Below are 60,926 nucleotides of genomic sequence, written 5' to 3' on the forward strand. Positions count from 1 at the left end.
CTGTAGTTCCAGCTACTCAAAAGACAGGTGGGAGAATCGCTTGAGGCCAGGACATTAAGGTTGCAGTGAGCTGATTATGCCACAGCACTCTAGCCTGGGTGACAGAGCAAGACCTTGTCTCAATCAATCAATCATGTACACTTATGATTATGACAAAAATTAAAACTAAGAAAAGGGAGGGAGGAGCCAAACGTAGAAAATTAATAAAATATAAACCAAAATAACATAGAGAAAACAAAGAACTCAAAAATTGTTTCCTTGGAAACCTGTGAAAAGAGGAACCCAAATAAAAAAAAATTAGCAATAAAAACTATTGCATAATTATATATAGCAGAAGGTAAAAATAAAATAATGTAATGAATATGTTTCTGAAAATAATCTTTAAGACAAATGAAATAGACAAATTTAAATAGAAAGAAGGAAAATGTGTGTGTAAGAGAGAGATACCAAGTCTGACTCAAAAAAATAGAAGGCTTTAATAACTCTACAACCATTAAAAATGGTGACCATTAAATGAATCATTAAAATCCTCTCACAAAGGAAAAATCTTCCCTGCATGGTTTCTATGAAAATTTCATCATCTTTTCCAAGTGAAAGCATTCTAATCTTCTGAAAACTCTTTCAAAAATTAAAATTTTAATGAAATAGTCTCCAATTCGATCTATAATGCTGTTATTCTTTGATATTAAAAGCAAAGTTAGCATGAGGGGAAAAAAAGTAGTGATTAATCTCTCCGATGAATATTGATGAAACAATTCTAAGCTAAATATTTATAAAACAAATCCAACAATATATTAAAACTCACATACTAAATTAAGTTTATTCTGGGAATGCAAAGATGGTTTTACATTAGAAAACCTTAAATGCATGGCCACACTAATTGATTGGAAAAAAATACACACGATCATCTTGATTGATCTAAAAAAAAAATTGATAAAATCTCTCATTCATAATTTAAAAAAAAACCCTCTGAGCAACTAAGAACAGGAGACCTCATTAGCCTGATAAATGATGATCTAGTAGTAGTGCACAAGTGATACAAGGATATTGGTAATGTTCTAGTAGTTCTTAAATTGTGTGATAGACTCATGGGTGTTCACTTATTATGCTTTGTATATTCTTTTGTACGTATCAAATGTTACATAATTTTAATTACATGTGCATTGTTTAATTTCTGATTTCTAACATTCGAATTAATGGCAATGATAATTTCTACTCATAACAAAATAATACCAATAAGTTATAAAATTTCCAAGCCCACAAGGAAAAAAGTAACAAAAAATGTAAGCACTAAGATAATGAGAAAAAAGAGAAACAAAACAGCTTGGAAAAAAAAATGTAAAACAAGTTAAAGAGAATAAATTGGAACATAACAGTAAACAGAAAATGCAAATAGGTTGGATTCCATATTTTAAAACAAAAATTCTCAGATTATTTTAAAAATACAACTGCATGCTATTTGCTAGCAACATGATTATAACAAAAACAGACAAAGTTATTAACAGAAAAAAAGAAAAATTGTTCAGAAAAATATCACATAAAGAAAAGTAGTGTGATGATATTAAAGAACAGAATTCAAAGGGAAAATATTTAAATAGAATAAGCAGGGAAATGCTCAACTGATAAAAGTAATAGTCTATCTAGACAATATAAAAGTCATAAAACTATATGTACTTAACTTTATAAACCTTGAAATATAAAACAGAAGTATTACAAATACAAGAAGTATTCCAAATCCAGGTGAGAAAATTTAACATGCATTTTCTGAGCAAATCAGATGACAAAAAAAAGGATATAGTGAATTTGAGTTGCATTATATTTACATTTAATACTAATAGTTACCTCAAACCAAAAAATTCACATTTTTTACAAATATTTATGGAAGCTTTATATACAGACAGTATAACAGAAACAGAACCAATTGGAAAGACTGAAAACCCCAAATGAGACATTTACCACAAAGTAGAAATTGTTTGTTTAACCTTCTTATAATGTACATACTAGCAGGTATAATGAATACAAAAATTTCATCTTTGTTCACCTCTAATCTCCAGGGAGCCTGGATGTCATAAAAGATGAATGCCCCACAGTTACCTTGACATAAAAGAATTTACCACTTCCTGTAACAAGCAATTAGATTGAAGGACTTTTATTTTCTTTATTTGCATTTTAGCTAATTGACTAATAATCTTAGATTAATAAATATCAACATTATTAAAACAAGACAAATCTGTATTATAAACTAACAAGTTTCCATAAGCATGACACCAAAGTTTATAGACGAGAGAACACAAAGACTTCCTAAATTAAATTTATGGGCCCATTTTTGGTAACTATGACCCTGTCATGAAAATAGAAAAGAAAATATCACACTAGATCCTTCACTGCTTTAGAAGACAATATTACAACACTTAGTTTACACTATAGATGGCTAGATGTAAGGAAAAAAAAGGAAAAGAGAAGGGGAAGACAGATACATAACAAAATAGGATAGAAGACTAAATTGTGAGGTACCAACCAATTATCAAAGCTCAGAATGGTGAAAGAAAAAAATCCACAATGCTGGTAATATCATCAAGGATGGTTCCATAAACTAATAGAATTTGAGAAGACTTGTTTTGATAGATAAGTAACCAAACATTAAGTGAGAAGCAAAAGCAAAAAGAAAGGTGATGGGGCCTCAGGAGTGAGGTGAATAATATACATGAAAGTTATGAAAGTTATGAAAAACATCTTTTTTTTTTTTGAGATGGAGTGGGGGATGGAATTTCACTCTCCACTTGTAAGCCCAAGTGCAGTTTGTGACACTTTTACCGGTGGGGTCACTTCTTACAGCCCCAGGAAGGGAGTTTTCAGGCTCTGAAAAGCACACACTTTGATTTCCTTTGTCCCCCGGGGCCACTTTTTGATGTGCTGCACCATCTTGCTTCCAGGGAGTAGTACTCCTTGTAGGTTAGAGTACTGAGGACCCCACAGTGACTTTTGGTCCAGCCAGCACTGTGCTGCTATGGCCCTCAGGGTGGACACTGGGGGATGTCAGTGGAGGCTTCTGGGATGTTGTGATATGGGGACTGTGGTTCCCAGGGCAGGATGTAGTCCTGTGATTGTGCTCTCTCACAATGGCACCCTGCTGTGGCCACATAGGTGTTAAGGGTGTGAGGGACCCAGTGCAAGTTCCCTATCTGGTGCAATGCCCTCATGGGGTCTCCAGATCACTGTGCATGCTAGTTTCAGGGATCATGTGGATAGACAATCTCTCCCATGGTCAGATTGTTTCCGTGTAGTGAGGATGCAGACTACTGAAGGTCTCTAAGTTACCCTTTGCCCTCAATACTGAACCGCTTGGGGCTCTCAGCTTATCTTGGCCAAGCTGGCCACCTGCTTCTTTCTCCATCTGCACCTTACATGTTACTCATGGCTTCTCTGTTGGACTCTAGTGGCCTCTCCTAGATGTTATATTTGAGGTGTGATAATCTGCTGGTAATTTTGGTTCTTTCTGGAGAATGCAAACGTCCACTGTCTCTAGTCAGCTATCTTGAACCTGTGTCAGATCACAATCAAATTTAACTCATCAGTTTATCCTGGACAAATAACTGATGGTCCCAGTGAAGATGGGACTGAGCTCTTTGATGACAAAGGTCACCGTTTCTATATGCAGATGATATCATGGACTCACTATTAGAAAAGCCTGTGTGTTTTACTGATTTTCCAGTAGAATCAAGGAATAACGTCTTTTGGATATACTCTGCCTCCCTATTCTTGCTATGAGTATCCACTGATCCTTCTATCTCTTATAGAACATATTTCTTTCCCTGCCCTTTAAGTCTAATGCCTTCTTATTCTGTGTCTTTTTTCCTATTCTAATACAAAATGCTATTTTTAAAGTAGACCTAAAACTTCAGAGGCAGACACGGCAATTAGAAAAATAATTATCACTTCTCTCAATGAGGAAGAGCCTTACTCAAGGGAAAGACACAGAACTCTCCGCTTACCTTTTAAGATTTGTAGATTAGATTAGGTTTTGCTAAACACAAGACAAAAGGATATAATAAAGATGAAATCGTAAAATAAAAAAAAAAAGGAGAAAGAAAAAAATTCCAAGCTGAAAAAAGCCAGCTTTAGAAAACCAAAACAAGAGGACACAGCTAATACAAAACATATAGGCATGAAAAAGAAAGGTTGACAAGCTGGGCCGACCATAGTGGCCCATGCCAGTAACACCAGCATTTTGAGAGGCCAAGGCAGGAAGATCACCTGGGCCCAGAAGCTCAAGACCAGCCTGGGCAACATAAGGGGACACTGTCTCTACAAAAAATTTTTAAAAATTAGCCACTCATGGTGGCACACACCTGTAGTCCCAGCTACTCAGGAAGCTGAGGCAGGAGGATGACTTGAGCCCAAAGGTCAAGACTGCAGTGAGCCATAATTATGCCAGTTCACTCCAGTCTGGATGACACAGTGAAACCTTGTCTTAAAAAAAAAAGAGAGAGAGAGAGATTAACAAGCTAACTTAAGTAGCAAAAATCAAAAATAATAAATGAATTATTTTACTGGAAAGCATAAACTGTTTATCTAATTTCCCCTAATCAACATACTTTTTAAAAGCATTATAAAGAAAATTTCAATGTCATCTTATCCATTATTAGTTCAATGACTCTGTCATGTTTTTTTTTATGCACAGTAGTCACCAATGTGATATTTATTAATTTTTTTATTAATATACTTTAGGTTTTAGGGTACCCGTGCACAATGTGCAGGTTTGATACATATGTATCCATATGCCATGTTGTTTTGCTGCACCCATTAACTCGTCATTTAGCATTAGGTATATCCCTAATGCTGTCCCTCCCCCTCCCCCCACCACACAACAGTCCCTGGAGTGTGATGTTCCCCTTCCTGTGTCCATGAGTTCCCATTTTTCAATTCCCACCTATGAGTGAGAACATGCCGTGTTGGGTTTTTTGTCCTTGAGATAGTTTGCTGAGAATGATGTCTTCCAGTTTCATCCATGTCCCTACAAAGGACACGAACTCATCATTTTTTATGGCTGCATAGTATTCCATGGTGTATATATGCCACATTTTCTTAATCCAGTCTATCGTTGTTGGACATTTGGGTTGGTTCCAACTCTTTGCTATTGTGAATAGTGCCGCAATAAACATACGTGTGCATGTGTCTTTATAGCAGCATGATTTATAGTCCTTTGGGTATATACCCAGTAATGGGATGACTGGGTCAAATGGTATTTCTAGTTCTAGATCCCTGAGGAATCGCCACACTGACTTCCACAATGGTTGAACTAGTTTACAGTCCCACCAACAGTGTAAAAGTGTTCCTATTTCTCCACATCCTCTCCAGCACCTGTTGTTTCCTGACTTGTCAATGATGGCCATTCTAACTGGTGTGAGATGGTATCTCACTGTGGTTTTGATTTGCATTTCTCTGATGGCCAGTGATGATGAGCATTTTTTCATATGTTTTTTGGCTGCATAAATGTCTTCTTTTGAGAAGTGTCTGTTCATGTCCTTTGCCCACTTTTTGATGGGATTGTTTGTTTTTTTCTTTTACATTTGTTTGAGTTCATTGTAGATTCTGGATATTAGCCCTTAGTCAGATGAGTAGGTTGCAAAAATTTTCTCCCATTCTGTAGGTTGCCTGTTCACTCTGATGGTAGTTTCTTTTGCTGTGCAGAAGCTCTTTAGTTTAATTAGATCCCATTTGTCAATTTTGGCTTTTGTTGCCATTGCTTTTGGTGTTTTAGACATGAAGTCCTTGCACATGCCTATGTCCTGAATGGTATTGCGTAGGTTTTCTTGTAGGATTTTAATGGTTTTAGGTCTAACATTTAAGTCTTTAATCCATCTTGAATTAATTTTTGTAGAAGGTGTAAGGAAGGGATCCAGTTTCAGCTTTCTACATATGGCTAGCCAGTTTTCCCAGCACCATTTATTAAATAGGGAATCCTTTCCCCATTGCTTGTTCTTGTCAGGTTTGTCAAAGATCAGATACTTGTAGATATGCGGCATCATTTCTGAGAGCTCTGTTCTGTTCCATTGATCTATGTCTCTGTTGTGGTACCAGTACCATGCTGTTTTGGTTACTGTAGCCTTGTAGTATAGTTTGAAGTCAGGTAGCGTGATGCCCCCAGCTTTGTTCTTTTGGCTTAGGATTGACTTGGCGATGTGGGCTCTTTTTTGGTTCCATATGAACTTTAAAGTAGTTTTTTCCAATCCTGTGAAGAAAGTCATTGGTAGCTTGATGGGGATGGCATTGAATCTATAAATTACCTTGGGCAGTATGGCCGTTTTCACGATATTGATTCTTCCAACCCATGAGCATGTAATGATCTTCCATTTGTTTGTATCCTCTTTTATTTCATTGAGCAGTGGTTTGTAGTTCTCCTTGAAGAGGTCCTTCACATCCCTTGTAAGTTGGATTCCTAGGTATTTTATTCTCTTTGAAGCAATTGTGAATGGGAGTTCACTCATGATTTGGCTCTCTGTTTGTCTGTGATTGGTGTACAAGACTGCTTGTGACTTTTGTACATTGATTTTGTATCCTGAGATTTTGCTGAAGTTGCTTATCAGCTTAAAGAGATTTGGGGCTGAGACAATGGGGTTTTCTAGATATACAATCATGTCATCTGCAAACAGGGACAATTTGACTTCCTCTTTTCCTAATTGAATACCCTTTATTTCCTTCTCCTGCCTGATTGCCCTGGCGAGAACGTCCAGCACTATGTTGAATAGGAGTGGTGAGAGAGGGCATCCCTGTCTTGTGCCAGTTTTCAAAGGGAATGCTTCCAGTTTTTGCCCATTCAGTATGATATTGGCTGTGGGTTTGTCATAGATAGCTCTTATTATTTTGAGATATGTCCCATCAATACCTAATTTATTGAGCGTTTTTAGCATGAAGGTTGTTGAATTTTGTCAAAGGCCTTTTCTGCATCTATTGAGATAATCATGTGGTTTTTGTCTTTGGTTCTGTTTATATGCTGGATTACATTTATTGATTTGTGTATGTTGAACCAGCCTTCCATTCCAGGGATGAAGCCCACTTGATCATGGTGTATAAGCTTTTTGATGTGCTTCTGGATTTGGTTTGCCAGTATTTTATTGAGGATTTTTGCATCAATGTTCATCAAGGATATTGGTCTGAAATTCTCTTTTTTGGTTATGTCTCTGCCAGGCTTTGGTATCAGGACGATGCTGGCTTCATAAAACGTGTTACGGAGGATTCCCTCTTTTTCTATCGATTGGAATAGTTTCAGAAGGAATGGTACCAGTTCCTCCTTGTACCTCTGGTAGAATTCGGCTGTGAATCCATCAGGTCCTGGACTCTTTTTGGTTGGTAAGCTATTGATTATTGCCACAATTTCAGATCCTGTTATTGGTCTATTCAGAGACTCAACTTCTTCCTGGTTTAGTCTTGGGAGGGTGTATTTGTCGAGGAATTTATCCATTTCTTCTAGATTTTCTAGTTTATTTGCATGGAGGTGTTTGTAGTATTCTCTGATGATAGACTGTATTTCTGTGGGATCGGTGGTGATATCCCCTTTTTCATTTATTGCATCTATTTGATTCTTCTCTCTTTTCTTCTTTATTAGTCTTGCTAGTGGTCTATCAATTTTGTTGATCTTTTCAAAAAATCAGCTCCTGGATTCATTGATTATTTGAAGGGTTTTTCGTGTCTCTATTTCCTTCAGTTTTGCTCTGATTTTAGTTATTTCTAGCCTTCTGCTAGCTTTTGAATGTGTTTGCTCTTGCTTTTCTAGTTCTTTTAATTGTGATGTTAGGGTGTCAATTTTTGATCTTTCCTGCTTTCTCTTGTGGGCATTTAGTGCTATAAATTTCCCTCTACACACTGCTTTGAATGTGTCCCAGAGATTCTGGTATATTGTGTCTTTGTTCTCGTTGGTTTCCAAGAACATCTTTATTTCTGCCTTCATTTCATTATATACCCAATAGTCATTCAGGAGCAGGTTGTTCAGTTTCCATGTAGTTGAGTGGTTTTGAGTGAGTTTCTTAATCCTGAGTTCTAGTTTGATTGCACTGTGGTCTGAGAGGCAGTTGGTTATAATTTCTGTTCTTTTACATTTGCTGAGGAGAGCTTTACTTCCAACTATGTGGTCAGTTTTGGAATAGGTGTGGTGTGGTGCTGAAAAAAATGTATATTCTATTGATTTGGGGTGGAGAGTTCTGTAGATGTCTATTAGGTCCACTTTGTGCAGAGCTGAGTTCAATTCCTGGATATCCTTGTTAACTTTCTGTCTCGTTGACCTGTCTAATGTTGACAGTGGGGTGTTAAAATCTCCCATTATTATTGTGTGGGAGTTTAAGTCTCTTTGTAGGTCACTCAGGACTTGCTTTATGAATCTGGGTGCTCCTATATTGGGTGCATATATATTTAGGTTAGTTAGCTCTTCTTGTTGAATTGATCCCTTTACCATTATGTAATGGCCTTCTTTGTCTCTTTTGATCTTTGTTGGTTTAAAGTCTATTTTATCAGAGACTAGGATTGCAACCCCTGCCTTTTTTTGTTTTCCATTTGCTTCATAGATCTTCCTCCATCCCTTTATTTTGAGTCTATGTGTGTCTCTGCACGTGAGATGGGTTTCCTGAATACAGCACACTGATGGGTCTTTACTCCTTATCCAGTTTGCCAGTCTGTGTCTTTTAATTGGAGCATTTAGCCCATTTACATTTAAAGTTAATATTGTTGTGTGTGAATCTGATCCTGTCATTATGATGTTAGTTGGTTATTTTGCTCGTTAGTTGATGCACTTTCTTCCTAGCCTTGATGGTCTTTACAATTTGGCATGTTTTTGCAGTGGCTGGTACCAGTTTTTCCTTTCCATGTTTAGTGCTTCCTTCAGGAGCTCTTTTAGGGCAGGCCTGGTGGTGACAAAATCTCTCAGCATTTGCTTGTCTGTAAAGTATTTTATTTCTCCTTCACTTATGAAGCTTGGTTTGGCTGGATATGAAATTCTGGGTTGAAAATTCTTTTCTTTAAGAATGTTGAATATCAGCCCCCACTCTCTTCTGGCTTATAGAGTTTCTGCCGAGAGATCAGCTGTTAGTCTGATGGGCTTCCCTTTGTGGGTAACCTGACCTTTCTCTCTAGCTGCCCTTAACATTTTTTCCTTCATTTCAACTTTGGTGAATCTGACAATTATGTGTCTTGGAGTTGCTCTTCTCGAGGAGGATCTTTGTGGCATTCTCTGTGTTTCCTGAATCTGAATGTTGGCCTGCCTTGCTAGATTGGGGAAGTTCTCCTGGATAATATCTTGAAGTGTGTTTTCCAACTTGGTTCCATTCTCCCCGTCATTTTCAGGTACACCAATCAGACGTAGGTTTGGTCTTTTCACATAGTCCCAAATTTCTTGGAGGCTTTGTTCATTTCTTTTTATTCTTTTTTCTCTAAACTTCCCTTCTTGCTTCATTTCATTCATTTCATCTTCCATCACTGATACCCTTTCTTCCAGTTGATCGCATCGGCTACCGAGGCTTCTGCAATCTTCCCATAGTTCTCCATACTTGGCTTTCAGCTCCATCAGCTCCTTTAAGCCCTTCTCTCCATTGGTTATTCTAGTTATCCATTCGTCTAATTTTTTTTCAAAGTTTTTAACTTCTTTGCTATTGTTTTGAATTTCCTCCCGTATCTCAGAATAGTTTGATCCTCTGAAGCCTTCTTCTCTCAACTCGCCAAAGTCATCCTCCGTCCAGCTTTGTTCCATTGCTGGTGAGCAACTGCGTTCCTTTGGAGGAGGAGAGGTGCTCTGCTTTTTAGAGTTTCCAGTTTTTCTGCTCTGTTTTTTCCCCATCTTTGTGGTTTTATCTACTTTTGATCTTTGATGATGGTGAGGTACAGATGGGTTTTTGGTGTGGATGTCCTTTCTGTTTGTTAGTTTTCCTTCTACCAGACAGGACCCTCAGCTGCAGGTCTGTTGGAGTTTGCTAGAGGTCCACTCCAGACCCTGTTTGGCTAGGTGTCAGCAGCAGTGGCTGCAGAACAGTGGATTTTTGTGAGACCACAAATTCAGCTGTCTGATAGTTCCTCTGGAAGTTTTGTCTCAGAGGAGTACCCAGCCGAGTGAGGTGTCAGTCTGTCCCTACTGGGGGGTGCCTCCCAGTTAGGCTGCTCGGGGGTCAGGGACCCACTTTAGGAGGCAGTCTGTCCGTTCTCAGATCTCTAGCTGCGTGCTGGGAGAACCACTACTCTCTTCAGAGCTGTCAGTCAGACAGGGACATTTAAGTCTGCAGAGGTTCCTGCTGAGTTTTTGTTTGTCTGTGCCCTGCCCCCAGAGGTGGAGCCTACAGAGGCAGGCAGGCCTCCTTGAGCTGTGGTGGACTCCACCCAGTTCGAGCTTCCTGGCTGCTTTGTTTACCTAAGCAAGCCTGGGCAATGGCGGGTGCCCCTCCCCCAGCCTCACTGTTGCCTTGCAGTTTGATCTCAGATTGCTGTGCTAGCAATCAGCAAGACTCCATGGGCATAGGACCCTCTGAGCCAGGTGTGGGATGCAATCTCCTGGTGTGCCGTTTTCCAGGCCCGTTGAAAAAGCACAGTATTTGGGTGGGACTGACCCGATTTTCCAGGTGCCTTCTATTACCCCTTTCTTTGACTAGGAAAGGGAACTTCCTGACCCCTTGCGCTTCCCAAGTGAGGCAATGCCTCGCCCTGCTTCAGCTCGTGCACAGTGCATGGCACCAACCATCCTGCACCCACTGTTTGGCACTCCCTAGTGAGATGAACCCAGTACCTCAAACAGAAATGCAGAAATCACCCGTCTTCTGTGTCGCTCAGGCTGGGAGCTGTAGACCGGAGCTGTTCCTATTAGGCCATCTTGGCTCTACCCCTGATATTTCGACTCTGTTATGTTAAACAAAATGAATGCTCCCACAAATTGACAAATCACTATATTTTCTTCTAGTAATTGTTCCAGATCATTTATAATTATGAAGTGTATGAAAGTACTTTAAAAAGGAAAAGGACTTAGGTACATTTAAGATATTAGAACTGATCATGTAGATAAAACAGTTCATAGTAGCAAATAAAGAAGGAAAGAAGATGCATATAATTATCTTTTTTGCATATATAGACGTAAGTTAGATTATATAGTCCCTGACAAGACTAGTTAAAGCTGAAGCACTCTGCCTGGTGCAACGGCTCATGGCTGTAATCCAAGATACTTGGGAGGCTGAGGCAAGAGAATTGCTTGAGGCTAGTAGTTCAAGACCAGCCTGGGTAACATAGCAAGACCCTATCTCTAAAAAAATAAATAAATAAATTAGCTTGGCATGGTTACACATGCCTGTAGTCCCAGCAGGAACTGAGGCAGGAGGATGGCTTCAGAGCAAGAGTTTGAGACTGCACTGAGCTATGATCACACCACTGCACTCCAGCCTGGGCAACAGAGCAAGACTCTGTCTCTATAAATGAATGAATGAATGAATGAATGAATGAAGAAAACTGAAGCACTGCTCTCTATCACGTTTGCAGGTCAGTCTTCTGTTGGTCCTATGGTCAAATTCTTTTGCTCTTAACTCCAGGTTAGGAAGTAGATTCCATAGATCCTCTCTCTGCAAAGACCTTCTCAAAACTCTAATGAAAGCCAACTCACAACTTTAGTAATACCAGAAGATACACTTCAAACCAGAAAAAAAAATCCTAAAATAATATTGACATAACAGAAGCTATCTTGAATAACTGGTTAAAATAACTGATGTTTTCCATATTCAAATTGTGTCTTACAGAGAAATTAGAAAGCATAAGACAATCTGGAAAATCCACTGGGGCTGGGGGTCAGGATAAAAGGCAGTTAGGCAAAAGCCTTTACCATGAATTCTTTTTAAGTCTACTTTTCAATTAATTAACCATGCTCTAGTTGTGGCTATAGCAAATAAGAAGCTTCTATTATTTTTTCACTTTTTTTGCAACTATAATGCATTTTGGTGTAGAAGTGAAAGTATAGTGAGAAACAGAAAAACAGCTGTAGCTTTTCAGCTCCAGAAGAGCAGAACTCAGTGGACAGTATACTATCAATTTATGATGCTGTATCCCATATCACAACATTCAGTGCTAATTTAAAATATGTCATAATGGTGATTTGTAGTCCATATGTCAGTCACTTCAACACGTTAATTTTAAATTTTTGTGTAATTGACACATACCATGACCACTTTCTAAAACTCCAAGTGGCTTTAACACTATAAGAACATAAAATAGGGGAGGGTGAATCCAAGATGGCTGAATAGGAATAGCTCCAGTCAACAGCTCCCAGCATGAGCGATGCAGAAGATGGGTGATTTCTGCATTTCCAACTGAGGTACCAGGTTCATCTCACTGGGGAGTGCCAGAGAGTGGGTGCAGGACAGTGGGTGCAGCACACCGTGTGTGAGCCAAAGCAGGGCGAGGCATCATCTCACCCAGGAAGCGCAAGAGGTCAGGGAATTCCCTTTCCTAGTCAAAGAAAGGGGTGACAGATGGCACCTGGAAAATCGGGTCACTCCCAACCTAACACTGCGCTTTTCCAACGGGCTTATCAAATGGCACAACAGGAGATTATATCCCGCACCTGGCTCCGAGGGTCCTATGCCCATGGAGCCTCGCTTATTGCTAGCACAGCAGTCTCAGATCAAACTGCAAGATGGCAGCAACCCGGGGGAGGGGCACCCACCATTACTCAGGCTTGAGTAAGTAAACAAAGCAGCCAGGAAGCTTGAACTGGATGGAGCCCACCACAGCTCAAGGAGGCCTGCCTGCCTCTGTAGGCTCCACCTCTGGGGGCAGGGCACAGACAAACAAAAGACAGCAATAACCTCTGCAGACTTAAATGTACCTGTCTGACAGCCTTGAAGAGAGCAGTGGTTCTCCCAGCATGCAGCTGAGATCTGAGAACGGGCAGACTGCCTTCTCAAGTGGGTCCCTGACCCCTGAGTAGCCTAACTGGGAGGCACCCACCAGTAGGGGCAGACTGACACCTCACACGACCAGGTACTCCTCTGAGACAAAACTTCCAAAGGAACGATCAGGCAGCAGCATTCGTGGTTCACCAATATCCACTGTTCTGCAGCCACCGCTGCTGAAACCCAGGCAAAAAGGGTCTGGAGTGGACCTCCAGTAAACTCCAACAGACCTGCAGCTGAGGGTCTTGACTGTTAGAAGGAAAACTAACAAACAGAAAGGACATCCACAACAAAAACCCATCTGTACGTCACCATCATCAAAGACCAAAGGTAGATAAAGCCACAAAGATGGGAAAAAAACAGAGCAGAAAAACCGGAAACTCTAAAAATCAGAGCACCTCTCCTCCTCCAAAGGAATACAGCTCCTCACCAGCAACGGATCAAAGCTGGATGGAGAATGACTTTGACAAGTTGAGAGAGGAAGGCTTCAGAAGATCAAACTACTCCGAGCTAAAGTAGGAAGTTTGAAACAGTGGCAAAGAAGTTAAAAACTTTGAAAAAAAATTAGACAAATGGCTAATTAGAATAACCAATGCAGAGAAGTCTTTAAAGGACCTGATTGAGTTGAAAACCACTGCACGTGAACTACGTGATGAATGCACAAGCCTCAGTAACCCATGTGATCAACTGCAAGAAAGGGTATCAGCGATGGAAGATGAAATGAATGAAATGAAGCATGAAGAGAAGTTTAGAGAAAAAAGAATAGAAAGAAACGAACAAAGCCTCCAAGAAATATGGGACTACGTGAAAAGACCAAATCTACGTCTAATTGGTGCACCTGAAAGTGACGGGGAGAATGGAACCAAGTTGGAAAACACTCCGCAGGATGTTATCCAGGAGAACTTCCCCAATCCAGCAAGGCAGGCCAACATTCAGATTCAGGAAATACAGAGAACGCCACAAAGATACTCCTCGAGAAGAGCAACTCCAAGACACATAATTGTCAGATTCACCAAAGTTGAAATGAAGGAAAAAATGTAAAGGGGAGCCAGAGAGAAAGCTCGGGTTACCCACAAAGGGAAGCCCATCAGACTAACAGCGGATCTCTCAGCAGAAACACTACAAGCCAGAAGAGAGTGGAAGCCAATATTCAACATACTTAAAGAAAAGAATTTTCAACCCAGAATTTCATATCCAGCCAAACTAAGCTTCATAAGTGAAGGAGAAATAAAATACTTTACAGACAAGCAAATGCTGAGAGATTTTGTCACCATCAGGCCTGCCCTAAAAGAGCTCCTGAAGGAAGCATTAAACATGGAAAGGAACAACCGGTACCAGCCCCTGCAAAAACGTGCCAAATTGTAAAGACCATCAAGGCTAGGAAGAAACTGCATCAACTAACAAGCAAAATAAGCAGCTAACATCATAATGACAGGATCAAATTCACACATAACAATATTAACCTTAAATGAAAATGGGCTAAATGCTCCAATTAAAAGACACAGACTGGCAAATTGGATAAAGAGTCAAGACCCATCAGTCTGCTGTATTCAGGAAACCCATCTCGTGTGCATAGATACACATAGGCTCAAAATAAAGAGATGGAGGAAGATCTACCAAGCAAAGAGAAAGCAAAAAAAGGCAGGGATTGCAATCCTAGTCTCGGATAAAACAGACTTTAAACCAACAAAGGTCAAAAGAGACAAAGAAGGCCATTACATAATGGTAGAGGGTTCAATTTAACAAGAAGAACTAACTATCCTAAATATATATGCACCCAATATAGGAGCACCCAGATTCATAAAGCAAGTCCTGAGTGACCTACAAAGGGACTTAAACTCCCACACAATAATAATGGGAGATTTTAACACCCCACTGTCAACATTAGATAGATCAACGAGACAGAAAGTTAACAGGGATATCCAGGAATTGAACTCAGCCCTGCACAAAGTGGACCTAATAGACATCTACAGAACTCTCCACCCCAAATCAACAGAATATACATTTTTTTCAGCACCACACCACACCTATTCCAAAATTTACCACATAGTTGGAAGTAAAGCTCTCCTCAGCAAATGTAAAAGAACAGAAATTTTAACAAACTGTCTCTCAGACCACAGTGCAATCAAACTAGAACTCAGGATTAAGAAACTCGCTCAAAACCGCTCAACTACATGGAAACTGAACAACCTGCTCCTGAATGACTACTGGGTACATAATGAAGTGAAGGCAGAAATAAAGATGTTCTTGGAAACCAACGAGAACAAAGACACAACATAACAGAATCTCTGGGACACATTCAAAGCAGTGTGTAGAGGGAAATTAATAGCTTACCAACCAAAAAAAGTCCAGGATCAGATGGATTCACAGCCGAATTCTACCAGAGGTACAAGGAGGAACTGGTACCATTCCTTCTGAAACTATTACAATCAATAGAAAAAGAGGGAATCCTCCCTAACTCATTTTATGAGGCCAGCATCATCCTGATACCAAAGCCTGGCAGAGACACAACAAAAAAGAGAATTTTAGACCAATATCCCTGATGAACATCGATGCAAAAATCCTCAGTAAAATACTGGCAAACCAAATCCAGGAGCACATCAAAAAGCTTATCCACCATGATCAAATGGGTGTATCCCTGGGATGCAAGACTGGTTCAACATATGCAAATGAATAAATGTTATCCAGCATATAAACAGAACCAAACACAAAAACCACATGATTATCTCAATAGATGCAGAAAAGACCTTTGACAAAATTCAACAACGCTTCATGCTAAAAACTCTCAATAAATTAGGTATTGATGGGGCATATCTCAAAATAATAAGAGCTATCTATGACAAACCCACAGCCAATATCATACTGAATGGGCAAAACCTGGAAGCATTCCCTTTGAAAACTGGCACAAGACAGGGATGCCCTCTCTCACCACTCCTATTCAACATAGTGCTGGACGTTCTCGCCAGGGCAATCAGGCAGGAGAAGGAAATAAAGGGTATTCAATTAGGAAAAGAGGAAGTCAAATTGTCCCTGTTTGCAGATGACATGACTGTATATCTAGAAAACCCCATTGTCTCAGCCCAAAATCTCCTTAAGCTGATAAGCAACTTCAGCAAAGTCTCAGGATACAAAATCAATGTCAAGCATTCTTGTACACCAATAACAGACAGAGAGCCAAATCATGAGTGAAATCCCATTCACAATTGCTTCAAAGAGAATAAAATACCTAGGAATCCAACTTACAAGGAACGTGATGGACCTCTTCAAGGGGAACTACATACCACTGCTCAATGAAATAAAAGAGGATACAAACAAATGGAAGAACATTCCATGCTCATGGGTTGGAAGAATCAATATCGTGAAAATGGCCATACTGCCCAAGGTCATTTATAGATTCAATGCCATCCCCATCAAGCTACCAATGACTTTCTTCACAGAATTGGAAAAAACTACTTTAAAGTTCATATGGAACCAAAAAAGAGCCCGCATCACCAAGTCAATCCTAAGCCAAAAGAACAAAGCTGGAGGCATCACGCTACCTGACTTCAAACTATACTACACGGCTACAGTAACCAAAACAGCATGGTACTGGTACCAAAACAGATATATAGACCAATGGAACAGAACAGAGCCCTCAGAAATAATGCCACATATCTACAACTATCTGATCTTTGACAAACCTGACAAAAACAAGCAATGGCGAAAGGATTCCCTATTTAATATATGGTGCTGGGAAAACTGGCTAGCCATATGTAGAAAGCTGAAACTGGATCCCTTCCTTACACCTTCTACAAAAATTAATTCAAGATGGATTAAAGACTTACATGTTAGACCTAAAACCACAAAAACCTTAGAAGAAAATCTAGGCATTACCATTCAGGACATAGGCATGTGCAAGGGCTTCATGTCTAAAACACCAAAAGCAATGGCCACAAAAGCCAAAATTTACGAATGGGGTCTAATTAAACTAAAGAGCTTCTGCACAGCAAAAGAAACTATCATCAGAGTGAACAGGCAACCTACAGAATGGGGGAAAATTTTCGCAACCTAATCATCTGGCAAAAGGCTAATATCCAGCATCTACAATGAAGTCAAACAAATTTACAAGAAAAAAACAAACAACCCCATCAAAAAATGGGTGAAGGGCATGAACACACACTTCTCAAAAGAAGACATTTATGCAGCCAAAAAACACATGCAAAAATACTCATCATCACTGGCCATCAGAGAAATGCAAATCAAAACCACAATGAGAAACCATCTCACACCAGTTAGAATGGCCATCATTAAAAAGTCAGGAAACAACAGGTGCTGGAGAGGATGTGGAGAAATAGGAACACTTTTATACTGTTGGTGGGACTGTAAACTAGTTCAACCATTGTGGAAGTCAGTGTGGTGATTCCTCAGGGATCTAGAACTAGAAATACCATTTGACCCAGCCATCCCATTACTGGGTATATACCCAAAGGACTGTAAATCATGCTGCTATAAAGACACATGCACACGTATGTTTGTTGCGGCACTATTCACAATAGCAAAGACTTGGAACCAACCCAAATGTCCCACAATGATAGACTGGATTAAGAAAATGTGGCATATATACACCATGGAATACTATGCAGCCATTAAAAGGATGAGTTCATGTCCTTTGTAGGGACATGGATGAAACTGGAAACCATCATTCTCAGCAAACTGTCGCAAGGCCAAAAAACCAAACACGGCATGTTCTCACTCATAGGTGGGAATTGAACAATGAGAACTCATGGACACAGGGAGGGGAACATCACACTCCAGGGACTGTTGTGGGGTGGGGGTAGGGGGGAGGGTTAGCATTAGGAGATACATCTAATGCTAAATGACAAGTTAATGGGTGCAGCAAAACAATATGGCACATGGATACATATGTAACAAACCTGCACATTGTGCACATGTACCCTAAAACTTAAAGTACAATAATAAAAATAAAATAAAATAAATAAATAAAATACCTAGGAATACAACTTAACAAGGGATGTGAAGAACCTCTTCAAGGAGAACTACAAACCGCTGCTCAATGAAATAAGACAGGACACAAACAAATGGAAAAACATTCCATACTCATGGACAGGAAGAATCAATATCATCAAAATGGCCATAGTGCCCAAAGTAATTTGTAGATTCAATGCTATCTCCACCAAGCTACCATTGACTTTCTACACAGAATTAGAAAAAAACCACTTAAATGTCATATGGAACCAAAAAAGAGCCTGTATAGCCAAGACAATCGTAAGCAAAAACAACAAAACTGGAGGGATCATGCTACCTGATTTAAACTATACTACAATGCTACAGTAACCAAAACAGCAAGGTACTGGTACCAAAACACATATATAGACCAATAGCACAGAACAGAGGCCTCAGAAATAACACCACACATCTAAAACCATCTGATCTTTGACAAACCTGACAGAAACAAGAAATGGCGAAAGGATTCCCTATGTAATAAATGGTGTCGGGAAAACTGGCTAGCCATATGCAGAAAACTGAAACTGGACCCCTTCCTAACACCTTATACAAAAATTAACTCAAGATGGATTAAAGACTTAAATGTAAGACCTAAAAGCATAAAAACCCTAGAAGAAAACCTAGGCAATAACATTCAGGACATAGACACAGGCAATGGCTTCATGACTAAAACACCAAAGGCAATGGCAACAAAAGCCAAAATAGACAAATGAGATCTAATTAAACTAAAGAGCTTCTGCACAGCAAAACAAACTATCATCAGAGTGAACAGGCAACCTACAGAATGGGAGAAAATTTTTGCAATCTATCCATCTGACAAAGGGCTAATATCCAGAATCTACAAGGAACTTAAACAAATTTACAAGAAAAAAGCAAACAACCCCATCAAAAAGTGGACAAAGGATATGAACAGACACTTCTCAAAAGAAGACATTTATGCAGCCAACAAATATATGAAAAAAGGCTCATAATCTCTGGTCATTAGAGAAATGCAAATCAAAACTACATTGAGATACCTTCTCAAGCCAGTTAGAATAGTGATCCATAAAAAGTCAGGAAACAACAGATGCTGGAAAGGATGTGGAGAAATAGGAATGCTTTTATGCTGTTGCTGGGAGTGTAAATTAGTTCAACCATTGTGGAAGACAGTGTAGCGATTCTGCAAGGATCTAGAACCAGAAACATCATTTGACCCAGCAATCCCATTACTGGGTATATACCCAAAGAACTATAAATCATTCTACTATAAAGACATATGCACACATATATTTATTGCAGCACTATTTACAATAGCAAAGACTTGGAACCAACCCAAATGCCCATCAATGATAGACTGGATAAAGAAAATGTGGCACATATACACCATGGAATACAATGCAGCCATAAAAAAGGATGAGTTCATGTCCTTTGTAGGGACATGGATGAAGCTGGAAACCATCTTTCTCAGCAAACTAACACAGGAACAGAAAACCAAACACTGCATGTTCTCACTCACAAGTGGGGAGTTAAACAATGAGAACACACGGACACAGGGAGGGAAACATCACACACCAGGGCCTGTCGGCAGATGGGGGGCTGGGGGAGGGACAGCACTAGGAGAAATACCTAATGTAGGTGACGGGTTGATGGCTGCAGCAAACTACCATGGCACATGTATACCTAAGTAACAAACCTGCACATCCTGCACATTTATCCCAAGAGAACATAATTTTTAAAAAATTAAAATAATAAATGCATAAGTGTTACTCATTATTTATTGAAAAATAAAATCTGAAATGCACTGGATTCAGTCATAATATGTCCAGATATTCTTATAGTTTTCCAATATTTAAAGAAAATTAAATTTTTTATCTCCAGGCATGAGTTAGGACTGAGAATAATTAGACATTTTTTGAAATTCTATCAATTTTTGAGGTCATTACAACTTATCACTAATTGGGCAATAACAAGGTGATATGAAAATTTTTCTACTGAAGTCATGTACTCAGAAAAGCTTGTTTCAGATCAATAAAAATTATATTCTACAGTCAATTTTAACTATAACAAGTATATTGTAAATGCATATCACTAGCTGCCAGCAAAGAAAGATGAAAAGAAATTAATATTATAGCCCATATTTACTAACTCATTGCTATCTCAAAAACTGTCCCTAACTTTCCACTAATGGCAGTATAATAGCTGAGGGCTTTCCATTCAAAAGCACCATGTCAGAACTTTTAACTTACTAATTTTAGTCTGACAACTTTGTAAAGTAGATTTCACACCTAATTAGCAGATAGAAAAACTGAGGCTCAAAGAAGTTAGCTAACTTGTCAGAAATTACATGGCTACTAAGTGGAGAAGCAAGGAATCAAACCCGAAGAATGTAAGCCCTCAGAGACTATATGTGCAAAAGAACAAACTGACTAACCAGAAGTGGAATCACACCTTCAAAACTGTATTCCAGATTAATGATTTTACATATTAGAAATATCTAATTTTGAAAATCTCTATTAAAATGATTCTTAAGTTCTTTTATAAGTTATTAAGTTTCTTTTTAAAAATAAATATTTATAAAATGACTAGTCTAGATATCAAAATATCAGTACCATGGTGGGAAAGGGAGAAAATTTTCTGGGATAAAAGAAACTAGAGACATAACGAGTCACTGCAACACACGGCCCTTAGTTGAGTCCTGGTAGGAACAAAATGTCTAAAAATATTTTTGCCAAAATGTGAGTATAAACTCAATTTTAGATTATATGTTTGAATTATTAATATTGTTATAGGTTGATGGTGTTGTGTTATAAAAGAAAGGCTTTTTAGAGAGAAATGCTTAGAAATAGAGTAGCTGTTACAATTTCTGTAGTTTACCTTAAAATACTTCAGCAAAACAACTAAGATGTATAGCAAAATGTTAAGAATTATGAAAACCAGGGAATGAGTATATAGTTCTACTACCCTCCTCACTTTTCTACATGTTTGAATATTTTTCAAGACAAAAAGTCAAAAAATTGTTTTGAATTGTTTGTATTTAAAAATTCAGTGTTTATTTTTTGGCTTTAAATACTGCCCTGCACCAGTACTTGGCACCACAGTATTTTTTTAAAATCCTCTGTCCTTTATTAACTTGTCTTATTGACAAGGAAATATGGTGTTCCATCACATTAACTGTCAGAAGGCGATCACTCTGCTTACTTTGAGAGCCCAACAGGAAAGAGTGGATGATCTGTTCCTGTTGGGAGGACCTGGGCCATGGTTGTTCGTTTCTCCGTAAGTGCCATCAATCACTGTTCCACTACTCATCAAGCACATAAGTTACTCATTGAGAACCTCTGATCGTCACTCTGCTCATCAGGAAGAAATTGATGCACAAAGAACTACTGTCAACCTCAGCAAACCACAACTATTCTTTTCTTTAAAAGTAAATTCCTTGACACAAGTGACCTTATCTTAAATCTAATAGATTTCCTATTTCCAAAAAGCTCGACTGGAGCATTATAAAACCTGAAAATTCTCTTGTGCTTTCTCTTCTTTTGCTTCTAGTTACCATCCTCAAAGGATTGGCTAAAAGCAAGCAACTGGATTGAACACCCTAAGAAGAAAAATTCACACTGCACCAGGTACGTGGATACTTTAGATAGATTCTAATATAAACTAAACAGCTTTCAAGTAATATACATATATTAAGTAACAGCAATAGTTGTTCTAATACAGTTATTCTCCTCTCTTCTTATGAACTGCCAAACTGTGTGGTAACACTCAATTCATATGTTATTAGAACACAATATGATTGGTAGGAATGTTTTTTGGTCTTGAAAATTAAAACAAAAAATCTGACAATATATTAGGAACCTGAAGAATAATAAGTAACCATTTCTTTTTTCAACTGGGTCAGATTGTTTTCTTCTTAGCATGCTAGTACTATAATAATATCGCTGAGAATTTATTATGGATAAGACGTTATTCTCAGTATGATTTGTAATATATATATTATTCCAGTCAATCCTCAGGACATTCTTATGATGTAAGATTGCAACTCACTCAAAATCATGCAGTGAGTGGCAGAGTCACACAGTAAGTGGGCAGAGCTTGAATCAAGTCTCTGACTGACTCTAACACCCATTTTATAAACCACGGGATTGTATTGTAAAGTGTGTCTAATCTCACAGTCCACCACATTGACATGCACACTAATTACCTGCCCTAATATGTAATCTGTCTATATGATTTAACCTTCATTTTGTTTTCTAAAGCTGATAAGCTGACATGCACACATTACATGTATAATCAAAATGAGAAAAATAAAAGACCACATTCTTCTCTCACTCTTCCCTTCTACAACCTATAGCCAAAATACAATTCTCTTTTGCAAGTAGTTATTCAAAAAAATATATGTATTCAGTCTGCACTATGTACTAGGCATGATGACATAACAATGAATAAAGCATAATTCTTGTCATTTCGGGACTTAGAAAAAGGGTATCGGCCAGACACGGTGGCTCACAACTGTAATCCCAGGATTTGGGGAGGCCGACGAGGGTGGATTGCTTGAGCCCAGGAGTTCAAGACCAGCCTGGGCAACACAGTGAAACCGTGTCTCTACAAAAAATAAAATAATAATAATAATAATAATAATAATAACAATAGCCAGGAGCGGCGGTGCATGACTGTAGTCCCAGCTACTAGGGTGGCCAAAGTGAGAGGATCTCTTGAGCCTGGGGGGTGCAGGCTGCAGTGAGCCATCGCGTGCCACTTCACTCCAGCCTGGACAACAGAGCAAGACCCTGTCTCAAAAAAAAAAAAGGTACAAGAAAAAGGATTATCAAATGGCAAAATCTTCAGTAGAATGAAATTGGAGGAAGAGTCCATTTGACCTGGTTCTTTGTTCCAAGTGACAGCCTCATAGCACAAAGACAAAGAGCATTTTCCTCTAACATCAGGAATCTTTGCAAAACTGTGCAGTATCAGGTCATTTATATGATGGTTCCCTAGAGAGGGAAGCTTCCTGAATTAGAAAAGAAATAAGAAGAAAATTATTTCCTTTTCTTATTGCTAAACTTCCTAAGATCCTGCCTTTCCTAGCCAATATTTAATATCAATAGAAAATGTTCATGTTGCAAACTAGTTAGAGTAATTCTTGAGTCTCCTCCATTGCTTCCTCTCTAAAAGAATGCATTTTAGGCCTGAAGCAATTTTGCATCACCCCTATGGAATGAAAATGTATACATAATTTTCAGAAACCATTGGTCTCTTTTTGCCTGTACTTTCTAATAAAAATAAGTCATTTACCAAAACACATTCCTCTCCCATAATATCATAACTAATATAAGCCACATTTCTGCTTTTCCCAGGAGACATCAGAAAGAATGAAAACTCTGCCGCTGTTTGTGTGCATCTGTGCACTGAGTGCTTGCTTCTCAGTAAGTATTCACCCAAATAAGTTTTTTCCTTAACTATCAATAACAAACATTTAGTGTACCTACCTGAGACTTTCAAAGCATAATAGGCAACCCCTATTTCCAAGAAACTTGGCATCTTTTATTTCCAGGAAACATATAAATATGGATAATTGGCCGGTGCACTGGCTCACACCTCTAATCCCAGCACTATGGGAAGCCTAGGAGGGAGGATCACTTGAGCTCAAAGAAGTTCAAGACTAGCCTGAGTAACATAATGAGACAGTATCTCCACAACAACAACAAAAAAATTAATTAGCCAGGTGTGGTGGTGCATGCCTGTAATCCCAACTACTCGGAGGCTGAGGTGGGATCTTAAGCCTGGGAGGTCAAGGCTGCAGCAAGCCATAATCACACTACTATGCCACAGCCTGAGTGACAAAATGAGACCCTGTCTTAAAAGTATATACAGATGGGTAGATAGACTAGATAGATAGGTAGATAGACTAGACAGGTAGGTAGGTAGGTAGGTAGGTAGGTAGGTAGGTAGGTAGGTAGATAGATAGATAGGTAGATAGATAGATGATAGATAGATAGAGAGATAGATAGATAGATAGATGATAGATAGATAGAGCATAAGGAAATAATTTGTTTCCTTTATCCAATATCTATAGAGCACAAACTTTATAGTGAGTGTGATGAGAACTGACACAGATGAAAACCAGATTTGTAAGGCCGTTAGGTCTTGTTGTGGAATATGGATTCAAATCTCTCAGGAAGTCTCATCATGATCAAAGCACTCCCAGGGGAGTTACATGACAGGATTCTTAGGAGAAGACAGGTAGCAGGTAACAAAAGCTGAGATAAGGAGACTAGTCAGGAAACTATGGCAGTGGTCCAGATAAAAGATGATGATGACTTGTACTAAATTTCAGCAATTAAAAGATAAGAGTGGGTTTAGGATATATTTTAGTGATTGAGTCTACTATATCTTCTGCTGGATTGTATATGTGGTAAAAGAAAGAAATGAACAGGCTGGGCGCGGTGGCTCACGCCTGTAGTCTCAACACTTTTGGATGCCAAGGCAGGTGGATCACCTGAGGTCAGGAGTTCAAGACCAGCCTGGCCAACATGGTGAAACCCCGTCTCTACTAAAAATACAAAAATTAGCTGGGTGTGGTAGTGGGCACCTGTAATCCCAACTACTCAGGAGGCTGAGGCAGGAGAATTGCTCGAACCTGGGAAGCAGAGTTTGCAGTGAGCCAAGATTGCATCACTGCACTACAGCCTGGGTGACAGAGAAAGATTCTGTCTCAAAAGAAAAAAAAAGAAAGAAATGAACAAAAATATTCTAGTTTGGGGCATGTTACATTTGAAATGGCTATTAGACTTCTACATCAAGATATCAAGATAACAGTGGATATATGTTGTCTGGAGTTCAGAAAGAAATCTAGGGGTAAAGTTTATATTTAAAACATACTTGAAGCCATGAAACCTTACAAGATCACCTAGGGAGAAAATGTAGGAAGTTTGGATATGGATAGAGAAAATGGAGGACCCACAAGAGGGGATAGGAAAGGATGGCTTCCAAAACCAAGAGAAGATTACAAAGTGGACCTTCTATCTTTAAGAAATGTAGGGTGTACTGGTAAAGGAAAATTAAAATTAATAATGATATAATGTGATTACAAGGTGATACATGCTGTAATAATAACCATATTTTTCTCTAATGGTATGTACCTGTAAGTATTTATTCAATTTTATTTTGACGAAATTTCAAATAAGAATCAAGAAGTGGAATGTACTTTTTTATTGAATGAGGATGGATAGCCTCAGAATATTATGCCAGTAGAGTAGAGAGACAGAGGGCAGAAGAACTGATGAAGTGGATGGGATTTACTCTTGGATATTCTCATATTTCTCACTTGCCATACAATATCCCCCAGAAAACAATCCGGCTTTTTCCCTGGACCCTAATGCTGATTTCTGTGACTGTAGAAGAGTGTTCAAGCTGGGCTCAGAAGATGTGGGCTTAAACTCATCTCTAATGTTTACCATCCAGATGAATCTTGAGCAATTTAGAATCTTTTTATATGGCCCCAATTTCCCTATGTGTAAAATAATAATAACACTATACGCTTCAGAGGGCTGCTGAAGGGTAAATGAGAATTTACAAATTATAAAATATAGTGTAGATATAAAAATTATGACAAGATTATTGTAATCTCAGTTTACATACTAGTCGATAAGGCTTTAAGTTCTGAATATGCACAGTGATGTTCACTTTTTAATAAGTAAAATTTTAATAAGGAATCCCTGGCTACCAACACCTCTATATTGAAAGAAAGAACTTTCCAATCAACACAAATCATGTTATTGTGAAATGATGAATCTGGGTTGTTCTTTTGAGGTGGCCTTTTATCATAACTCCCTCAAATCCAGACACCTAAAGAATCCTTTCTTCCAAGTGCTTAGAATAAATAAAACTCTTCAAGCTGCCCAAATCTCAAAAAAGTCCCTGGTGAGAGAAAGAGTTTCCAAAGAACTTGAATATGAGAAGGTAGCACAGAAATACCTTGACCTGATCCTTAGAAAATACAGGAATGTGAGGTCAGGAGTTCGAGACCAGCCTAGCCAACGTGGTGAAACCTCGTCTCTACTAAAAATACAAAAATTAGCTGGGCATGGTGGCACACATCTGTAATTCCAGCTACTCGGGACGCTGAAGCAGGAGAATCGCTTGAACTTGGGAGGCGGAGGTTGCAGTGAGCCAAGATCATGCCACTGCACTTCAGCCTGGGCGACAGAGCAAGACTCCATCTCAAAAAAAATAAAAAAAGAAAATACAGGAATGTACCAGAGAGTAGCATCAACCCACAGCCAGAAAAGGTCAGTCCTGGAGCTCTAGCAACAACCTGCTTTTGTGGAGTGATTTCAGGGAGCAGATAGTCTGGCTTCTGTCTTCCAGATATCCCAAAGAAAGACTTGAAAGGATGTATTCTGGAGTCAGATGAAGAGCTCTGTCAACTATAGCATTATTTAACATAATGCTTTCATTCTCTTTAAAAAAGGATCACAGATTTTCAACTGGTCATAAAAATAAGCTGGTAGCAAATGAAGAAATGAATTGTGCTTTCTAATTTCAATTAAATGTAATATTGGGCCGGGTGCCGTGGCTCACACCTGTAATTCCAGCACTTTCGGAGGCCGCGGCGGGAAGATCACCTGAGGTCAGGAGTTCAAGACCAGCCTGGCCAACATGGTGAAACCCCCATCTCTACTAAGAATACAAAAATTAGCCAGGCATGGAGTACACACCTGTAATTCCAGCTTCTAGGGAGGCTGAGGCAGGAGAATCCCTTGAACCCGGGAGACGGAGGTTGCAGTGAGCTGAGATCACGCCACTGCACTCCAACTGGGTGACAGAGCGAGACTCCGTCTCAAAATACGAAAGTAAAAAATGTAATCTCGGCCTTGCTTTCTTCTAGTTCTCTTCCTTTCTGACTAATTTTCTCCTCTTCCTTCCCCACAGAATTTGGCATTCCTTTAGTTATTTTAGGAGTCTTCTGCTTTCTCATACCCTCCTTTCTTGCTGCAAGTGCCATGTGTCTCTCCTTCTCCTTCGCTTGACTCCAGCCTACTCTCTCCTTGTTCCTCATGTCTTCTCCCTCTTCTCTCCTCTCAGAAGTACAGTTTGCAATTGGAGAAACATCTCCTAAAAGTTACTTAGTCTGAGACTCAGTTTTCCCATCCATATAATGAAGATAATAACCATACCCACCTTATGACATTACGAAGAAATTAAATAAATTTGTATTTGTAAACCTCTCAGAATAGGGCCTAACATAAAGTGAGTGTTATATAAAGACTTTTTTAATAAAAATAAATAATGAATGTGAACAGGCAGGCAGGGTTGCTATCTTTAATACACCCTCCCTGGCATATCTATGTTTATTATAAGGACCTCCATACTTCAGTCACCTAAACTCATACTTCAGAGGCATGCATTTTCAACTCCTTCCTCTCTCAGACTTCTCTAAATCCAACTCTAGTCCACAAGTTCTGTTATAACCACCCGTAACTGCCAGTCATAATAATTAATCAATATATTAAGTAAATCAAACAAACTAGTCATTTGATACATGTTCCAGGCCAAGCTAACATTAAAATTAATAGGATTTTAATTAATTTGTCTTCATATAAAAATGTGGTAGGTATTATTTTGGTCACCTAAAGTAAAATAGCTGAAATTATTTTACATATGAATAAACGCTTTTAAATGTTAATATTTTATTCAATAAGAAATTAGTTATTGTCATCATTTCTATGCATTTACTCATTCAATTAATCGCTAATGAGTATCTGCCATACGCCCGGCATAGTTTTAGGTATTGGGCTTACAGAGGTGAATGAAAGAGGGGCCTTCGTGAGGCTCATGTGATTAAGGCAATGAACCACATAACCATTTCAAAGCAAACAGAATTAGACTTTGGATCTGGAATTTAATTTAATCCAAATCATTTTATAAATGAGCAAGCTGACATCCAGGCACATTAAGTGACTTGACCAAAGTCACTCAGCTATTCAGTGGCAGACACAGGACAAAGCCAAACCTCTACTGCTGGTCTGTTGCAGCATGTTTCATACATATTCCTATAAGATCTGGACATTCTTTGCAACATATTCAGAGACCATCTGAAAAGGGAAAGACTGAGATCATGGAATGTGAGGCCCTCAATCCTGCTTCAGTCAGAGCAGGTCCTTAATTATGTGGATTGCATATTCAATCTCCAGGGAAAGATCTGTTTGAACAACAGGACCTGTTCTATTTTATATGAGAAAACAACTACCCCTGTAATGGAAAGGATCTCCTCAGAGATTCCTGGAGTCAGTGTTACCAATTCTGAAAACCTATGCCCTTTTAAGAGAGATCTATGGAAAAATACCAAAGTTACGTGAGTATCAGAAGCCATTGTTAGCTAATGGTTGTTCCCAGTTGTGAATTAAAATTTCCTGGATAATTTAATTTTCTAAACAAATAATTCTTTCTTGTATTGATGGATGTTGGGGAGAATGTCCAGATCTTAGAGGAATATGTTCGAAACACACTGCAACAGACCAGCAGTGGAGATTTTAGAATGTCCTGTGTCTGGCATTGAATAATTGAATGACTTTGGGCAAGTCAATTAACATGCCTGGATCTCAGTTTATTCATTTATGAAACTATTTGGATTAAATTAAATTCCAGATCCAAAATCTAATTCTATGACCTCTTTGCTTTGAAATAGTTATATGGTTCATTCCCTTAACCACATGAGCCTCAGGATGGTCCCTGTTTCATTCACCTCTGAAAGCCCAGTACCTAGAAGCTATTTTTGAGGCTGGATATATTAGTGTCTGAGGAAGTTATCTTAGTTAAACAATCAGCTAGTCTCTCAGAAGTTGTCACTTCATCTGCACTAAACTTTGTGTCCAAACAAAGCTTTATAACTTGCGACTGGAATGATTTACCCATTTGGTCATCTAAAAAGGGCTTCTGTGAACGTCATTAGGAAGAAAACGTAACCTATCCTTGTTTGGGATGTTCTCATTTATCCTGTTTATATTTCTTTTCTCCAATTTAATATAACTGGTCACTAAAAAATGTAGTATGAGATTGAATACAGGGAAGAGGGATATAAAAGGCATGAAGTTTGTTTACAGATAAGAAACGGAAACAGTGATGGTACTCTAACTCAAACAATGTCAGCAATGGCTAAAGGAAATGAAAATATTCATCTTGCAAAATGATGACCCACATGGCATAGAAGTTATTTTCAAATTTTGAAGGACTTCTGGATCTTCTGTAAATCTGCCAAAACAAAATTAGGACCAAACGATGGAAATCTTCATGAAGAAAATTCTACTCAGTTAAGAAGGAAAATCCCAAAAAACAAACCTACATTCAGTGTCAAGAACTCTCTACCAGGCTGCCTTAGGAATTACAGTAGTGAGTTCCTAATCAGAAGAGGTTAGATGCATAGACTAGAAAGCCTTTCAGCAGGTGTATTGATAAAAGATCAAGTATCAGATGTACAGTTGGACTAGATCAGTGTTCTTTTCAGATGTAAACACCTTTCAGAAATCATGAAAACCATTGGTGCTCTATCCAGACAAAATGCATAAACAAGCAAATTTTCTCTAAAAATTAGATGATTCATGAACCCCCAAATCATGAATTCTGTAGTTCTAATTTTTTAAACAATAAAGTTAAAAGGTAATGACCAAAGTTGTTTCTCCAATTTATAAAGGCTAAAAACTGTTTCCTGAAATATGGAGAACATGAAGCTGGGGTGGGATATTTTGTTTGTTGGGGCTTTGTTGTTGTTTGGCTGTTTCATGTTTTGATGATGGTAGATATGAGGGATGTAAGCCAGAAAGAGCTCCTGGATCTCAGCTGAATGTCTTTGACTAAAGTTTTGTGAACAGGCTGAGCAAGCAGGAAGCTTTTGTGCTGGGACCTCAGGCAGTAACTTGACCATTTTCCACCAGAGGAAGAAGAGAGGAACTGTAAGCACAAAAGTTCGTATCCAGCTAAGCATTCAAGCTAGAACCCACAGGAATATATTCATCCCCGCTATCTAGAGAGTAGACATTTGACGAAAGAAAACTCTCTAGTAGCAATTCTTTCTTGAAACTTGGTGAAATTAGGAAGATAATCACTTGACTCAATAATGTACTCTGGTTTCTAATCCCAGCATTCCACAAATACCGTTCATCTCATGGTCAGCAGTGATCACCTGATTGATAAATGGATACTTTTTTCATTTCTTACATTTTCTTTCTTTTCTGCAGTTCAGTGAAGGTCAAGAAAGGGATCACGAACTACGTCACAGAAGGCATCATCACCAATCAGCCCAATCTCACTTTGAATTACCACATCATCCTGGACTGCTGGTTCACCAGAAGCCGCTCATTAAAAAGTCCTATAAATGTCTACACAAACGCTGTAGGCCTAAGCTTCCACCTTCACCTAATAACTCCCACAAATTCCCAAATCCTCACCAGCCACCTAAACATCCAGATCAAAATGGCAGTGTGGTCAACCCTACCATAGTGGCTACAACCCAAATTCCATCTGTGACTTCCCCATCAGCTTCCACCAAAATTACTACCCTTCCAAATGTGACTTTTCCTCCTCAGAATGCTACCACCATATCTTCAAGAGAAAATGTTAACACAAGCTCTTCTGTAGCTACATTAACACCAGTGAATTCCCCAGCTCCACAAGACACCACAGCTGCCCCACCCACACCTTCTACAACTACACCAGCTCCACCATCTTCCTCAGCTCCACAAGAGACCACAGCTGCCCCACCCACACCTTCTGCAACTACACCAGCTCCACCATCTTCCCCAGCTCCACAAGAGACCACAGCTGCCCCAATTACCACACCTAATTCTTCCCCAACTACTCTTGCACCTGACACTTCTGAAACTTCAGCTGCACCCACACACCAAACTACTACTTCAGTCACTACTCAAACTACTACTACTAAACAACCAACTTCAGCTCCTGGCCAAAATAAAATTTCTCAATTTATTTTATATATGAAGAATCTACTAAACAGAATTTTTGAAGACATACTGGAGCAATAGTATATTATATGTTGTAAAATGTTCTGTCATTTATGTGCTTCATGAGTGCAGAACTACCATCTTTACTTTTAGCACCAATCCCAACATGAAATTATATTACTCAGATTTAAAGCACTATCATTAATCTTTCAATCTAATTATTCACCACCACAAGACCTATTAACAAGATAAAATGCCTCTATCCCACAAGCCAGATGCAGGTCTGAGGTTCAAAATAACTCTTTGGATCCTACAGAGATAGCCTACTGAGGGCAGAGAAAGTCCTCAGATAAAAAGAGAATATTGTATGGGCCATCAACCATTTACTTTTCCCTGAATGTTAGAAACTACAAAATCACTACCTTGTACCCCCATCAAAATCCCACCTGAACCATCTAATCCTATAAACATAAACGGGTAAAATTGGAACTTTCCAGATGAACAAAGACATCTAAATATCTGTAGATAGAAACATTTATCTATCTAAATATATTGATAGACCTGTCATTGTACTGATTAATGACAAAATCCTTTAGATAATTATCTTTAACTTTAAATAAAATTTTATTTCACAAATGTGAGCCGAGAAAGAGGAAAGTTGATTTGAAGTGAGGATTAGAAGTGAATGACAATAAAGTCTGGCAGCCAAGCACGAACCAAGACTGGCACTACTTTTCTTAGTGTATATAATTGTTTAAACTGCAAGGTTGACATTTATTGTGTTGTGTCTCAGTTAATTTCGATCTAATGTACCTGATTCTAGCCTCTGTGAACAACAAGAATACGTTTGTGTATGTTCACATGGTGCTCATAATATTTCACTATCAATTCAATTAATTCACATAAATTCCATGTGAAATGTATTCAACAATGGAATATTTTCTACAATATTTAGTATACATTTGAATGTATTTTAAACCATGCCAAACTACTGCTTTAATGTCAAGTTTGCAGAATTGTCTCTGAAAATAAAAACCCTGACTTTAGTTGTAAAAGAATAAAAATTAGCTACTTGGTATACGGAGATGTTAATTTGGGATATAGAGGCATTTTTATCTTCTGTCACTACTACTTAAAACTCTGATGATTATGTTAGATTTTTTTGCTAACTAATAAAGATTTCAAATGGCAATTTATATTCATTGTGTGTATCTGGAAGTTTCTTGCCTTTCTTAGACTCTGAGACTGGTGAAAAGAGACCCAAATGAAAATTTACATTTTTGTCAACTCTGCCACTAATTAGCCAAGTGACTTGGGTAGGGCACTCTATCTCTAAACATTAATTTTCTTTATTTTTCAAAATGATTAATTTACTTAAATTAACTTAATCTTACTTCTTAATATAAGTTTCCAATCCAAATTATGTGTTTGCCCTGTGCTTCTCGGTCTGACAATTAAAGACCCCATCTCCCTCACTTTACTCTGTCCATCTAGGCTCATTTTGGTAGCTCTGTATAGACCAGCCCATGACTGATCACTGCAGGAGTACTGGAATCTGGCCATTTCTGCCCAAAATAGAACTCCTGCAACAGGCAATCTTTGCTTCAGATCTTCCCTTAGGACCAAGGCTTTATCATATCTACATCATGGACTGAGGCTTTCCCTCCTAATCTTGCTTTCTTCCTCTCTTTCCTCTCACGGGAGTATCTGATCTACATCATAATGTGAAAGATTTCCCTGCCCACTTCTCCCTCATCCCCCTATTTTCATATGCATTACTTCCCAGTAAACTGCTTAGTTTCCAAGGAGAACAGGGAAAAATAATAGAAAGTAGAATAAATTCACTGACTGCCTTATTGATAAAAGCTGAGAGACAAGATACGACTTAAAGCTGACAAATCAAGTAGTAAAAACTTAAGTATATGTAAGCAAACAAAATAAATGTTAAGAAATATGACATTGTGGACTAACACTGGATGGTGGAGAAAGAGACAGTAAAAGGAAGAAGACGCTACAGGTTAATTTTATTTCTCGTAGTAGGAAACCAATAAAACTGCCTTAAGGAAGAGGAAACTCAGGGTATCACATAAAGATATTAATATGTGACTATTAAAGTAAAATTAAAATATTCCCATGTGTTACAACAACTTCCAAAAAATAACAGGATGGAACCCATAAAAAGTTCATAAATAGACCCAGATGTATACAGAATTTCAGTACATACTTGTGGTGGTTAATATTGAGTGTCAACTTGCTGAGTTTTCCAGCCTTCATCTGTCTCCCATGCTGGATGCTTCCTGCCCTCAAACATCAGACTCCAAGTTCTTCAGCTTTTAAGCTCTTGGATTTACACCAGTGGTTTGTCAGGGGCTCTCAGGCCTTCAGCCATAGACTGAAGGCTACACTGTCAGCTACCCTATTTTTTAGGTTTTGGGACTTGAAGCAGCTTCCTTGCTCCTCAGCTTGCATATGGCCTATTGTGGGACTTCACCTTTTGATCATGTGAGTCATACTCCTTAATAACCTCCCCTTCACATATACATCTATCCTATTAGTTCTGTCCCCCTAAGAACTCTAATATAATAATTAAATCAGAGGTAATATGGGGCATTTTAATAAATTTTCTTGGAAAAAAAATTGAGAGCCTTTTAGGGAAAGAAACACACCCAACTGATCAAAATTAAAACTTTTCCAAACTTAAGTACTAGGAAGAAACATGGATGAATTCTTTTATATCCCTAAAATAAGGAAGTCCTTTCTAAATATAACCCTACAGCCTAAAGCCAAAGAAAGAAACATTGATTACTTTGCACAAAATTCTATCTCTTTTATGTGGATAAAAATGTTAGAAAAATAAAGAGCAAATAACAAACTAGGAAAAAAGCACTTTTTTGTTTGTATCACAGACAAAAGGTTAATTTCTCAATAAAACACAAAAAAGTCCTATGAATGGAGAAGAAAAACAGGTCAGTGTAAAAAATGACAATGATGTGAGCAGACTACTCACAGAAAAAATGATAATAATAATACAGTCCCAAGTATATGAAAAGCTGCTAAACTTAATTTACAGTAATAGAAATGAACAATAAAACTATACCGAGATACTATGTCTCATCTAATATATGGGCATAAATTCAAAAAAAGACACCTTTTGTGAGTGAGGCTGGCGGAAACAGGCCCTCTCACACTTCACTTGTGGAAATTAAAAATGGAACCTAGAGAGCAAAATCTGATAATATCTTTTAAGATCTCAGCTATATTTACGCTATTACTCAGCAATACCATTTCTAGAAATCTATCCTACAGATATACCTGCACAAGTACAAAAAGATATATATATATATATATATATATATATATATATATATATATATATAAACTTATCCATTGTGGTATTTAATAATGGCAAAAGAATAAGAAAAATCTATGTGTCCAGATATAGGGATCTGGTTGAATAAAACATGGTAATTCTACATGACAAAATGTGATACAAGCTATGAAAATGAATCAGGAAAGCCTGTGTTCTCACATGGAGAAATCAAGATATATAATAAAGGTATTTTTTAAAAAAAAAAGCAAGATGCAGAATAATATATAAAGTACACTATATTTTGTATATGAGAGTGCACAAAATAAACAAGTATATGTATATTTGCTTATTTTTTAAAAACACTATATATAATACTATATATAGTATAAATGCTATATAAATATACATATATACATGTGTATATATATTAGGGTTCTCTAGAGGACCAGAATCAATAGAATATGTATATGAAAGGGAATTTATTAGAGAAAAATTGGCTCAACAATCACAAAGGTGAAGTCCCAGGACAGGCTGTCTGCAAGCTGGAGAACCAGAGGAGGCAGTAATGTGGCTTAGTCCTAGTTCAAAGGCTTCAGCTGGGGAAAGCCATCATTGCAACTCCCAGTCTGAGACTAAAGGCCTGAAAGCACTCAGGATGCCACTGGTGCAAGTCCCAGAGTCCAAGAGCCAAAGACTCTAGAGTCTGCAGGAGGAGAAGACTTCCCAGGGCAGAAAAAAGAGATGAAGCAAAGGCGAGCTGAGTATCCTTCTTCCACCTGCTTTGTTCCAGCTGGGCTCCCAACTGTTTGGATATTGACCACCCACATTGAGGATGGGTCTTTCTCTCTCAGTCCACTGACTCATACATTAATCTCCTCTGAAAACACCTTCACAGACACACCCAGAAACAATACTTCACCAGCCGTCTAGGCATCCTTCCATCCAGTCAATTTGACACCTAATATTAACTGTCACAAGTCCACCGCTGGTCAGCTTGGCATCCATATGCCTCTCCTTAGACCAAACAATTTCCAAATAAAGCCAACAACAAGGTCATAATTCTGCCTAGCATGATACAACTACCCTGCATATTACCAAAAATGTACTTATCCTGTCCTTAAAAGAGGAAGTAAAGTTCTTCAGTGATGTTTACTCCTTTTCTGGTAACTTAACATCCATAGCTTACATACTATGATGTAATATTAATAAGACTTAAATACTGATCCAAAGTTCCATCAATCTTAGGTTACATGATAAAGGAATAACAGAGGAAAGAAAATAAAAATATTTGTTTAATATATGTATATATATACATATATGTGTATATATATATATATGCACAAACATATTCTTAACGAAATAGGGAGGAAACGCTTACAACAATTACAGTTCTCATTTCTGTAACTGATCATGTGGTCATAGCTGATATTTATTACTACCCATTCTTTATTTTCTTTGTTTTCCTGGTAAGTCAAAGAGAATAAAGAATAGGTAGTAGAAGAAGGTAGTAATAAATACCAACTGTGGATGAATCTTTCCCTGTGGGGTGACCCAAACTTTCCTTCCTGAAGGGTCTAGATCATTCATAGTCCTGTCTGGATTGGGTCGTTGTTGGATTGGGTTGGATTAAGGTCAATTTCTCATTGACCTTAATCACAGGACACAATAATACTAAGAGGCTACCCTAAGGATCTCTTGTATTCCAAACATAAACTTCCTTACCTCCATTGTGGAGTAGCAATCCAACTTCCCCTTAGTAGTCCAGATCAATCACCCCAATCAATATCTTAACTCCCTTTTTAATCTATTGACTTGGAGGCACTAGTTGCTTAAAGCAGCCAGTGGCAGTCTTACTTTCCAATTCTTTGGAATTATTGTTGTGTCTCCCAGTAAAGAATTCCTTCCTCTGAAACTAAGACCTCTAGGCCAGCAAAATATAATGTCATGGGAAGAGGAAGCAAAAATTTTGCTAGTGGATCACTAGGGGTGATGGTGAGTGGTGCCACTCCCATTTCTACCCCTTGATTGCTGAACCTGTGAATCCTAACTATGGGAGAAACAGTGTCATATATTGGATGCTGATTCAGAGCACTACAGCCTTCTGGAGAACTCTAGCCCAACTGTGCAAAGTACTGACACCTACCTGGCACTGTAATTGCAACTTCAAAAAGCCATTTCACTGATCTATCAAGCCAGCTGCTTCAAGATGATGTGGAATATTGTAAGACCAGTGACTTCCATGAGCATGAGCCTATTGCTGCACTTCTTTGGCTGTAAAGCGAGTTCCTTGGTCAGAATCAATATGGTGTGGAATACCATGACTGAGGCTAAGGTATTCAGTAAGTCCACAATGGTACTTTTGGCAGAAGTGAGAGCTTTCCTTTTGCTTAATAAATTCTACTCCACTCACTCTCCAGTGTCTATGCACCTAATTGTTCCTGGTTGTGAGACAAGAACTCGGACCTAGCTGAGCTAAGGAATGGAAAGTCTGTATCACAATGCTTCACCAACCATCTAGGCATCCTTCAATCGACTCCAGTTGATACCTAACAGTAAGCATCACAATATGGATAAACAAATACCTAATTTACATAGTTACCTAAAAGAGAAATGAGACGTGGGCATTGCGGAAACTAGACTTTTGTGTTTATACCCTTGTGGATAGTTTTGCATTTTGAACCATGTAAATACACTACTTATTAAAAATAAATTTTAATTGAAAAAGCTGACAACAATAAACACAATAATGATGTAAGTCATAGGCAGTATATTGTATCAGTTTTCTATTTTTGCTGCAACAAATTACCACAAACATAGTGGTTGAAAACAACACAAATTTATTCTTTATAGTTTTGTAGGTTAGACCTTCCACACAGGTCTCACTGGGCTAAAATCAAGGTTTTGGCAGGGCTGATGTCCTTTCTGGAGCTTCTAGGGAAGATTAATTCCCCACCTTTTCCAACTTCCAGAGGCTGTTTTCTCCATTTTAAAGCCAGCAATACTGTGCTTTTCTTCCATTGTCACATCTCCCTGTGACTCTCTTCTGCCTCTCTCTTCTACTTTTTATTTTTTACAGCTATTTCCACATTAAAGATTATATTGGTGATTATATTGTGTATACTTGTGATTATATTATGCCCACCAGGTGATCCAAAATAATAGCTCAATTTTAAAGTCAGACTATTAAAAAAAATCTTAATTTAATCTGCAACCTTAATTACCTTTGTATCACATAATTTGACATACTCATGGGTTCTGAAGATCAGAATGTGGACGTCTTTGGGGTCATATGTCAAAGGTAATGAGTGTACATGAGCAAGGAGAACATGCTGCGATTCTAAATAGAGTGTGAAGATAAATCTCACTGAGAAGATGGTGTTCGAGCACAGATAGGAAGAGAAAATCTTTTCAGCCTTTCTGATCTCCTTGTTGTTCTTCAAACTATGCACTCGCTGACCTCTGGATCTATGCATGATTGTCCTCTTTGCCTGAAACTCCCTTCAGCCAAATATCTTCATGGTTGACTTCTTTGCTCCTTTATGTTTTGCTCAAAGATAGGAAAGAGAAAGTGGGGTGCAATTTATAGTGGCCAAGCTTAGAAGCGTCATACATTTTTTTCTGATCATGTTCCATTGGCCACAACTAGACATGAGGCCTCTAGATACAAGGATGGTAGGAAATTCAGATTAGCTGTGTCTCCAGGAACTAAAAATGGGTTGAATATTGAGCCACTGTCTTTTACAACTTTCCTTTTCACAGCACATGGAACTAATTAGGTACGCTTTTGAAAGACTTAGTAAATATTTGCATGAGTCCCTAACTGCCTGGCAGGTAAATTACATATTATGAGTACGAAGTTTTAATAAAGAATTGGGCATCTTAGTGCTAATGGCAATGGGAATCCAATGACCCAAAAGAATTTACATAGCTTAATCCCAGCACATAAAATTCACTGGGAAATCATGACTCAAAAAAATCAGTGTTCCTCAGCAATGAATAGATACGAGACGATCTGCTGCCAAACATCGTAACTGCTATTTCTTTGTGTGGATAAAGATTATAACTCTAGGCCGGGCACGGTGGCTCACGCTTGTAATCCCAGCACTTTGGGAGGCCGAGGCGGGCGAATCATGAGGTCAGCAGATCGAGACCACGGTGAAACCCCGTCTCTACTAAAAATACAAAAAAATTAGCCGGGCGTGGTGGCGGGCGCCTGTAGTCCCAGCTACTCGGAGAGGCTGAGGCAGGAGAATGGCGTGAACCCGGGAGGCGGAGCTTGCAGTGAGCCGAGATCGCGCCACTGCACTCCAGCCTGGGTGACAGAGCGAGACTCCATCTCAAAAAAAAAAAAAAAAAAAGATTATAACTCTATAAGCGACCTTCCCTTCCAACAAAACTTTCTCCTATTGCCAACAAACCCTGAAGACTATAACAAATACTATGTCCCTTAACATAATGCAGCAACTGGCCACCATCGAACTTCACCAACATTTTGACCTCTACATAAGAAGACAAAACCAAACACCGCATGTTCTCACTCGTAAGTGGGAGTTGAATAATGAGAACACGTGGACACAGGGAGGGGAACATCACACACTGGGGCCTGTCGGGGGTGGAGGGCAAGGGGAGGGATAGCATTAGGACAAATACCTAATGTAGATGACGAGTTGATGGGTGCAGCAAACCAACATGGCACATGTATACCTATGTAACAAACCTGCATGTTGTGCACATATACCCCAGAACTTAAAGTATAATAATAAAAAATAAATTTAAAAGAAAGCAACTCCTTATAAAGGTAGATACTGGAAATTCTAAATTTGAGATTTCTTTTACTCAGATTCTTTTGCATAAAAATTCATAGCATCATATTATCTTTTCTTTTTTTATTTTTAAAATGTGGATGCTTTATCCTGAGGAAATAGACTTGAAACAGGAACCCAGATTTCAACATTTGTAAAGAAAAGAGAGAAAACGACTTTTTTTTCAGAAATACAAAGAATGGAGAGTTGCAAACTCCAGAGATTCAGAGATGACCTAGTCACCTGACAGGGTTGTATAAAAAGTTAACTCTCAGCAAATGGAACATTTTTCAGGCTGCTCTGAGTCAAGGCAGTGACAAATATACCTCTGTTACACCTCTATGATTATCATGTTTCCTTCTGCTTTTATTGCAATAATCTTACATGTAACTTTTATTTTAAACATTGACCTTCTTCCCACAGGAAACTTGCTTTAGAGATTTCTGTATTCCCTACTGTGCCCAGCGCAGAGCCTGGCATAGATAAGTTATATAACAAATACCTCTTAAATAATTGAAGATGCTGGGGATTTGGGAACTGAGATATCTGCAATGATTATGTTTACATAGGGCAATACAGCTGGAGATCACTTTACATCTCTCAAAGTGCTGTCACATTATCAGATCATTTACTTCTTACAGCGACTCCAGATATGAGATATGTAAAATTCCTGAAGATTTTCTCATCATTATTATTCACACATGTCTCTTAAACATTATATATAAAAATATAAACTGCATTTTTTTCAATTAACTTGAACTTAATCAATGTATTCATCAGTGTGGCTGAGGAATAACCATCTGACCATTTTCAGGACATAACAGAAAAAGGTGAAAACACTCTCCCTGATTCTTGGACTTCGGTTAATGATTTCCAGCTTCTTGGTAAGTCCCATCAAGCACTGTCTTCATCCTTCTTATTTTATTCAGATCACCTTTGCAAATACGCAGTGATAATTCTCAACCTTTTTTGTGTTATCTGAACTTCCCAAATGTTAGAAATTTTGGCAGCACACTTAACAAGATTGAATTGTATCCATTTATTGAGCTATTCACTTGTCATCCTTCAAAGATGATTTTGGCTACTGTGTGGGAAAAAATGTATTGGATGAAGATGCTGCGTTACCAGCTCTGAGTCCCTTCCCCAAGATTAATCCCAAATTAGCTACAGAGAAAAAAAAAACCACTATGAAGGAAGAAAACTGGGAAAATATGGAGTGAAGGGATGGGTAGAAGTGTTTAAACTGATGTCTGAGATGGAAAGTTTTGGCTTTGGCAGAAGGCAGCTAGGCTTGGCAATGCAAAGAAGACAACATAGAAAGGGAACCATAGGGGTTCTGCAATCTGCTCTCCCCAACTTTGGCCTTTGGACCTCTTGCCCAGAAAACCTGAGGGGTGAGTTGGGGCAGCACAGAAGCCCTGTCTCACACAGTCCAGATTTCTCCTTCAGGACCAAGGCATTCAAGCCTACTGCTGCCTGCATTGCTGGTTGCTGACAGCTGATAGCCAATTCCCTCTCCAGGAATTGCCCTAGAAGAGAACCAACATATGAGCCCTCCCTAGGACAGCCTACATTCAATTATTAATTAATGGAGTCAGGATAGTGGAACCAAGTTCTGGCCCCCTTGCCTCAATGTTAGACACACCGAATGGCTCTCCTTGCTCAGTAACTTTGGAGAGTTGCTTCCCTCCAAACCCCAGCTGTGAAATACAATCTGAGGAGCACTTCCTCCTACTGGTGCTTCTCTCTGAGATGCAAAGAGCTATTCTGGAGCAATAGGAGCAAAGAAATATGAGGAAGTGTGGCCGGGCGTGGTGGCTCATGCCTGTAATCCCAGCACTTTGGGAGGCTGAGGCAGGCAAATCACGAGATCAGGAGTTCGAGACCAGCCTGGCCAACATGGCGAAACCCTGTGTCTACTAACAATACAAAAAATTAGCTGGGCTTGGTGGTGTGTGCCTGTAATCTCAGCTCCTCAGGAGGCTGAGGCAGGAGAATCACTTGAACCCGGGAGGCGGTGGTTGCAGTGAGCCGAGATCACACCACTGCACTCCAGCCTGGGGTACAGAGTGAGGCTCCATTTCAAAAAAAAAAAAAAAAGAAAGAAAGAAATATAAGGAAGCAGGTCAGCGAGCGAACTGACTCCTGATGAATGCTAAAAGTGCTGCAAGCTCGGTTCATTTTCCTTTCTCCCCTCCCTTCTTCCCTGATTAATTTTATAAAGTTTATAGGGATGCTCAGACTTATATCTTCAGTACCCATCCTACCACACAAAATAGAATGGAAACTATCATGATTTGCCCCCTATTTATCCCTAGCTCAACAGCTCTACTAAGAAAAGACAATGTTCCTAGACATAAAATGGCATGTGAATGTCTAACATTTGGGCCTACCAGTACATACATTAAACAGTACCTAAGCCTTTTTTTAACTAAATACTAGATAAGTCCTATCATTTTCTTCCTATACTTAATTGATCATCTTTCACACACCTTGGGTGTGTGCACCCAACCCTGTAGATTTTCAAGCAAATGCAGTTAGCACTATGACTTCTGTGCAGTCCCTATGCCCAGTCAAAGGCCTATCTTTGTTACAAGAGTACAGACAATACAGTCAAGTAATGAAACAACTTCTAAGATAAGGGACATCCTGTTCAAACTTTAGGATTCCTAGGTTTGAAGTTGTGGGAAAAAGAATAAGGAAATGCCAGTGCCAAGGGTAGGTTTAGTGTAAAGCCTGTAGAGTTTTTGCTGACAGCCTCTCAAAGTTCAATTGTCACTAATACAAAAATATACTAGCATCAATCGATATTGCAAATTGTTTGTCTAACCTTTCTAAAATCCACACTTTTGTGGAAAGTGGAATAGAAAATATTTTGATGTTCCTTCAAATTATCTTCAGTTAAATCTCTCTGTGAACACAGGTCAATGTGCCAGGATACAAAACAGTTTGGCTTCATTTAACAATTTTACTCTTTTCTCAAAATAATTTATCTCAAATAAATATATGGGTAACTGATCATATTATGTCTTTAAATTTTATTACGGTGCTGGAGATATGTATCCAAACACAAAGAAAAAAACTTTAAAATATAAGAAAAGTTATACTTAGGAATCATATTTTTTAATGGGAAGAACAAATTTATGTTAAGATAAAACCTCTTTGCACTTAATTCTCCCACACCACCCTCTCAACAAAGTTAACAAAGTTAGTCATGTAATATTATAAACATAAAACAGTCCTCCTGTTTAAGCTCATTTAATGTTAAGTTTTTACAAGTACTAAAATATACAAGCATGGCCAGATGTGGTGGCTTATGCCTGTAATCCGAGCACTTTGGAAGGCCAAGGTGGGCAGATCACTTGAGCTCAGAAATTCGAGACTAGCCTGGGAATCATAGCAAAATCCTATCTCCACCAAAAATACAAAAAATTAGCTGCACATGGTAGCATACACCCGTACACCTGTAGTTTCAGCTACTCAGGACACTGAGGTGGGAAGATCACTTGAGCCCAGAAGGCAGAGGCTGCAGTGAGCCAAGATCACACCACTGCACTCCAGCCTGGGTGACAGAGTGAGATCCCATCTCAATAAAAAATATTAATAAATTAAAAAATAAAATATACAAACATTTGACCAGAGAATTAAAACCCTGTATCACATTGCATAAGATATTATACCATCCCTGGAATTTAGCATGAAGTAATGGCTGAAGATCTTAGACAGGTAGATAGCTCCAATTTGTATCTGCTATCCCTTTTCAGAAAAATTGTCTTGCCGATATTAAAAATCAGTTCTCTCTAACCCCTAGCCAAGAATAGATTTCTAACCCACTAAAACAAAAAGGATATTCTATTATTCACTATGCCTAGTACAGTAAATAGGTAGTACAAGTAATGGTCGTCCCACATCCAGGAGAGATCTGCTATGCAAACTGTCTTCCACCTATTCATTCAGAAAACAGTACTTATTTTTCCAGATATCCAAAACATAAGATAAGCCATGTCTTCCCAAACAACTCTTAGTCAAATGCGATATTTGATTCCTGGACAACTTGCACAGAATTCCCTGGGGGACCTTCCCAGGCCTTTGTTAATTCTCTTAAGCCAGCTCCAAACCTCCTCTAACCATATTTACCAATCTCTCCATTTCATTCTTCAAAACTTCTTCAAACAACCCATTTACTCAATTAAATCCACAGTTGAAGTACTTATATACACTTACATTTCAATCAAAGAAACTAAGTACACCAAGATATATTTGAAGAATGACTCTGAAAATCAAAACCCTGTACTGGGTGATATGCAGAATACTAAGGAGGGTGATCCCTAGCCCTCCAAAGTCATTAGTTTCAAATGAATGCAAGAAAGTAAAAATTACCGACAATTCAAAGCAACTTAACAGGGTCAATGACTGGTGATAATAAATGCTCAGAAAAGACAAGGAATATTTGATGATTTTGTAAACATTTGCTTAAATTAGAACCTAAAATAAATTTGTACACAATTTTAGACAGAGAAAAGGGAGGTCCAGGAGAAGCAATAAGAAAAATGTGCTTGATGTATCAGGGTAAAGAGAGCAAAATAACCTCGTTTGAAAGGAGAGTTCACTGTAGATAATTGCATTAGTTTGTCAGGACTATCAAAACAAAGTACCACAAACTGGGTGGCTTAAACAACAGATGTATATTGTTGAACTGTTGTTAGAACTGTGTCGAAAATCAATGTGTCAGCAGGGTTGATTCCTTCTGGGAGCTGTAAGGGAGAATCTTCTATGCTCCTCACTTAGCTTCTGGTGGTTTGCTGGACTTCTTTGGCACCCCTTGGATTGTTCATTCGTTATGCTAATCCTTGTCTTCATGTGCACATGGTGTTCTCCGGTGTGGGTATCTATCTGTGTGTCTGAATGTTCCCTTTCTGTAAGAACATCAGTCATACTGGATTAAGGCTCACCCTAGTGATTTCATTTTAACTTAATTACCTCTGCAAAGACTCTATTTCCAAATAAGATCATATTTTGAGGTACTGAAGGTTAGGGCTTTAACATATCTTTTTGAGAGGGTTACAACTCAACCCATAACAATAATAAAGCGAGAGATGGTGAAGATGTGGGATCATCTTGCATAGCAATATCTTACCTGCTAAGCAACAGGAAAATTTTTAAATCTCATGATGAGACATGTGACATGATGAAAGTGTTTGGGAAGAGGTTATAATGGAGGGATAAGGGTGATAAATCTTGCACAGGAGAGAGAGAAAACTTAGAATTCAGACAATGTGGAAGCTATTACAATAACCCAAACGTAAGGTCCCGGGGGGCAGCCTGGACTTCCTCTTATAGGAGACTAGTAAGAAAAATCTATATATGTAAGAGACATGAGAGAAAGAATAAAACGCGTTGACTAATCAGATGTAGGTGGTAACAAAAGGATTCCATGCTCCCAATGCAAGTGCTGGAAAGAACAATGGAGTCAAATTGGGAAACCAACTGTTCAGGGGCAATAAATTTGATCCCAGATATGTTAAATTTGAGGTAGCCTCAGGACTTTGAAGCTGAATGCTTAGTAGGCAGTACTAGAAGTTAGAAAGAGATCAGGTTTAACCTTGTAAATGTCAGAGTCGTCATCAGCTAAGAGGATTCAAGGTTTCCTTTCATAGATCCTTAGAAGTCTTTTCTGAAATAAATTCTGAGAAGATTTAGCTCAACTATGATCAATTAATTTTGCCACCGATTTTGTGAGCACCTGCTCTTGAGCACGTGAGGCTGAGAATCAAGGTTAATGAGGTTTATGAGTCTGTTCTGTTTTTGTTTTTTTTTTTTTTTTTCAAAATAAGCGGAAATGGTAAAAGGTTTTACTCCAAGACTCAAGTGAGTATCATCAACCTGATGTCATTTCCAGGAAAAGTTCAATATATTAAATTCTCCTAATATTTTAGTTCCTCCTAAAAGTATGTTAAACACTGCATAAAATCACATTGAAAGACACCAAGAACAATAAGTTTCTGTTAGCTAAAGGTCTTCCTGTGGATGCACTCCCAGCAATGCAAAAGAGTTTAGATAGTTTTCAAAACTGACTCTGAAAGTACAAGTTGTGCACCAGAAGAATATGAGTCTGTATTTGCTTAACAAAAAAAAAGTATATATATATACACGTGTATATATATATATATATATATATATATATATATATATATATATATATATAAGGATTCCTGCCAATTTCTACTCACTACAACTACCCTTTGTTTAAGAGAAGACCATCAGTCTAGAAATGAACTCATCAAACCTTTTTACATCATCCATAGAAATCCAGTACGAGGGACGTATATAATCACTGATATTTTTCTACTTCTCCTTGTTAATTTTTTAAATTTCGAGTTACTATCAAGAGGAAGCTTATACACAATACTAATAAAAGCCAATCTGACAAAGGCTTACTACCAGGATAAGTATATGGATATTTGAAAATAAGAACTTTACCTAAAATTCTTCAACTTAAAATAGAGTTTTTAATTAAGAATACTTATGAAAAATACTAGGAAACATTAATTGCAGCCAATCGAAAAAGTCAAATGTGCCCTAAGTGAAAGAGGTGAAATATAATATTTTAAATTAAGATTTAAAGTTTTGCACACTGGAAAAAGAAACATGAAAATTTTTTAAAGATTTGAAGTTTTCAGTGACTAAAGTGACAAAGAAAAGAGTTTTGTTTTATTTTGTATTTGGCAACAGTTATTTTGAGAACAACCCTTGCGACTAAGATGAAATACAAAATCCAAACTCAGGCCGTAGTTTTAAAAGCTCTGCATTAACATGCCGCTGGCTCTTCTCCAGCTTTATCTCAACCACTTCCCTGTTGATCGCTGTCCTCTGGCCACAGTGAACTCTTTAAGATTGGCGTTTGTTTTTTTTGTTTTTTTTTTTGAGGCGGAGCCTTGCTCTGTCACCCAGGCAGTAGGCTGATCTTGGCTCACTGCAACCTCCGCCTCCCAGGTTCAAGGGATTCTCCTGCCTCAGCCTCCTGAGTAGCTGCACTATGGGCATGTGCCACTACACCTGGCTAATTTGTTGTATATTTAGTACAGACAGGGTTTCACCGTCTCAGCCAGGATGGTCTCGATCTCCTGACCTCCTGATCCACCCACCTCGGCCTCCCAAAGTGCTGAGATTACAGGCGTGAGCCACCGCGCCCGGCCAAGTTTGGCTATCATTCTAAACAGGGTTTACCTTGAACCCTTTTCCTGTAACTCCTTCATTGTCTTGCTAACTTTACTTGCCCTGCAGGTCTCAACATGCATGTTACTTCATCAAAGTGGTCTTTCCTATCCTTGCCCTACCTCTCTCAATCTGAATTGTCCCATTACAATTACTCCCTCTTATCACAGTTTTTCACTGGGTATTTATTTGTATGTTTAATTAACACTTGACTCCCGCAATTGTGTAAAATACATGAAACCATGAGAAAGATTAGCCACTTGAATGTTATTTAGAGAGCAAAACAGGAATTGTTACTCTCATTGTACCTGTTATTTCCTCACTAGCACTTGTCACAATTATATAACTTCTTAATGTAATAAAAATGTAATTACAGATATTTGGAATGTTTATTTGCTGATGTCTGTCTCCTCCATTTGCCTATACCTGCAACAGGATAGGGAACATGATTGTTTTGTTCTCTGTTTATCCTCAATGGCTACATAAAGAGCCCGGAGCAGAGCAGAATCTCAACAATTTTTTTGTGGCTACATAAAAGGAAAGGTGGATGGATGGATAGATAGATGGATGAATGAATAGATAGATGGATGAATGGATGGATAAATGGATGAGTGAATTAATGAATAAGATAAACTTTGTGGTTAATCTTCTCTCCAAGAAAAGGATTTAGGGTTTGAACTTTGCAATAAAAAATCAGTTTTCAAATAAATATATGCCTAACCTGACCATTCTGCCTTCTCAATCTTCCCAGTGTAGAATGATTTATAAATGCTCCATGAGAAAACATTGAGACAGTATGTCCTGGACGCCAGTGTAGGAAAAGATGGTATACACAGTTACTCCTTCTATTTTCCTACTGTCTCATCTTTAATTATTCCCACAAATATTACATTTTGCTGCTTGAAGCCAAGGCTCCCTCTCCTCCAGCTGTTCCATTCTTCCCATCTCTATATCTTCAACCCAACTACCTGGTACCTTCTGTGGTTTGAACACAGTGCCAACACAACAGGCCTACCTCAAATAAGCAAGAGCAAAAGCCAAAGCCTCCTGTTAATAATGTACTCCTTGGGTGATCTTGGATCAATAGATCTCATAGAAACACAGTATCCCAGGATGAAAGAGCATTAAAATACATACTTAAGATGACTCAGGCCAGGTGCGGTAGGTCTGGCCAGGTGCAGTGGCTCACACCTGTAGTCCCGGCACTTTGGGAGGCTGAGGTGGGAAGATCACTTAAGGTCAGGAGTTTAAGACCAGCCTGGCCACATGGTAAAACCCTGTCCCTACTGAAAATACAAAATCAGCCAGGCATGGTTGTGCACATCTGTAGTCCCAGCTTCTTGGGAGGCTGAGGCAGAAGAATCGCTTGAACCTGAGAAGCGGAGGTTGCAGTGAGCAGAGATTGCACCACTGCACTCCAGCCCAGGTGACAGAGCGAGACTCTGTCTCAAAAAAAAAAAAAAGATTCATATTTAGTTTAGTTCAGTTGCCCATGTAATATTTGAATCTATTTTATAATTAAGACTTGTAGAAGCAAAAAGAAAATGACATATGTAAAAGTTTAAATCAAGAACACTCTGTCTTTAATTTCACTACCTTATCCCAAGAATCTACCATGAGCAAATAAATCTCAGATTTCCTTTCCTAACACAAAAGCAGACTATTGTCAATTGCAAGATTAACAGACTGAAAAGAATGAGAATCATAAATGAATCAATAAAGAATGGGTGTTTGTCTAACCTTTTTATTGACACATTCACAGAAGATGATTGAAAGTCCAGCATTGTTTATTGACAATCCATTAGCCTTGTTTTGTTGAACATAAGATTTGATCTTGATTTACTCAACATGCAAATCTATATTTGTATATATCTTTGTGGCTTTCAATTTATAATTTGGGAGATTTCTCTAGACTGTAGTTAAGATACTCTAAAGAACATCAAATTACTGTGTTATATCAGTAATTTGTTATATCAATAATAAATTAGTAACTATGAATTTTTCCTACACAGGGATTAGCAGCACACTATCTTGAACCTCTCCCTTGAATAAGTTACTCATGTCTTTAAACAGAAATGGTCTAAAATTTTTCAGGGAGTTATTAAATTAAGGATTTTCTATTTTTAGTGATGAAGCATTCCCTTTTAATCTCCCAAGGTTCTAACATCATGGAAGAAAATATTAGCAGTAAAGTCCCTTAGGAAGTGTGCATAGTGGGCCCTATCATCAGCTGTGTTCTTCCCAGTGACAGTCCACGAGAATCACAGGAGCGACATGATGGGATTTTGCAGAGTGATAAGGTCTCCAACAAACAGAACTTTAAAAATTTTGAGTGGATCATGATCTACCATTTAAAGTACTTATTTAAGGAAACTGTACTTAAAATTAGTTGTGTGTACTTTGTATGGTTATTTCCTTCTACTATTTGTGTTTTCATCCCATGCTCATGAATGGGTAGAATCAATATTGTGAAAATGACCATACTGCCAAAAGCAATCTACAAATTCAATGCAATTCCCATCAAAATACCATGATCATTCTTCACAGAACTAGAAAAAACAATCCTAAAATTCATATGGAACCAAAAAGGAGCCCACATAGCCAAAGTAAGACTAAGCAAAAGAACAAATCTGGAGGTATCAGATTACCCAACTTCAAACTATACTATACTACAAGGCAATAGTTCCTAAAACAGCATAATACTGATATTAAAATTGGCACATAGACCAATGGAACAGAATAGAGAACCCAGAAATAAAGCCAGATACTTACAGCCAACTGATCTTTGACAATGCAAACAAAAACATAAAGTAGGAAATGGACACTCTATTCAACAAATGGTGCAGGGATAATTGGCAAGCCACATGTAGAAGAATGAGGTCAGGTCCTCATCTCTCACCTTATAAAAAAAATCAGCTCAAGATGGATCAAAGATGTAAATCTGAGACCTGAAATCATAAAAATTATAGAAGATAACATCCAAAAAACCCTTCCAGACATTGGCTTAGGAAAAGAGATGATGACCAAGAACCCAAAAGCAAATGCAGCAAAAACACAGATGGATAGATGGGACCTAATTAAACTAAAAAGCTTCTGCACAGCAAAAGAAATAATTAGCAGAGTAAACAGACAACCCACAGAGTAGGAGAAAATATTCCCAAATTACACATCCAACAAAAAACTAATATCCAGAATCTACAAGGAACTCAAACAAATTAGCAACTAAAAAACAAATAATCCCATCAAAAAGTGGGCAAAGGACATGAATAGACAATTCTCAAAAGAAAATACACAAATGGCAAACAAACAGGCTCAACATCACTAATTATCAGGGAAATGCAAATCAAAATCACAATGAGATACAACCTTACTCCTGCAAGAATGGCCATAATTATAAAATCAAAAAAAAACAGACGTTGGCATGAATGTGGTGAAAAGAGAACACTTTTACACTGCTGGTGGGAATGTAAACCAGTACAACCACTATGGAAAACAACATGCATACTCCTTAAAAAACTAAAAGTAGAACTGCAGTTTGATCCAGCAATTCCACTACTGTGTATCTACCCAGAGGGAAAGAAGTCATTATATGAAACAGACACTTGCACACACATGTTTACAGCAGCACAAATCGCAAAAATATGGAACCAGCCTAAATGCCCATCAACAAATGAGTGGATAAAGAAAATGTGATATAAATATAGATAGGTATAGATATAGGTATATGCACCATGGAATACTACTCAGCCATAAAAAGGAACAATGAGATAATGGCATTTGCAGCAACCTGGATGGAGTTGGGGACCATTATTCTAAGAGAAGTAACTCAGGGAAAACAGACAAACAAACATCGTAATATTCTCACTTACAAGCAGGAGCTAAGCTATGAGGATACAAAGGCATAAGACTAATATCATGGACTTTGGGGACTGTATTAGTCAGGATGCCCTAGAGGGACACAACTAATAGGATAGATGTATATACGAAGGGAAGTTTGTTAAGGAGCATTGACTCACACAATCACAAGGTGAAGTCCCAGAATAGGCCGTCTGCAAGCTGAGGTGCAAGGAAGCCAGTCCGAGTCCCAAAACCTCGAAAGTAGGGACGTCGACAGTGCAGCCTTCAGTCTGTGGCCAAAGGCCCCACAGCCCCTGGCAAATCACTGGTGTGAGTCTGAGAGTCCAAAAGCTGAAGAATTTGGAGTCTGACGTTCCAGGGCAGAAAGCATCCAGCATGGAAGAAAGAGGAAGGCTGGAAGACTCAGCAAGTCTGCTCATTTCACTTTCTTCCACCTGCTTTATTCTGGCCCCACTGGCAGCTGATTAGATGGTGCCCACCCAGATTGATGGTGGGTCTGCCTCTCCCAGTTCACTGACTTAAATATTAATCTCCTTTGGCAACACCCTCACAGACACACCTAGAAACAATACTTTGCATCCTTCAATCCAATCGAGTTAACACTTAATATTAACCATCACAGGGGCTTAAGGAGAAGGGTGGTAGGGGAGTGAGGGATGAAAGACTGCACATTGGGTACAGTGTACACTGCTCAGGTGATGGGTGCACCAAAATCTCAGAAATCCCCACTAAATAACTTTTGCATGCAACCAAACACCACCTGTTCCACAAAAATTATTGAAATAAAAATTTAAAAATAATAATATTTGTGCTTGCATATTAGCCAACAAACATATTTCAAAGCACTTTGAACCATGTAACAGCAAAATCAATGTCTTTGTGGTCATATAGATTTCAGTTTGAATTACCCACTAATTATTTACTTACTTTGACAAATTACTTCCTTTCTCTGAACTAGAATTTTTCCAGCAGAATAGAGATAACAATACCTAAATAGCCTAGAACCATAATGGCACATAGTAGACGTTCATTCCGTTTCAGCTCCCTTCATCTATGTAAAAGTTAAGTGAGAATGGTATCTATTATTAACACACTTGAATATAAAGTCAAGACCAAAACATACACTTAAAACAAACTGAAAATAACCCTCAGAAAGAATCAAGTATAGGCCGGGCATGGTGGCTCACGCCTGTAATCTCAGCACTTTGGGAGGCCCAGGAGGGTGGATCACGAGATCAAGAGATCGAGATCATCCCGGCCAACACGGTGAAACCCTGTCTCTACTAAAAATACAAAATTTAACTGGGCATGGTTGCATGTGCCTGAAGTCCCAACTACTCGGGAGGCTGAGGCAGGAGAATCGTTTGAACCCGGGAGGCGGAAGCTGCAGTGAGCCGAGATCATGCTACTGCACTCCAGCCTGGCGACAGAGCAAGACTCCATCTCAAAAAAAAAGGAAAGAAAGAAAGAATCAAGTATATAGCTATGTACTCACATAAGGAGCTGTCCAAGATATTGTTAAGTGGAGGGAAAAAAGCAAGTTTAAAAATAATATGTGTACTACTATCTTATATTTTGTTAAAATATTATTATTAATACTAAATGTTAATTTAAATAATATATAAGTATTTAAAAATATATAGGATTTAAAAAGTATAGAGAATTATTATTCAGCATACAGAAAGTATATATATGTAAATATATAGGAATATATACCAAATTGTTTAAAATTATCTGAGAAAAAGTGGAAGTATTCATAGGGGATTTTAACTTTCTACAATATTATATACTTCTCTAATATCTAGATTATTTTTAAAATATTAACTATGGGTGCATTGGCTCACACCTATAATTCCAGCACATTGGGAGTCCGAGGTGGGCAGATCTAAACCCCTGTTTAGATTCAATAGCAATTAAGTTCAAAAACGTACTTGGATCCTAAAGATCTATGTATTATGTTTCAGCAATCACATTGAGTAACGTATATTTTAGAGTATGATGGGCTGTACTTGGTTCAGGTAGTGTGGTCCCAAAGAGTTATTCATACTAGTTACACATAGGACTATTCTAACACATGTATTTGTGTGTAAGTCTGGGCCTAGAGAGAAGTGATTAAGCTTCCAGAAAATTGATATACTCCTCACTCACCAATATATTATCATCTGCATATCTTGCTTCTGCCATGAAACTCTGGGTGGTGACCAAGGTGTTCTTAACATGTCCCCTCGGCTTGACTAAACTTTAAATAGGTTTCTTTCTGACTATAGGCTCTTGACCTCTCTTGGCCTACAGGATTTTAGAAATACTGTGATTGCATATCCTTTCTCCGCCCCTTTGAAATGTAGATAAATCTCCCAGCCCCTTGCCAGTCTTACAGCCTCAAAAATGTCTTTCTCAAGGACCAAAGAACCATCCTTTCGAAATGTCATCATCAAGAAAAATAGCTCCCCTATCTCCCAGTCTCTGAGAGCATAGGAGTTTAACTCTCTAATTAGCTTAACTCATTAGCAAACAGATAGTCTAATCACATTGACCAACTTCCCCTCTAAACTAGTAGTACTTTGCTACTAGTTCACAGAAGGGTTTTAAACCCCTCCTGCCTTTTGTTTCGGTGAAACTGAATTTATTCTCTCTCCCTATGATAACAGGCTTCTTAGCCTGTTTAATTATATCAAGTGCAATTTTTTCTTTGACGGTTATCAGGAAGTTTATACCTCTTTTAGAGAAAGTTGCTGCTTTCTCTGCTAAGTATTCTCACACCTGTTAGTATGGCTATTCTTTTTTTTTTTTTTTTGAGACAGAGTCTCACTCTGTTGCCCAGGCTGGAGTGCAATAGCATCATCATGGCCCACTGCAGCCTTGACCTCCCAGGCTCAAGCAAGCCTCCAGCCTCAGCCTCCCAGGTAGCTTGACTGCAGGCATGCATCACCCCACCCGGCTAAGTTTTGTATTTTTTTTAATAGTGATAGGGTTTTGTCATGTTATCTTGCCCACGTTGGTCTTGAACTCCTGGGCTCAAGCGATTGTCTTTCCTCAGCCTCCCAAAATGCTGTGATTACAGGCATAAGCCACCACACCCAGCCTAGTATGGCTATTCTTAAAATGACAAGAGTTAAGTGTTGGTGAAGATGTGGAGAAAAGGGAATCTTTGTGCGCTATTGGTGGGAATGTAAATTAATACAGCCATTATAAAAAAGCAATATGGAGATCCCTCAAAAAATTGAAAACAGGCTTGGCATGGTAGCTCAATCCTGTAATCTCATATTAGCCAGACATGGTGGCTCACACCTGTAATCCTAGCACTTCGGGAAATGGAGGCCGGCAGATCACTTGAGGTCAGGAGTTTGAGACCAGCCTGGCCAACATAGAGGAAACCCATCTCTACTAAAAATACAAAAATTAGCTGAGTGTGGTGGTGCACACCTGTAATCCCAACTACTCAGGAGGCTGAGGCAGAAGAATCACTTGAACCTGGGAGGCAGAGGTTGCAGTGAGCCAAGATTGCACCACTGCACTCCAGCCTGGGTGACAGAGCGAGACTCCATCTCAAAATAAATAAATAAATAAAATATTAATTAATTTAAAATAAAAATAAAATCTTCTAAAAGAATTCACTTAAGCCTCAAATGCAGCATATCTACACTCACAAAAAAAGTACATTTTAAGGGATAATGTGCTTTATGTTTCCTAAAAGGTATTCCACAGAAGAGTTAATTGCATGAAAATAAATTCTCCAATCAAATAAATTTGAAGTATCTTAGACAAAACCCGTTCATTGATTGTAGGACCTGTGAGAGCCTGGAACATGCTAAGAAGCAATGTGAATCTCCAAGAAGCTTTGCAATATGCAGCCTCTCCCAAACTTATTTGACTATAAACACCTTTTTGTAGGGACCATTAACGGCTAAAAAAGGAAAGATATTACAATCAATTCAATGCACACTTTCCATAAATTAGCACTCTGACTGGGCACCTGAGCTACATTCCTCACCCACAACGAGGCTTGGCTCTATATGGAAACATTGAAAAGTCAGATTAAACAGGCTGTTCTTGTGGCTTGTGGGCTTTCAAAGCAAAGAGCAGTTTATGATGTAGAGTTCCTAAACAAATCGGGAATCCTAAAATATGCTTGAGTAATCTCCCCTGTTGGTTTTTTTTTTGGTAAATTTTCTGGTTTGAACTTTTTGGAGTCAAGTCTGTTCACCACCCAGATTCATAGGAATGGAGGTCCTAGAGAAAAGTTAAAGGAGATGGGAGAGCCACACTCGGAAAGAAAATGAGCCATGCCAAACTCCCCTCTCTCCTTCACTAGGTCATATGGAGTGAGTGGCTAGACAGTGCCTGGACATAGCAAGACTCAGTAAATATACAGTTGAATTAATGGATCCAAACATCACACTTACCACAAAGAGTACCTTCTAAATATGTCTCCTATCAATGTTTTCTTCTTGTTTACACTTCCATTCAGTTAAAAATAAATAGCATAAATTCATAATCAAGGAGTTCCAGAAAATTTGATTTGAAGTAAGTCAGAAACTGTTACAGAATATTGATAAAAAGATGATCAACTTGCAGCTTCCATCTTTTTAATTTACAAATATGCCTACCACTATTGGATTTTTTTCACTTTTTATAGAGAATTCCCATTTTTGGCGAAGACAGTTATGACTTCAGAAAAACCACCTCGCCAGTCCCACGGCGTGGCCTTGACAGAGGCACCCTCTGGTGGCCGCCTCGCTGAAGTGCAGACGCTGTTCTTGATTGGTATTTGGTTTGCTTGGGTTTGTTTCCTGGCTTGCTTGCTTGCTTATTTTATTTGTTTATTTTGTTTGAGAAGCACCGAGTCTCTTTAAAAGGCACAATCTTTAAAAATCTAAACATGTGGAGTTTAAAAGCAACAGCAAACATCACACTGCATCACATCTTATATTGCTGTGACTCAGGATCACTGCAATCTCATTTTTTTACTTTCTAACTGTATTACAAATATATAATAGCACATACAGAGAATAGAGAATAATACAGACATGCTAAAAACAGAACAACATTGTCATCAGCAAAAGACTTAAACAAAATAATAATACATTATGCAGACATAATTTCTGATGATCAACTACCTTAGAAGTGAAGCTCACTCTTTTAGGCTATAAGCAGCAGGTCACATATCCTTAATCTTCCAAGGCAAACCTGTCAACCCCAGGAACCACCTGGGAGTAAATAGTTCTTTACCTTGGCCAGGGACTATGGAAAACAAGGAACAGTAAGTAGCATCCTTACATAATTTCTGTGGACAAATACCACAACTTTGTCAGATAACTTCCAAAATAGTACTTAACACTTGGATATTTTACCTATCTTCTCCACTTTATATCAGTGACGAGCATATATTAGCAACAGTACTCATCATTGCTAGATCGATTTTATTTCTCCACTGAATTATACATGTAGAAGTATACATGTAGAATTATACATGTATACTGAATTATACATATATACATGCATATATGTGTATATGTATATATATATGTATGTGTATATATATATATATATATTTGCTAGCTACAATTTGAGCCTTGGAAGGAGTAACATTCCATTTAGGGAAAGAAATGCTTCTTTATTTAACTGCTTTTGATTATGCAAAGATAGAATTGATGGGCTGTCTGAATATTGCGATATGAGAAAACAAAGGGCAAAATAGCTGTACATATTATGTCAGAAACATTATAATTTCCAGCTAGTAGCATGAATAATAGAGAGAGGGTGGGGATCTCAAGTCAGGTTATATAAACTGCTCCCAGCCCCATCTAAACTGTGTATGTTCTCTAGTGAATTGTTGAGCCCCAGAAATATAGGAGTCCCAAGAACAATTGACTGGTGGTACTAACTGTTCTTAACCCACACGTGCTAAGAAAACACAACTGTAATCAAGAACTGGAGAACCAAGAAGCTATAAAGGAAGGAGGGAGAAAAGCCCTTCATCTTTTGTGAAGAAGTAATCTTTTGTTGCTTAAAGCCACCAACAAAGTGACCCAGTGAACGTGTCCTTCCCACAGACACTACTCTACTGTCAGCTTAGCTTTGGGTCTCAGTTCTTAAACAGAAAATTCATATTAAGTATCCACTAGGAGCCAAGCATGGTGCTAAGTGTTCATAGACATACAAACTGTCAACTCTACAAGGTGAAGATGAAAATGCCAATTTATAGATGAAAAATGTAAAGGTTAGCAATGCTCCTTAATTTGCCTGTGGCTTTCCAGTCAGTAAGTAACAAAGTCGGAAGTGAAATGTAAATAGGTCTAATTCTAATTACAGTGCTGTTTCCACCACACCAAATGCCTCATTCATTCATTCAATAAATATTTTTCAAGCATTTTCAACCATTATGTGCCAGGCACCAAGATAGTAATGGAAAAGACTATGTCCTTATTTTCAAGAAACTTGCATTCCAGCCAGGAAGGGCGCACAATATGCAAGTAAATAATATATAAGCAAGGTTATTAGAGGTGGTGATTAGTACTTTGAAGGAAATAAGCAGCGTGATGTGATGGAAGGTGACAGAGAGCACTTTCTTGGGCACTAAAACATTCTGGGAAAGGGCTCTCTGAAAAGAAGACATTTAAGTCAAGTCCTACAGGTTGAAAAGGAACCAGCCAGACAAACAGCTCAGAGCCAAAGATTTCAGACAGAGAGAAAAAGCAAGAGCAAAGGCCCTGATGCATTTGAGGGTAGCACAAAGGAATCCAATGGGGCAAGAACATAATGAGCTATAAGAAGACTAGTACCAGAGAAGGCTGACAGAAACTAAATCTTTAAGATTTTGTAGACCATAGTAACAAGTTTGTATTTTACTCAAAATTCAATAAAAAGTCACGGGAGATTTTATGTAGGGCAAGACATTATCTGATTGACATTTTATATAGAGACTGGATAGGGAGGGAACTTCAGGGAAATGTGAGTGGAAGCAGGGGACTAGTTAAAAAGCTACTGCAGCAATCTGTGCACAGATCATGCTACCTGGAAGTGGGAGGCAGCGGTAAAAGCCAGGAGATTAATTTGAAGGCTACTTCAGCGATGGTGTTAGAGCTAATGGTGTGTTAGACTGGATCGGGGTTCTTAGTGATGATGTTGCGCCCCCTCCCACACGGGATATTTGGCAATGTCTGGAGACATTTTTGATTGTCATAGCTAGGGGCATATTACTGGCATCAAGTTGGATAGAAGCCAGGGATGCTGCTAAACATCCTATGATGCACAAGATTGTCCCCCACAAAAAAGAATTACTAGGTCTATCATGTCAATAGTACCAAGGTGGAAAAGACAAGAACTAAACAAGACTTGAAGAAAAAAAGAACCAGAACAGAACTGGAGAACAATTGAGAGATTTGGGATATATTTCAGAAGTAATACTGACAGACATGCCAATACCTGTGGGGAGGGTTAAATAAAGTATAATTCCCAGATATTTGCCTTGGGCAACTGGGTGGATGGGGTGCCACTTACCAAGATAGTGAAGATTTCAGGAAAAGTAAGTTTGGGAGGAAAATGGAGTGAAGTATTTATTTTGGGTATTACATTCAAGATGACTGTTGGATATCCAGGTAGAGATGTCAGGTATGCTATTAGGTATAGAAGCTTTGAACTCATAGGAAAAATATGGGCAAAAATAAAATTGTGAGTTATCAACATTTGAATTGTATTTAAAGACTTGGAATCGGCCAGGCACAGTGGCTTATGCCTGTAATCCCAGCACTTTGGGAGACTGAGGTCGGCCGATCACCTGAGGTCAGGAGTTTGAGATCAGCCTGGCCAACATGGTGAAACCCTGTCTCTACTAAAAGTACAAAAATTAGCCGGGAGTGGTGGCGGGTGCCTGTAATCCCAGCTACTTGGGAGGCTGAAGCAAGGAGAATCGCTTGAACCTTGGAGGCAGAGGTTGCAGTGAGCCGAGTTAGCACCATGGCACTCCAGTCTGGGTGACAGAGCGAGACTCCGTCTCAAGGAATCAAGTGAAATCACACAGGGAGACAGATTAGGGAAGAGATGACAAGAAATGAGAAGGGAAGGGAACTGAAGGGACAAGAATGAAAGAGAAGGCAAAGGAAGAAAGTCAAGACTAAACCCTGAGGCACTCTTGACTTTTCTAAAGACAATGCAAAAAACTATAAAGAATAGTCAGGAGAGTTGTGTCATGGAAGCCAATAGAGAAAAGGAAGGTATTTCGAGAAAGAGGCAGTGGTTAATGATAAAAATGCCACTAAAATGTTGAGTAAAATGAAGAACCAGTAACGTCCATTAGCTCTGACAACTTGGAGGTCATTGGTGACATTAAGCAAGAGCAGTTTCCATGGAGTGGGAATGAAAGCTATTGTGAAATGAGTAGATATGAGATGAAGAGTCAGAGAGAGAAAATGCAGACAATTTCTATAAAAATGAGTCAAAGAAATAAGGCAGTTGTTGGATGGAGAGGTAGCTTCAAGAGAGTTTTGTTTAATTTCTTAATGTGGATCAGGTTGATATGCTGATGGAAATGGTCCAAGACAAGGAGATGGAAAGATAGCAGAAAAAGTGAAGTCTTTAAGAAAGTAAAAAGGAATGGGAACAATAGTAGAGGAGTCGTTCCTTAGTAAGAGTAAAGATATTTATTTCATTGTAACAAGAAACTGAGTCCAGGAGCAGGTAGGTTGAAAAGATAAAACAGTTCTCTTATAATAGCTTTTATTTTCCTGATGCTGTCTCAATTAAGGCAGGAGAGGAAATTGGCTGGAAGAAGCGGGGAAGGAGAAGAGATCTGAGGAGGGACAATCCCAAATGAGGATCTTTAGCCAGTTGTATATTTGTTATAACACTATGACTAGGGTACAGACATCCCACTAGAAACACAACCATCTGAACCGCACCACTGTAACCAAGATGCTGAGGGTTACTGGAGACAACCACACAGCAGAACAATTGGAATTAGTAGAAATGCTTGCCCCAGACAAGCAGTCTTGTGTTAGCATGTTCACTCACACACCAAAGGACTATATTATCTATTCTTCAATCTAAAATCTTGGTCTCTTTCCCTTCTCCTCCAACTCTTAGCAAATGAACTTGCCTAACATTTCACAGAATAAACAGAAGTTGCCAAATTGATTCCTTTGATTCAGTGGCACCCTATCTACAAATCTACCTGCATCCATAGATGCATCTTCTTCTTTATTCCTGTTGCAATGGTCTAGTCAAAGGCCAATCTCCATTTGTGCTCTAAATCCAAAAACATCCTCTCTCCATAGCCTTTTTTCCTGTAAATATTTCCCTGTTTCATATCTTCAGCCACTTCTTCTTTTGGGGAGGTTTCCCATAATTATTTAAGTGTCTTATTTTTGAAAAAGAAGAAGGAAGGGAAGAAGAGAAGAGGGGGAGAAAGGGAGAAGAATGGAAAGGAAGAGAAATAAAGAAAAGAAAGAACTACCACATTCCCCTTTATTTAATACCATATCTCACCACACCAATTCACAGCTGAAGTCTTCAAAGCCTGAGTTGCCTACAGATATTGCTCAATTCTTTATTCTTCACCTTCCATTTACTACTCAACATACTCTAATCCAGCTTTCACCCTCATGGCTCCAATTCCTAAATTTACCAGACCTATTTTTGCTAATTTCAATTAACACATTTCAGTTTTGTTACTGTATTTGATCTCTCAGCAACTTTCCACACTTTGATCATTTAGCTGTTCTAAAAAAATTAAAAAAGGACTTTCTATGCATTAGATAAAAACCACCCTCTCCAAGTTTTTCTCCTCAGTCACTTCTTCTCCATCTTTTTTACTCCACCACTTTCCACACTTCAAAACAGTGGACTTCCTCGGGACTGATTCTTAGGCCTTCTCATTTTACATAAGAGACAGCAAATTGACAACCTACTAGTTCAATCCCCAATGTCTAGCACATTGTCCAGAAAATAGTAAATATTGAATAAATATTTATTTGAGTAATTAACTAGTTAGAGGTAAAGAATGCAATTGGGCTTCGGGATAAGGGGACAAATTGTGAAACTAACCACTAAGGCAAGCCCCAAGACAAGCAATTTCTCCCCACCTTACATCAACAAGTTCTCAAACTAATTAACATAATCTACCCAGACTGGACAACCAATTAAGAAGCCAACAATTGATGCTTAAGCACCTCCTTGACATCTGGTGATTTTTAAACAAAATTAGGGAGGTGTTTGGAGTATCTTAGTCCTTAAGCCAAGGGTCTACAATCAAGAAAATCATACAATTCAATTATAGAGACAAATGAGAGCTAGTTTAGCCCTCCCAGTAAAATGAGAGTCAAATAAAAACACTACCATCAGCTTATCTGCTTGATTCTCTCCTAAGATTCAGTGATGGGTTTTGATGCTTATCCATCATCTCTCTTATCTATTCAGTAACATTCAACAAACAAAGGCCAGGACAGACAAAGAGCACAGTCTGATTTGCCCATTTGCAGAACAATGTCATCTCAACATAACCCTGATCAAATTCAGCTTCTTCCAAAATCAGCTGATCAGCAAAGAATAGCTTCATATTAAATTAATTCAGAAACAGTTATTCATCCAAGATATGGCTCTATACAAAGTCACTGGAGATGAGCTAATCAAAAAAGAACTACCCCATCCAAAACTCATCCAAAAACAGCTATTATTCAAGATTTTACTCTACACAAAGTCATCTGAAATCAACTTATCAGGAAAAAGCTCCCTTGCCCAAAGCTCATCCATAATCAGCTGTTTGGGCAGGATAGGGCTATACAGTCATCCCTGCTTGTCTTCAGAAGATACATTCCAAGACCACCAGTGGATGCCTGAAACCACAGATACTATCAAACCCTATATGCACTATCTTTTTTTCTATATTATACAATTACACTGT

General features: G+C 38.4%; 1 protein-coding gene across 1 annotated transcript; it reads left to right on the forward strand.

The window, feature by feature from the left end:
- The first annotated feature begins 23,257 nt into the window (after positions 1–23,257).
- On the forward strand, positions 23,258–32,040 carry MUC7 (mucin 7, secreted). Its single transcript, XM_030818957.1, has 2 exons — positions 23,258–23,311; positions 30,122–32,040. The coding sequence occupies exons 1-2, from the start codon at positions 23,258–23,260 to the stop codon at positions 30,923–30,925; spliced, it is 858 nt and encodes a 285-aa protein (XP_030674817.1). The 3' UTR covers positions 30,926–32,040.
- Positions 32,041–60,926: the final 28,886 nt, after the last annotated feature.

Source organism: Nomascus leucogenys, chromosome 9 (genome assembly GCF_006542625.1).
Source record: "Nomascus leucogenys isolate Asia chromosome 9, Asia_NLE_v1, whole genome shotgun sequence".
NCBI classification, from domain to species: Eukaryota; Metazoa; Chordata; class Mammalia; order Primates; family Hylobatidae; genus Nomascus; species Nomascus leucogenys.

Coding starts and splice junctions, on each gene's coding strand:
- MUC7 (XM_030818957.1), top strand. CDS start 23,258: ATGAAAACTCTGCCGCTGTTTGTGTGCATCTGTGCACTGAGTGCTTGC. Junction 23,312..30,121: donor CACTGAGTGCTTGCTTCTCA/GTAAGTATTCAC, acceptor TCTTTTCTGCAG/TTCAGTGAAGGTCAAGAAAG.